At 33.7% G+C, this 59,773-nt stretch overlaps 6 protein-coding genes across 6 annotated transcripts; 5 read left to right on the plus strand and 1 right to left on the minus strand.

The window, feature by feature from the left end:
• Positions 1-3,392: 3,392 nt before the first annotated feature.
• LOC134241158 (complement C1q-like protein 4) lies at positions 3,393-4,335 on the plus strand. Its single transcript, XM_062723240.1, has 2 exons — positions 3,393-3,636; positions 3,884-4,335. The coding sequence occupies exons 1-2, from the start codon at positions 3,393-3,395 to the stop codon at positions 4,333-4,335; spliced, it is 696 nt and encodes a 231-aa protein (XP_062579224.1).
• A 4,514-nt stretch (positions 4,336-8,849) lies between these two features.
• LOC134241156 (uncharacterized) lies at positions 8,850-10,560 on the plus strand. Its single transcript, XM_062723237.1, has 2 exons — positions 8,850-9,337; positions 10,313-10,560. The coding sequence occupies exons 1-2, from the start codon at positions 8,890-8,892 to the stop codon at positions 10,558-10,560; spliced, it is 696 nt and encodes a 231-aa protein (XP_062579221.1). The 5' UTR covers positions 8,850-8,889.
• A 2,244-nt stretch (positions 10,561-12,804) lies between these two features.
• LOC134241159 (uncharacterized) lies at positions 12,805-13,912 on the plus strand. Its single transcript, XM_062723241.1, has 2 exons — positions 12,805-13,204; positions 13,442-13,912. The coding sequence occupies exons 1-2, from the start codon at positions 12,814-12,816 to the stop codon at positions 13,891-13,893; spliced, it is 843 nt and encodes a 280-aa protein (XP_062579225.1). The 5' UTR covers positions 12,805-12,813; the 3' UTR covers positions 13,894-13,912.
• Positions 13,913-15,847: 1,935 nt separating this feature from the next.
• Positions 15,848-16,938, plus strand: LOC134241160 (heavy metal-binding protein HIP-like). The gene is made up of 2 exons (XM_062723242.1): positions 15,848-16,171; positions 16,313-16,938. Exons 1-2 carry the CDS (start codon positions 15,928-15,930, stop codon positions 16,762-16,764), a joined length of 696 nt encoding a protein of 231 aa, XP_062579226.1. The 5' UTR covers positions 15,848-15,927; the 3' UTR covers positions 16,765-16,938.
• Positions 16,939-35,590: 18,652 nt separating this feature from the next.
• On the plus strand, positions 35,591-37,074 carry LOC134241157 (complement C1q-like protein 2). Its single transcript, XM_062723238.1, has 2 exons — positions 35,591-35,957; positions 36,623-37,074. Exons 1-2 carry the CDS (start codon positions 35,594-35,596, stop codon positions 37,072-37,074), a joined length of 816 nt encoding a protein of 271 aa, XP_062579222.1. The 5' UTR covers positions 35,591-35,593.
• Positions 37,075-39,129: 2,055 nt separating this feature from the next.
• On the minus strand, positions 39,130-45,309 carry LOC134241161 (uncharacterized). The gene is made up of 2 exons (XM_062723243.1): positions 45,038-45,309; positions 39,130-40,746 (listed from the first exon to the last, which is right to left on the minus strand). Exon 2 carries the CDS (start codon positions 40,706-40,708, stop codon positions 39,461-39,463), a length of 1,248 nt encoding a protein of 415 aa, XP_062579227.1. The 5' UTR covers positions 40,709-40,746; positions 45,038-45,309; the 3' UTR covers positions 39,130-39,460.
• Positions 45,310-59,773: the final 14,464 nt, after the last annotated feature.

The raw sequence follows: 59,773 nt of genomic DNA on the forward strand, positions 1-59,773 counted from the left end.
GTCGTAAATTATGAGGATGGTAAGGATGATACGACTACCGTCGATGAATCTGGTACTTCCGGTGAATTAAAATGGACGGAATTGTCTGCTGTCTTAGATCATTTTTTCCTGATTGTAATGGTTATAATTACAACAATATCATCCATCATATTTATGATATCACTGGCAGCTGGAGGCAAAATCAACACATAACCGAATTCATACCGGTAATAATCATGGCATCCATTTTTTAAGTATAGTTTTGTAGAAATGACTTTAGTGGGGAAAATCTTCTTAAGGCTGATTCCCAGATTTTATTTCCTATAGTACCATTGTCATTTTTTCTACAATGTCATTTTTCGCATCTGCGAAGCTTCTTCAATATAGTCTTTTTGTTCAATCTTTGCAGGGTGAATTTTGATAAATGTTTAAATTGTCATCTGCAAAAGAGTAACTAGAATTGAATATTAAACTCTGTAACCTTTTCGAAATTAGTTTATAATACGTGTCTTTGTAAAACTTCAAATATTTACAGTATTTTCTTTTGTACCTTGATCTCAAATGGAGAAAACTATTATAAGTCCTTGGCCGGCTGTTCAATCCATATTCCCACTGTATACTTCTTTGTATATTATGAAACAGCAATTATGATTATAATTGAATTTATGTATTGAATGCGTTGTTTATGTATTAAATACATTGTATTTACATGTGTGCGATGGTTTATGTAATATACATTGCAGGCTGAGATTTTACGCCGGTGGTATACGAAATTCCAGCCAATGATTAGCGGGCTAGGATCACGTGGACAGCTGAGCTGTTCACTTGTATTTTTATTCCCGCGCTGTCCACAGTATTTTTGGAATCACGTACATTTGAAGACCCGCCACCGCTCCTGCAATCCTACCTCTCGCATTTTTATAAATTGCATAAGGTGGATTTTTGTAATTATCAATATGGCCCAGTTGGTTTTGATGTGTCACCCCTTTTGTTTTGATGTGCCATCTTTTTGCTATATTTTTCTTTAAATGTTTGATCTTATTGTTTTATAGGAATTTTTTCTAGTCATTTTTTGGGGGATCAGACATTTTTCATACTTTACGTAATTTCAATCGGAGCTTGTGAGTCTGATCCCCATTCTTTTGTATAAAGTATTTTCTTTTATATCGTCATTTAAATAAATGACATTATTCATCTCTGTGAATTGTTTGAGTTAATCTTTAGCAAACTAAGCAAAAACTAGCTGCGGTGAGCCTACCGAGCATTTGAAGACATAAATAAAATACTTCTTAAACTAACTAGAATAGAATCAATAATTGATGAGCATTGCTGAGGGGAATTGTTATAAAAAGTTATAATCATAACGTGTTGTGAAATGTCTTCTGATATGTTCCTTTAGACATCCACGATTTGAAATCCACCATCCTATGCCCCCTCCCCAATTGAAGATTTACTTCTATTATTTTTTAGTGACTAAATGGAACTTCTAATGAGGCAAACCTTTTTCTATAATGATATTGATATCAACCTTTAATGGTATTTCAAAAATTGACGGAGAAGTACATGTTTAATAGTCATGTACAATGATACAATGAGAACACATGTTCATTTGCAAATTTTCTAAATAATTACAATTGACCTACAGTTTGTGCGTTAATGATTTCATATTTAAGTTATGTTTTTTTTTTCGATTTGTCAGATGGATCTATGAATTTAAACGAAGGTTTTTCGATGTCAATCTTCGTTATACTACTCACTAGAAATTTCAAATAAGCATAATATAATGTGTAAAACATTTGTTTTGTTGATGTGTGAAGTTTCATTTCATTCGATTAAACAGAAATCAATTTACTTCATTTTAAAATCAACATGCTTTGTACCTGCGGAGCACACTTAATGCCAATGTAACGTCAAAACATAGAGTCAAGAATTTCTAAAAAAAATACTATCCCCATACATTCCACACATTATAATCCAATGCCCATTCATTAAATCCTTTTTCTTATACTTGACATTAATTGTTTAAAGAATTTCTCTTGTATAATTTCCTTTTTAAGGTTGTTATTTCTTTTATCACTGAACTCTGCTTTCACAGGATAAGCAAGTCTGGAGCGCCTATGTCTTTCCTTGACGTTCCAGTTTTTTTTTTTAAGTTTTTGATTAGATTTTATCAGATAAACCGTTTCTTCACAGATTGTCCTCATCTGATACAGAGTCTCTGTCACTCAAATACTGTCTGTATACTATTTGTACACACAGACACAACTTCCTTGTGACATATTTTTTTATTCCTCCAATATTTTTTTTAGAGTTTATTCAGGATTTTTCCAAAATGGCATCGTTATCTGCTGCTCCGTGACGTTCTAAAACGTCATCGGTTTTGTCGTTTTCTATGAGGACTGCCTATCTTCTCAAGTTGATTTTTTTTTTCAACAAAGCAAAATATTAAAACATAATTTGGAATAAGAATCGATGTAACAATTCTTACTTTGAATTTCTAAGGTTTTTTTCTCGGTTTTGTTTCATTTTACAGAGAATATGACTAAAGACATCATTTAGTGTATTGTTTGTAACTTACTAAATTTTGGCCTGCTCCGCGATCCGATTTTTGCATTTTAAAATCTGGATACGTTTTGAATAAATTGTGATATTAAAAAAAATAATAATACAAATCATTTGAATTTATTGTTTAAGTATATCTACCAAATTTGGATAACATATGACGTCCAAAAAAAAAAGATACGGCAGAAGTCCACGAACTTTTCGAACAACCCTCGTACATTCAAAAGTTATTACAATTACTAGTATTCTGATGAAAATGCAGTAATTACTCGTACATTTGTCTTAAATATGTAAATTAAATGATGCTGGCGAATTCATGTTCTAGATGTTCCAGATTATTAATTCTATATGTTAAGTTGGAAATTAACGAAATTAAAGGAATTTTTCCAAAAAAAGTTTTAATTTTTTTTTGTCATGAACTCATACCTTCTGATGAGTTAGATAAAGGAAAATACAAAAAAAAAAAATGTGCAAAAAATTAATCCTATTATCCGATGTATGATACTTTGACAACAAATTTGCGGGAAAATTGTCAAATCATTATGCATTAATTTATCAAAAAATACTTTTCATGCACGTTATCAATTAGCAACAATATAAATAATATTCCAAACATTTCTGAATGCACAAATCGTATACAGTATAATAGATAACAGTCTAAGGTCACCTTTTTGATTAGAACGTCAAAATAATTCCTGAACATGGCGTTCTTTGAAAGTGTCCTCTTGTTCTTTTCTACTTCGTGTATTTTAACGTGCAATGCGGAGACAGGTTTCGTAGACGGTAAAATGAATCTGATTTTAGAAGAAGAATTGAATTCATTACGGAAGACCGTTTTTGCGCTCGAGAACATGGTTCATCACCAAAGTGACCTTATTGGTGACCTCAAAGAACGAAATATTCTCCAAGAAAGACGAATATCAGAACTAGAAGCTGCCCGACATACACAAGACAACATCTGCGATGAGATGAAAATCCGACTGGAGAAAACAGAATCTAGATTACACAGCCACTTTTCTGTGTCTTCAGGTCCTACCAACATTACAACAAAATCACCTGAAGAAGATATCCCCGATGGAAGAATAGTTAGATCAGGTAAGTTCTATTTAAAAAAGATGAAACTCAAAAAAATGTCTTATTTACAGCATTTTCTTTCTCTCGTTCTTCTCTTTCTTTTTCTCTCTCATTGAACAAGTTTTTTTCTCTCTCTCATTCTCTGTCTTTCTTCTCGATAGGGACTTTAAACAACATACAAGCAATCAATATCTCTCCCTCTCAACAAAAGTCTTTTATCTTTTAACATGCCTCTATCTATCTCTCAACATGTCTCTTTTTGACACAGGACGTCTTCTGATGAATACCATTAGCAATGGAATGCCATCGTATGAGGAGGGCGTAATAGCTTTTTATGCCCAGATGTCCTCATCAGAAATAAGTCCAGGCGCTCACCATACGCTCATCTTCGATAAAGTACGCACTAATGTTGGCAACGGATATAATGGAGTCACAGGGGTCTTTACTGCACCAAACGAGGGAATCTATGCATTTATCTGGGTCATTAGAATGCTTAATGCCGAACATTCCACAGAGTTAATGATTAACAACGATATCTTAGGTGCTACATTTTTGCGCGCCAAAAACAATGACGACGGATCAGTGAGCGGCACCGCTATTGCGCATGTCGCGAAAGGAGATGTTGTATTCGTGCGCATCCATTCCACGTATGCTGGGGATGGCAACGTCTTTAGCAATCTGCATGGCAAGCCAACATTTTCCGGGTGGTTACTGCACTAGTTTATAAATGGGATCACGGTACTTTGTTTTTCTAAGATAACTTTTTTATTAACATTAATATTTCAAATCGTATTTTTCAGGGGGGTGGGTGGGTAAAGAATTGCCATAGCGTGATATATTAAGAAAATGTTTAACTTAGTTTTAGACCGAATGAATTGTTTAATTTTGCATTCTGTTCAAAGTTAACAAAAATGCTTATCATTTTCGATCTCTTTAGCAGAAAGAATTCTTTCATTTCTGTTGACATAGATGTTAAATTAACTTCATTAAAAGAACATATTCACACCAGTCTCTCCATTTGTGTCATTTACTTAATATCCCTTTTATGGGCCATGATATAATTGTTACACAGTAAATACATCCAAAGTTCTAGAAGCACATTAGGGATTTGCTAGATAACTTCTTGTTTACGACCACGTGGCGCTGTGGATAGAGCGTCTGCTCTGAAGTTGCGAAGTAAGGAGTTGACCCTCACGTTGCGGGTTCGAATCCTACTGTGGGCCGTGGAAACCGGTCCTTCGGATGAGACCATATAAACCGAGGTCCCGTATCGCAGTAGGTGCTGGCACGAAAACAGATCCCTCCCTGCTCAATGGCCCTGTGTGCTGAATATAAGACAAAATTTGCAGCTCTCCACTGGCAAGTGGTGGCGTCTCCATATGTAGATGATTCAAAAATTCTCGAGAGGGACGTTAAACAAAATATATACGTATGCTATAATGAATAATGTAATATCTTAAAAAAACTTGTTCCTGTGTTGTTTTATACGAAAAAAGTCTAACATTTCAAATGTTTTGATGAGTGGGCATAAAAAAGATCTATGTTTGACCGCTGGGTGATTTGTTGGACTGGTCGATGAGATGTTGGACCGCTTACGTTAAAGAATGGACGGGGCTTAATCTTATTTTCATTCGTTTGCGTTCAACAGTGACGGACCTGAGGTTACATGACAAAAGACAGTACAAAATACGTGTATGGCAAAAAAATATAAATAAAATGAAAGGTATAACAAAACACGTACTAGTTTTGACGGTGTTATCGGGCAACATGCGTTTTGTGGACTATAGATGCCATGGGCCTAACGACCCCAGTCGGACAGTTTGGTTCTTGGGTCCGACAAAACACATATTGCCCTCGAACTCAGTCAATAAATGTATAATACTATAACGGATGATTGAGTGTTACTTTATGATCATCAATAAAATAAAATCGATTAATCATGCATTATATGTACATACATTGTTATTGTTGAAAGTCAGAATCCATGATTTCTCTGAAAAGTCATTTTTGTTAGATAAGGATTTCTGGTCCGTTATATACTGTGTGAAAAGATTTCTGGCCGATCAGAAACCTTTCAGCCTTTAACCATCAAAAGTGCTGAATATTTATTCTCTTTAGAGAATTGGACAGGCTTTCGCCTACACCCACTTCTCTTCGCAGGCCGTCATGTTGTTATTCTGGAAAACGTATAAATGAAGAACCGGAGACGGCCTACACTTCAACTAACATTTCGTCTGAAATATGTCTGATTGTTCGTAAGATACATGTTATATTAACAATTTCAACATAAGTAAACTCAAATGTCACCAGAAAACAAACCTTTACAAATCTTTTATCCATATTTACAACTTCTCATTCCCGGATTCAAACTCATGCTTTTCTACCATGGCTTATTCTAAAAATGTGAACATTAATCTAAGTCGGATAAATTGGAAAACATTGTTATCATTATTATAATTCTACCTTTTCAGAAAAACGAAACTAAAAGAGATTTAAAACCAATTTCAAAATAATAATTGAACAAAATTTGAGGAATTAATGCCTCGTTAAATTAAATAAAATAGACAATTTCTACCGTTTCATTATGACCTTTTAAAAAATATATCCAATTTTATCCGAATCAGAGTTTTTGTGATCCTTCTAGAGTTATTTGCTCATAATTTGAATCCGGGAAGGAGAACCAATCCCAACTTCTCGGGCCTTTCCGACTAGCGGAAAAACGACCTCGAATGTGTATGGTAGACGCCATGACAACCCTCCTTTTTCACGATCTTTGAAATAAATGCATGGAGACCTTTTATCTATAGAATATTAAGTTTAAACTTTATTCAATGTAATGATATTACCTAAAATATACTATAGAAGAGACTTCTAACTCCCCCTATCCTACATTTGACTAAACAGGAAATGTATAAATTTTTAACATCCGGCGATGTTAATACATTCGAGGTTGTTTTTCCGATCTCTGACGGAAAGACCTGAGATGATGCGATTGGATAGAGAACTTGTGAAAATGGATTAATAACTCATAAAGGTTGGTTTTCTTGTGACAGTTGTATGTAATTATGTCGAATTTGTTAATTTCACAAGTCTGTTACATATGATCAGACATATTTTAGATAATTTTCTTGTGACAGTTGTTAGTCAGCCCCGGGCTGACTAGTTATGTTAGGATGAAACTGCAAGTGCGCTTGTGTTAACCGGAATTGTGGGAAAAAGATTTGCACAACTTTCTCCAACCAGAGGGGGGGGGGGGGGGGGTAGTGGTTAACTTTTTTTCAAGGCCAACTTCCTTTCACTTACATTTTTTTCCATACAATACTACATATCCTTCATATCATTATACTTTGGTAAGAAGTGGGGGGATCCAACCTTTCAACAGACATTTCCAATAGTAAAGGTAATGTTGGGAAAAAAGTGGGGGGCAGGGCCCCCTGGCCCCCCTGTTGCTACGTCCTTGAAAACATCAGAAGACCACTGTAAAACAGTAAATTCTCAGAATTTGAGAAACTGACCACAGTGGAGATGCGGTAGCTGAGAGAACTGTGCTGATTTATAGACAGGGTCAACACCCCCCCCCCCCCCCCAATGAAAGGAGAGATAGAGGGGGAGGATGGATTCCGGTATTTTAATCTATAGTTTTGCTATGATGGTAGACATCATCAGACATTTTAAGTATACGTACTGCATGTATGACCATATTTTGAATTTCCATTTTAAATTGTTTTCCGTGGTGTTCATTATTTTTTAGAAGCAATTCTTTTCTTTCCTAATAACACTAAAATGGATGCTCAAACACAGAAATTGAATTAAATATACATGCAGTATGCCCCCCCCCTTCCACATCATGCATTGCCTCGAAATGAACAACTGAAAACTGTTATTTAATAATATTTAAAAACAATCTAACACAAAGTCTACCTTCCTTTTATTCATCATAATCTATATCATTTTTATAGAATTTAATGTGATCTTAGTTGCCATGTTGGCTTTTGTTCATTTACCGGTATGAGATGAACTTTCTCTGATGTCTGCGCCGAAGAGAAATTATTGGAGATCATTGTAATGATCACGATGCAGACTAGCTAAAATTTATACTATGTTTTATTATTTATTGTGTACAGCATTATGTTACAAATAAGAAAACGATTACAAGAATTTAACTTTTCTTACAATGGCATTTATTACATTTAAGGAGCACAACATGATGGATAGATCAAATCATATACCATTACAAAACAAGAAAGAAACTTTCAGTATTCCAGTGGCTGTCCCTCAGCTTTTTTAAAAATAGCTAACCTTGTAACTAATTATGTTGAATTTGTTGATTTCACAAGTCTGTTACATATGATCACACATATTTTAGACGAAATGTTAGTTGAAGTGCAGGCCGTCTCCGGTTCTTCAGTTGCACGTTTTCCAGAATAACGGCCTGCGAAGAGAAGTGGATGTAGGCGAAAGCCTGTCCACTTCTCTAAAGAGAATAGCTGAATATTATGTAACTTTTAGGCCTGAATATTAGTCAATCTGAATATTGCAGAATTTCAATTAATAAACATGACTTGGGACTGAAGTTTTATTTGTCTCTGTATGAAATGTTCTCTTTCTGAAACAATCAATCAAAATACATCTTATTAGCAGCTGGCAGATGACGTCATCATTTATAATAAGTAGGATGATTCTTTTCACAATAGTGACCTTAAAATCTTCAAAGAAACTTATTTCTTCTTCCATAAATGTGTTCAATAGTTATTATATATGACTACAAGTAGTTTGTTTGGAACTAGCAATATAAAACGTATATATTTAATTATTTTAATACATAATGTGTTAAAAGAATGCAAAAGTACAATGAATTTGTGAACACGGTAATCTCTGGCTATCAATTTTCCATGAAACATGTCATCATCTGTTTTGTTTTTTTTTAAAATTGAAATAATAAATCCTACTATTAGTAATATATTAAATCTTAATGTGGACAGAAAAGCTTAACAAAATATAATCATTTAAAAAATCTAAAAAATTATAATCCTTTTAGTATAAAGGAGTGGACCGCGTCATAAATTTCGAGGGAAAATAGTCCTACACTCTAAAGAATTATCAACAAATATTGGTATCAAGTTAGTTGTCGACTAGCAATAACATATTTTTTTTAATTCTATTGTATAAACAAATTGTAGTCGTTATATACACGTAAAATTGCAACACATGTGCGCCATATGATACTCAAAATACATGTTGAAGGGAGTGTCAATTTCACTTGTATAACAGATAATGGTCAAAAGCTACCTTTCGGTTATCAACGCCAGAGTAATAATTATTGCATCCAACACGGCGTTCTCTGAAGAGCTACTCTTATTACTCTTAACTTCATGTTTTTTCACATACAACGCAGAGACAGGATTTGAAGAGAGTAAAATCAATTCGCTTTCTGAAGAACTAACTTCCTTAAGGAAGACTGTTTTAGCCCTAAAGAACATGGATAATCGCCAAAATGACCTTATCGGTGACCTCAAAGAAAGAAATACTCTTCAAGAAAGACGCATTACAGAACTAGAAGCTGTCCAACACAGGCGAGACAAAGTCTGCGAGGAGATGAAAGTCCGACGGGAGAAAACAGATAATAGATTAAACAGACACTTTTCTCCTTCTTTGGACACCAAGAACACCGCAGTTAAATTACTTGGGAAAGAAAACCATAAAGAAAGAATAGTGAGATCAAGTAAGTTATGTTTTTTTTTAATAGAATGGCATGAACATCCAAAAAAATATATCGCATATCAGATCTAGATGAAAATTCAGAAATTAAAACAATTCTTCCTGACATTTTAATACGCATTTTTATGTCCCAAATGAAAGAATTTTCAGGGGTAAATAGTTTTTGTCCTGTCTGTCAGTCTGTTTGTCCGCAAAAACTTTAACCTTGCCAATAACTTTTGAGTGGGTGGGGCTATGGCTTTTACATTTCTTTGGGTACCACTAAATTTGACCTCTAGACCTTGGAGTTTGAATACCACTTTATCCTTGGCCATAACTTTTAAACAGTTAAAACTAGGGTTTTCATACGTTGCATGTGTATTCATGGTGACAAGACCTTTCAGTGAGTATAAATAGTATACTCTCTGTTAACCTTTGACATTCAGTAAGGCGATGTATTCTCGTTACATAATGAGCGTCTGAAATTAACACATCGTTTCATTCACTGTTGAAACATACATGTGAAAGAAATTCGGGCGAATGTCAACGAGTGTAGCAAGTATCCAGTAACAGCATTCTACGGAAAAGAGGTGGGGCTAAAGCCATCTCATCTTTGTCAACAATATTTTAAAGTTGTTGATGTCATTAATTTCTTAACCAATGAGAATCTATTCCCATTTGAGAGACGCTAACTACGTAGGTCGAGAATGCCACACCTTAATGAAAGTCAAAGGATGACAGAAAATTGTACTATTTTTGACCTTTTGACCTTAGAGTTAACCAACTGTTTAAAAACTTTAACCTTGGCCATTACATTTGATCAGTTAGAACTAGGGCTTTCATATTTCACAGGTCTTTTCCTTGTAAGAAGACCTTCCTTTGGATACCAACAATTCTGACCTTGACCTTTAGAGTTTGACATGCATTTTAGAAGATTCAACCTTCTCCATAAGCTGCCATACGAGACCATCAGTGTTTCACAAACACATCTTGTTGACAGGGAATCTGCATAAGAATGCAAGGAACAGTGGAAAGCCCCCGTATGAAAAAGGCGTCATCGCTTTTTATGCCCAGATGTCCTTCATAGGTGTTCGTCCTGGCGTTCGCCATATCTTCATCTTTGATAAAGTACGAACTAATGTTGGCAATATAATGGTTTCACTGGGGCCTTTACTGCACCAAAAGAGGGAATTTACGCATTTATCTGGGTTGTTAGACTGCATAAAGCTGAGCGCTCAACTGAATTAATTGTTAACAACGAGAATTTAGGGGCTACATTTTTGCGCGCCAAAAACGGTGACAACGGATCAGTGAGCGGTACTGCTACTGCGCATGTCGCGAAAGGAGATGTTCTTTTTGTGCGCATCCATTCCACGTATGCTGGGGATGGCAACGTCCATAGTAATGTGCATGGCAAACCAACATTTTCCGGGTGGTTACTGCACTAGATTGTTGTCACGATAATTTGCTTGTTGTGACTAAACTTTTAATAAACTTCAATATTCTTAATTTTTATTAACATTCACTTCAGAATATATATTTCAGGGTTGGCGGAAGAGGTTGAAGAATTGGTCTTTGTTTTTGTCTATCTGAAGGACACATAAGTGTTATCTACTGAGCAATGAATTTAATATTTGTATATTGGCTGAAGCAATTATTGATTTAATATTAAACTCTGAAATAAACAAAATTAAAAAAAAAATTTTACTCTTTAAATTTGTGAAAGGAGTTCTCTAGGATTTCTTTGGTGACATAAGTCCTCAGTTTAATACAATAAAATAGAATATGCATACAGGTATCAATCTTTCCCAACGTTTGTCACTGTGTACTCAATGTTATCACTGTTATATTATGGGTCATATAATGCTGCCAGATTTTTGTGGCAAATATTGCTAACTGCAGACCTGCCTACCCTTTTGTTGCAGAGGTGTAAGGGTGTAACTTGTCTCCTAATCTATTTATCATTGTGATTTTACAAAATCTAAATCAAACTCTATGTTGTACAGTATAACATTAAAATAACATGGCAAAAATTTTTCGAACCATTTATTGATGTCAATCATTTGTACGATGCATACATTGTTTGTTTTCTGGGAAGACAATATTTCTACTCTGCTGTTAAGGGAAACCCAAAATATGTGTCCGATCAAAAAGTAAAATGGAAGTTGCATAATGTCATTACTTAGTAAAATTTCTGTGAAAGTCTCATTAAATTCCAAGCGATGGATACCCCAGAGAGTAACGGACGGACACTCTGATCACTATATACACCCCCTGTTTTCAACCGGGAGCTATTAAAAGTTATGGAAATGTGTCATTTACTTTGCCTTTTCCCCTATTAAAGATGCACTTCAATCATTTTTTAAATGCCTCAATGGACTTCCAATGGCACAAACTGCTTTTTCTTTTGTGATAATATTATCAAACCTTAATGATATTTCAAAATACTACCGAGGAAATGCATATGAATATTTATGTACATGTACAATGATACAGTTAAAAACAGATTCATTTACAACTGTTCTAAATAAATGGTCCTACAGTTTGTGCGCTAATGATTTCATTTTTTTTATTTGTCATGTGACGAGATTCAACAGTTATTGCAATTTTTTCTGATGAAAAAACATTACATTTGTCGTATCGTTTAGTGAAAATTATTTATAATGATGCTGGGGAATTTTATGTTATCGATGTTTCAGATTACTAGTATTCATATGTTTAGTTGGAAAATAGCAAAATTAATGGAATTCTTCCATAAAAATATTTTTTGATATCAAATTTATATTAAATTGTAAATATCAAGTAATTATAAGATGTAAAACAGTAAATAATAAAAACTGTTTTAAATTTAAATGTGTTGTAAACGTTCATGACATATGGATGTACAAAACAGTATCGATTCGAAGTCACGCTTTAGCCTACATTTGTACAATGTGTTTTACAAAGATGCTGTCGACTGCTTTGAAATTTTTTAGTTTATTTTTTTTTTTTTAATTTAAATAGTCTTGGTTTTAAGTCGGGAAGAATAAACCATAATGCTTGTAAATGGTTTGAAGATTCCTAAATTATTTCATGTGCATTCAACAATTATCCCAGTCTGCAATAATAATTAAACATAACTGTGTGGCATGAAATTAATTTTAAAAAAATGAACCTGTATTAACGAGATTAATATAGTTTCCTGTTGGAAGTGTACAATTTTAATTTGAACGATGTAGCTTAGGGGGTGTCAATATTTACATGTGAATTTCTGACATATGATACTTTGTCGGGGGGGGGAGGGGTTTGAAAAGTCGTACATTTTTGAGGGGGAACGTGTCATTCCATTATTGATTAATAATGATTATTGAATTTACGTAGCAAAAACTACTTTTTAAACACGTTATCAATTGGCAACAATATATTATTGAACTTTACTGAATGAATTACTCGTAATCGGTATAATAGATAACGGTCAAATGTCAGATTTTTGATAAGAACGTCAAGATGATTCCATTGAACATGGCGGTCTTTGAAAGTTTCCTCTTGTTCTTCGCTACAACGTGTATTTTCATGTGCGACGCGGAGACAGGTTTGGAAGAAAGTAAAATGAATCTGATTTTAGAAGAATTGACCTCATTAAGGAAGACTGTTTTTGCGCTCGAGAACATGGTTCATCACCAAAGTGACCTTATTGATGACCTCAAAGAACGAAATATTATCCAAGAAAGACGAATATCAGAACTAGAAGCTGCCCAACATAGAAAAGACAAAGTCTGTGATGAGATGAAAATCCGACTGGAGAAAACAGAATCTAGATTACACAGCCACTTTTCTGTGTCTTCAGGTCCTACCAACATCACAACTAAATCAACTGGAGACGATATCCCTGAAAAAAGAATTATTAGATCAGGTAAGTTTTACTTTGAAGAGATGGAAATTTAAAAAAAATTGTTATCTGTAGCACTCTCTCTCTCTCTCTCTCTCTCTCTCTCTCTCTCTCTCTCTGAACAAGTTTCTCCCTCTCTCTTCTCGAGAGGGACGTTAAATGACATACAAGCAATCGCTATATCTCTCAACAAAAGTCTTTCTCTTTTAATTAAATAATAATCCTCTATCTATCTCTCAACATGTCTCTTTTTTGACACAGGACGTCTACTGATGAGTACTAGGAGCACTGGGATGCCTCCGTATGAGGAGGGAGTCATCGCATTTTATGCCCAGATGTCCTCATCAGAAGTTAGTCCCAGCACTCACCATACGCTCATCTTCGATAAAGTACGCACTAATGTTGGCAACGGATATAATGGAATCACAGGGGTCTTTACTGCACCAAAAGAGGGAATCTATGCATTTATCTGGGTCATTAGAATGCATGAGGCCGAACATTCAACAGAGTTAATGATTAACAACGATATCTTGGGTGCTACATTTTTGCGCGCCAAAAACAATGATGACGGATCAGTGAGCGGTACAGCTATTGCGCATGTCGGGAGAGGAGATGTTGTATTTGTGCGCATCCATTCCACGTATGGTGGGGATGGCAACGTCCTTAGTAATGTGCATGGCATGCCAACATTTTCCGGGTGGTTACTGCACTAGATTGTTATTGTTATCACGATACTTTTTAAATAAACTTTAATATTTCAAAATGTATCTCTCTTTTCTTTTCTTTTCTTTTTTTTTTTGGGGGGGGGAGGGGGGTGGTAAAGAGTTCGCGTCAGCTTAAGGCATTTAGCAACGCTTAACTTTTGCTTCAGACCCAGGAGATTGTTGAATTTGCATCCTGCTCGTGGGAAACAAAAATTCATATCATTTTATCTTTTTTGTAGAAAGAATTGCTGATTTCTGTTGACATGTACACGTATTTTTAATTCACTCCATAAAAAGAACATACCGGTATTCATATCAGTCTCTCCATTTGTGTCATTTACTTAAATATCCCTTTTATGGGTCACATGGTATCCATGTAAATACTTCCAGAGTTCTATAGGCAATTACGAAGTTGCTAGGTAACTTTTTGCTTGTGTTATGACATTAAGTAGACAACATTGTTTTACAATGGCTATAATACTATACTACGGAAGCGTATTAATGCCACGCAATATTTTTTTTTTAAGTTGGTATTTCCAACTTTAAAGTTTATAATTCCAATTCTAAAGTTTGAAATTCCAACTTTAAAGCTGATAATTCCAATTTAAAGTTGGAAATTCCAACTTTAATCTTGGCTTTTCCAACTTTTAACTTGGAATTAAAGTTGGAATTAACAACTTTAAAGTTGGAATTTCCAAGATTAAAGTTGGTATTACCAAGATTTAAGTTGGAATTTCCAAGATTATAGTTGGAACTACCAAGTTTAAGTTGGAATTTCTAACTTTAAAGTTGGAATTACCAACTTTAAAAAAAAATATTGCGTGACACTAATACGCTTCCGTACTATACAGATGATTGAGTAAATCCATGATCATCAATAAAATAAAAACCTGTTAACAATGCATAATATGTATACATTGTAATCGATGAAAGTCAGAATGCATGATTTCTCGGAATAGTTTTGATTTCTCTTGATAGTTTATCTTTGCTAGCTTATGTTTTCTGATCCGCTACCTTCCTACTGTGTGAAGAGATTCTCGGATCACAAAGCTTAACCATCGAAAATACTGAATATAACTTCTGAGCCAAAATATTAGTCAATCGGAATAAGGCAACAGTTTAATACTAGTAAAAACATAATTTGGGGACTGAATTTTTATTTGTGCCTCTTTACAAAATGTTCTCTTTCTGAAACAATCAATCGAAATATGTCTATGTGGTAGGCTGACTGGTGATAACTTAATTGCATTATTCTTTCACAATAGTAGTAACCTCAAAGTCTTAAAAGAAACATTTGTTCTTCCAATATTTGAATGTAATCATCTATGAACTACAAGAAGCATGTTTGGAACTCGCAATATAAAATTTATATTTAATCACTTTAATTTTTTTTAATGCAGAATTAATGTGATCAAAGAATGCAAAAGAACATTGACATTGTGGACACAATTATCTCTGGCTATTAATTTTTCATGAAACAAATCATCATTTGCATAAAAAATAAAATAATTTCTCCTGAAAGTAATATATTAAATCTTAATGTGGACAGAATAGCTTGACAAAGTATAAATATTTATATCATACTAAAATAAAATTTATTATCCTTTATGTAAAAAGGAGTGGACCGACATGTCATATATTACGAGGGAAAATATAGTCCTACAGTTTAGTAAATTATCAAAAAACAAACATTGTAATCAAGCTAGTTGTCGACTGGCAACAACATGTTTCAATTCTTTTGAATAAACAAATCGTAGTCGTTATATAAATGTAAAATTGCAACACATGTTCGTTATACTCAAAACATATGTTGAAAAGAGTTAAATTTCAATTTCGCTTGATTATTGAGGATACCTTTTGGTTTTAAAAACCAGAGTAAAAATTATTGCATTTAACATGGCGTTCTCTGGAGCTTTACTTTTGTTACTCTTAATTACGTGCTTTTTCACATCTAATGCAGAGACAGCATTTGAAGAAAGTAAAATTAATTCGCTTTCGGAAGAATTGACTTCTTTAAGGAAGACTGTCTTAGTCCTAAAAAACATGGTTAATCGCCAAAGTGACCTTATTGGTGACCTCAAAGAACGAAATACTCTTCAGGAAAGACGCATAACAGAACTAGAAGCTGCCCAACATAGACGAGACAAAGTCTGCGAAGAGATTAAAATTCGACTGGAGAAAACAGAAAATAGATTAAACAAACACTTTTCTCCTTCTTCGGACACCAAGAATACCAAAGTTAAATTAATTGGAAAAGATAACCATAAAGGAAGAATAGTGGGATCAAGTAAGTCATGTTTATCTATATAGAGTGACATGAAAACACAGAAATTTTATATCACGTATCAGATAAATAAAAACTCAGAAATCGCATCTGTAAAATTATCTCTCCCTCCCTCATTGTTAAATATGCATTTTTTTGATATAGGAAGTCTGCTGATAAATGCCAGGAACAGTGAAATACCTCCGTATGAAAAGGGTGTCATTGCTTTTTATGCCCAGATGTCCTCAATACGAGTTCGTCCTGGCGTTAGTCATACTCTCATCTTTGATAAAGTACGTACTAATGTTGGCAATGGATATAATGGCTTCACCGGGGTCTTTACGGCACCAAAAGAGGGAATTTACGCATTTATCTGGGTTATCAGACTGTATCTAGCTGAACGCTCAACTGAATTAATGGTTAACAATGATATTTTGGGTGCTACATTTATGCGCACCAAAAATGGTGACGACGGATCAGTGAGCGGTACTGCTATTGCGCATGTCGCGAAAGGAGATGTTGTATTCGTGCGCATCCATTCTACGTATGCTGGGGATGGCAACGTCCTTAGTAATGTGTATGGCATGGCAACATTTTCCGGGTGGTTACTGCACTAGATTGTGGATGTAATTTAATCACTATACTTTGCTTGTTGTTACTAAACGTTTTAGTAAACGTTATTATTTTTTTTCAACTATATTTCATTGTGTATTTTTCGGAAAGGATAAGGAATTGGCATTTATGTCTTCTATTGGAAGTTGAGACTGAGCAATATGTTTTACATTTGTGTATAGACCCACGCAATTGTTGATTTTTTATTACGCTCTATAGTTAAAGGTACATAATGAGTTGATATCATTTGTTTCTGTTAAGAAAATTGTAACCCAAAAAAAGAGTCATGTGAAATATGAATATAACGAGGTTTTGCAAATTAAAGTAAATATTTAGGTTCTGAAACCTGAAATTTTCTGAAACCTTAAAAACTGAGTATCTTCATGAACTGAACAGAATTTGCATGTGTCATGCTAAAATTCTACTTTTGTCAATTTTTCCGTCACAGTGTTACTTTAACAAAAAAGCAAATCATTTTCGATCTTTTTAGATCACCTGAGCCGAAGGCTCACGTGAGCTTCTCTGATCACATTTTGTCCGGCGTCCGTCTGTCCGTCTGTCTGTCTGTAAACTTTTCACATTTTCGACTTCTTCTCAAGAACCGCTGGGCCAATTTCAACCAAACTTGCCACAAAGTATCCTTGGGTAAAGGGGATTCAAGTTTGTTAAAATGAAGGGCCAAGCCCTCATTCAAGGGGAGATAATTGGGAATTGATGAAAATTTAGTGGCATATTTTAAAAATCTTCTTCTCAAGAACCACTGTGCCAGGAAAGATGAAACTTATGGGGAAACATCATCAGGTAGCGTAGATTCAAGTGTGTTCAAATCATGACCCCCGGGGGTAGGGCGGGGCCAAAATGGCCGACCAAAGTTTTACATAGAAATATATAGGAAAATTCTTTAAAAATCTTCTTCCCAAGAATGACAAAGCCATAATTCATTCATATTTATATGGGAGCATGCTCAGGTATTGTAGATTCAAGTTTGTTCAAATCATTACCCCCCGGGGTAGGGCGGGGCCAAAATGACCGACCAAAATTTTACATAGAAATATATAGGAAAATTCTTTAAAAATCTTCTCAAGAATAACAAAGCCATAATTGATCATATTTATAGGGAAGCATCCTCAGGTAGTGTAGATTCAAATTTGTTCAAATCATGACCCCCGGGGGTAGGACGGGGCCACAATGGCTGACCAAAGTTTTACATAGAAATATATAGGAAAATTCTTTAAAAATCTTTTTCTCAAGAATAACAAAGCCATAATTGATCATAATTATATGGAAACATCCTCAGGTAGTGTTGATTTAAGTTTGTTCAAATCATGACCCCCAGGGGTAGGGCGGGGACACAATGGCCGACCAAAGTTTTACATAGAAATATATAGGAAAATTCTTTAAAAATCTTCTCAAGAATAAAAAAGCCATAATTGATCATATTTATATGGAAGCATCCTCAGGTAGTGTCGATTCAAATATATAGGAAAATTCATCTTCTCAAGAATAGTAGAACCATAACTGGTCAAAGGTTTACTTTTGGATTTAAACTTTTCAATAATAAACCAATTTCTACTTTATTCCTAGCCACAGTGCTCAGGTGAGCGATGTGGCCTATGGGCCTCTTGTTAATAATGCCATCAAGCAAAAAAAAAAGTTTGCATATTCAAGCCTTTCAAAATAAGATACTGAAATTTTTTCTCCATAGCAAAAATTCCTTACTTTATAATTTTATGTTTAAAACGTAAAATGTGCTATTTTAGCGAACAGCAATTGGGCGAATTTATCTAAAAAGTTACCATTTATTTTTTTTAAATCATAATTAATTTTAAGCGATCCAAGGAATAATTTTATCTATTAATTATTTTATTTATTTGGATGATGTATGGGAATTATAAGCGACATCTATTTAGCGTTACCGAGTACATCGCTAACAAAACAAAATTATTACCTTGCCTTTTATTTCAAATTAACTTTAGTTCAGTTTTGGGTTAGTTAAGCCTCTAATAGATCTACAAGAAACGTGATTATTTTTATGTTCTTCACCTAATTTAGAATTCTATTACACGATAAGATAATACATGGATGTCCTTACATATGAGTTCAATCACCGAATATGGCACCGGTAAAGTTAACACATATGCATGAAGTTGTCTTTTTTATTTTGTTGCTTGCTTTTTAGCTCACCTGAGAAGGCTCAAGTGGGCTTTTCTGATCAAAGTTTGTCCGTCGTCTGTCGTCGTCGGCGTAAACTTTTCACATTTTCATATTCTTCTCAAGAACCATTGGGCCAGTTTTAACCAAACTTGCCACAAAGTATCCTTAGGTGAAGGGAATTCAAGTTTGTTCAAATGAAGGGCCACGCCCTCTTCCAAGGGGAGATAATTAGGTAATAGTGAAAAATCAATGGCATTTTTAAAAAATCTTCTTCTCAAGAACCACTGGGCCAGGAAAGATGAAACTCATGTGGGATCATTCTCAGGTAGTATAGATTCAAGTATGTTCAAATCATGACCCCCGGGGGTAGGGTGGGGCCAAAATGGCTGATCAAAGTTTTACATAGGAATATATAGGAAAAATCTTTAAAAATCTTCTTCTCAAGAACCACTGGGCCAGGAAAGATGAAACTCATGTGGAATCATCCTCAAGTAGTATACATTCAAATTTGTTCAAATCATGACCTCCAGGGATAGGGTGGGGCCAAAATGGCCGATCAAAGTTTTACATAGGAATATATAGGAAAAAATCTTTAAAAATCTTCTTCTCAATAACCACTGGGCCAGGAAAGATGAAACTCATGTGGAATCATCCTCAGGTAGTGTAGATTCAAGTTTCTTCAAAGAACTATATGCGGTATATTGCATATGTTTGCCCCCACAAAAGTCAAATTTTGAAAACTTCCTGAAATGTGCTGAATTCAATAAATTGTACGAGAAATATAAGTTAACAGAAAATATTATAGTTCCAGAGCAGTGTATTCACAATTTCTGTTTTTATGACGTCACAAACTAGTCCGATTTTATATCCTTTTTCAGAAAGAGGACAAAATGGACAAAATTTCTACAATTTAAGCTTTAGAATTTATAGAGCGCATGTGTGTTCAGGAACAATATTGACATATTTCATTGATACATGTATTATCATTCTACACATTATATCAAAATATTAATCCTGAACACACATGCGCTCGGTGACTTTTATTTAAAATATCGAAGAAATATGTACATTTTTCTGCAAAATTCATAAAAAACTGAAATTTACGTCATATTTGTGACGTCATTACGTACATATGACGTCATTACTTATGAAATTATTCAGTGCTTTGAAGTCAGCATATACTCCCCTGTTTAAGGACTTAATATAGGATTAAACGTTCTTTTTTCAGAATTTATCGATGTGTAAACTCTGCCTTTTTACTCACAAACTGAATAAAAGTGCGAAGCACTTTTATGTAAAGTTTGTGAGTAAAAAGGCAGAGTTTACACATCGATAAATTCTGAAAAAAGAACGTTTAATTCTTATAATTCCAATATGACGAATTTTTTTAATTGTTAAAATTATTTCTCTTTGAGGCCGCCATACAATCCGTTATTTTGTACGGCGTAGGAATACTTTATGCCGCAAAGAAACGTATACAAGATGAATATTGATAAAATCCATAAACAATCTATAAATTAAACTTATAAAAACTCATTGAATGTTGTTTAAGTCAACAAATATCGTAAATACGCGAATTAATTATCCAAAATAATTCGTCCTTGACTTCGCCATGTTGACGTCATGACGAAAGTTGAAGACCGACGACGTCCTCGATTTGTTCTGGTTCGTTCAAAGATTTAGGGAGAATATGGGATCTGTAGGATGTTAATATATGATTTGATGCTGAAAAGGCAAGAGTCTGAGGTACGTTTCTTTTCCCTATCACATTACGATACCAACTGAGTTGATATGGAACGTCGAGAAAATGACAGCATGATCAGCGATTTCAAAATATTTCACACTCGTGATCCGACATTGACATAAACATAATATTCCCGTCTGTCAGTCCTGTTTATCTCCTTTTCATTCATTAATTCATTTTTTATAAGTTTCTTGTAATCATAATTTAGCTAAAACGGACTAGAAGTATCTGTTTTCATTGTTTTTACAACAGTCAAGAAAGTAGTTCTGGTTGAAAAATTCATCGATGTGTAAACTTTTTCTTGAATTTGTTCTCGTCCAATCAAAACACAAGGAATCGATAAATAAAATTAAGATTGGAATTATTTAAATATTACTCCATCAAAGTTTGATTTTGGGGGGCAAATGTTGGTTAATACCGCATATAGTTCTTTTGACCCCCGGGGGTAGGGTGGGGCCAAAATGGCTGATCAAAGTTTTACATAGGAATATATAGGAAAAATCTTTAAAAATCTTCTTCTCAAGAACCACTGGGCCAGGAAAGATGAAACTGATTTGGAATCATCCTCAGGTAGTATACATTCAAATTTGTTCAAATCATGACCTCCAGGGATAGGGTGGGGCCAAAATGGCCGATCAAAGTTTTACATAGGAATATATAGGAAAAAATCTTTAAAAATCTTCTTCTCAATAACCACTGGGCCAGGAAAGATGAAACTCATGTGGAATCATCCTCAGATAGTGTAGATTCAAGTTTCTTCAAAGAACTATATGCGGTATATTGCATATGTTTGCCCCCACAAAAGTCAAATTTTGAAAACTTCCTGAAATGTGCTGAATTCAATAAATTGTACGAGAAATATAAGTTAACAGAAAATATTATAGTTCCAGAGCAGTGTATTCACAATTTCTGTTTTTATGACGTCACAAACTAGTCCGATTTTATATCCTTTTTCAGAAAGAGGACAAAATGGACAAAATTTCTACAATTTAAGCTTTAGAATTTATAGAGCGCATGTGTGTTCAGGAACAATATTGACATATTTCATTGATATTGTCATTCTACACATTATATCAAAATATTAATCCTGAACACACATGCGCTCGGTGACTATTATTTAAAATATCGAAGAAATATGTACATTTTTCTGCAAAATTCATAAAAAAACTGAAATTTACGTCATATTTGTGACGTCATTACGTACATATGACGTCATTACTTATGAAATTATTCAGTGCTTTGAAGTCAGCATATACTCCCCTGTTTAAGGACTTAATATAGGATTAAACGTTCTTTTTTCAGAATTTATCGATGTGTAAACTCTGCCTTTTTACTCACAAACTGAATAAAAGTGCGAAGCACTTTTATGTAAAGTTTGTGAGTAAAAAGGCAGAGTTTACACATCGATAAATTCTGAAAAAAGAACGTTTAATTCTTATAATTCCAATATTACGAATTTTTTTAATTGTTAAAATTATTTCTCTTTGAGGCCGCCATACAATCCGTTATTTTGTACGGCGTAGGAATACTTTATGCCGCAAAGAAACGTATACAAGATGAATATTGATAAAATCCATAAACAATCTATAAATTAAACTTATAAAAACTCATTGAATGTTGTTTAAGTCAACAAATATCGTAAATACGCGAATTAATTATCCAAAATAATTCGTCCTTGACTTCGCCATGTTGACGTCATGACGAAAGTTGAAGACCGACGACGTCCTCGATTTGTTCTGGTTCGTTCAAAGATTTAGGGAGAATATGGGATCTGTAGGATGTTAATATATGATTTGATGCTGAAAAGGCAAGAGTCTGAGGTACGTTTCTTTTCCCTATCACATTACGATACCAACTGAGTTGATATGGAACGTCGAGAAAATGACAGCATGATCAGCGATTTCAAAATATTTCACACTCGTGATCCGACATTGACATAAACATAATATTCCCGTCTGTCAGTCCTGTTTATCTCCTTTTCATTCATTAATTCATTTTTTATAAGTTTCTTGTAATCATAATTTAGCTAAAACGGACTAGAAGTATCTGTTTTCATTGTTTTTACAACAGTCAAGAAAGTAGTTCTGGTTGAAAAATTCATCGATGTGTAAACTTTTTCTTGAATTTGTTCTCGTCCAATCAAAACACAAGGAATCGATAAATAAAATTAAGATTGGAATTATTTAAATATTACTCCATCAAAGTTTGATTTTGGGGGGCAAATGTTGGTTAATACCGCATATAGTTCTTTTGACCCCTGGGGGATGGGTGGGGCCAAAATGGCCGATCAAAGTTTTACATAGGAATATATAGGAAAAATCTTTAATAATCTTCTTCTCAAGAACCACTGGGCCAGGAAAGATGAAACTGATTTGGAATCATCCTCAGGTAGTGTAGATTCAAGTTTGTTCAAATCATGACCCCCGGGGGTAGGATGGTGCCAAAATGGCAGATCAAAGTTTAATAATCTTCTTCTCAAGAACCACTGGGCCAGGAAAGATGAAACTCATGTGGAATCATCCTTATCTAGTATAGATTCAAGATTGTTCAAATCATGACCCCTGGGGGTAGGGTGGGGCTAAATTGGCCGATCAAAGTTTTGCACAGGAATATATAGGAAAAATCTTTAAAAATCTTCTTCTCAAGAACCATTGAGACAGGAAAGATGAAACTCATGTGAAATTATCCTCAGGTAGTGTAGATTCTAGTTCGTTCAAATCATGATCCCCTGGGGGGTTAAAATTCAAGCCCCCCCCCCCCACCTCAGTAAAATTTCAGTCCTGATCTGATATGTGATTTTCCCTAGCTGATGTGCTCAGGTGAGCGCTGTGGCCCCTGGGCCTCTTGTCTTACTGTTGCGCTTCAAATACCAATGAAGGTTCAAACCTGCAATATCAAATTACGCTAATGCAAAAAACTTCGATCGTTCTTCAAAAAACAGTTGAAAGTCAAAACATCGGCATCAGTAAACTTGAGGAAGACAATAGAACACAGGAGGAATATATCAAAGAACTGAGTCTACACCTACATGGATTACGGAAAAACATCATAATCGTCAAATGAGATGGCCAGAAAGGAATTCCATGATCAGTAAATACTTTCGAATATTTTCGAAATATTTTCGAATATATGGACTTAAAACAGTTGCCAGTTTAAATTTGTGATTCCACAATTTTTATTGCATTCAGTGGTACCCTATCTGAAGGGGAAGTCTGGTAGGTTTAATATTATATTAAGAATAGGTTAAGAAAATTAAAAAGCAAAAAGTGAGCGCGAACTATTTATCCTTACGTTGTAGCAGACCGGAATTAGCAATAGACTTAGAAAGATTACTTAAAAAATTCTTAAGGATCCCACTGACAAAAGCTTATAACAATATAGTCTTTGTCTTGCTCTTTATAAGTATTTTTATTCCATATTTGGTCATCCAACCTATATTCACAGCCCCCTCCCATAAAAAAACTTTCAATTTTAAATAAATTTAACATACCAGTCAGTGGGAGTTTGATTGAATGAGTTTGATTTCCGTGCCTAAATTGAATTCAAAAACCTCGTTAACATCTCAACAACTAACGATACATGCAGTGCCTAGAATTCGTTTAACCAAGCCCCTACCCTTGCTCTTCACCAAAGTATTAGTTGTGGTAAAGAGAAAATTACTTCAATGGACTTTTTAAAAAAGTAGAACATCAAAGGAAGCAAATAATTTGACTTTACTCAACGCTTCATAGTGCTATTGCTCAAGTAGATTAGAACTTTTTCACATTATTGACTACTGTTTCCTTAAAAAAAAAAAAAAAAAAAAAAAAAAAAGGAACTCGTTTATTTTCATATTTTGTGATTGGTCATCTAAAAAATGACTTTAATATAAATTCATTCAGATTCTAAATGAAAAGAACTTCAAATAGGATTTTCCCAAGAGATATCGTTTATCTTATGTCTTTCTATGGTATTTTTGCATTTTTTTTATCGGGTTTGTCTTTCATATGATATCTTGATACAGTGTTTAGGTGTCAAAATAAATGTTTTGGTCAAGACATTTATATCTTGTGTGTACATTAACCATATTGATTTTTTCTTCACATACTCAGTATTCAAAATTAGAAATTGATATTAAATGTATAATTTCGTGTTCTTCTCCAAACATCTTTTTTTTCCATTTTGCCTTCAGAACGCCTTCTTACACCACCCTCAAGCTCACCTTCTCCATCGCATGATCAGATTGCTTTTTACGCCAGAATTTCAACTGAGGAAAAAGCCCCAGGGGGACATCATATCCTTGTATTCGATAACGTGGTCACAAATATTGGACATGGATATAATGGGGTTGACGGTATCTGTACTGCCCCAAAAGGTGGAGTTTATGTTTTTATTTGGGTCATAAGATTATATGAAGCTCAGCATTCTACGCAGCTCCTGATCAACAATGTTGAGTATGGATCAACTCACTTACGTGCTATGAATAATGATGATGGATCTGTGAGCGGAAACGTTGTTGCGCATATCAACAAAGGAGACGTTGTGTTCGTCCGTATCTATCCTTATAACGGATACATTGGTAGCGGAGATATTTTCAGCAGTGAACACGGAAAGCCGTCATTTTCAGGGTGGCTTCTTCAATAGACCTTGCATGATTGGTCTTTGAGAACATTAATAATTTTCATAAATATAATTATAAAGCCTTCATTCTCAACTTTTGAATGCTTCAGATCACATTGGAGTTTTGCTGTGATACTGTGATGTATGTTAGCTCATCCGAGCTGAAGGTTCAGGTGAACTTTATCTGATAACAATAATAACTAGAGCAAAGCTCGTTGCAAAGCAACGAGTGGGTCTTCCTTCCTAGCGATAAGCAAAAGATTAAATGTTTCTGTCTAGATTGTCAACTTTGCTAACATTCTCTTTTTCGATTTGTCTCAAAAACCCTTACTTGAATTCTTTAATTTGGTACCCTTACTTGAATTCTTTAATTTGGTGTGAGCATGGTGTCTAAAGGGTACTCTCTCTAACAGCATTCTTGAAATCGTATCCACAACAGTTTAACTTCCAATATTATGACTTTTGATATCGGATATATCATGTTTGTTGCAATTATGTTTGTGAAACGTGTAATACTACAGAAACATAAGTGTTTTGCTACATTACCATCTTAAAAATGGCTTTAAAATCATTTAATATACAATATAACTAGGTAAATAAAATAAACAAATTATATAATAATTCAAAAAATCCAAATGTATTTACAATAATGATGAACAATCTTCATTAGTTGCAATCAGTTAAGTAGAACAATACTTTTATAATAAACGCACAGAAATGTGTTGTGTATGTTTCGAATTTGCAGCTTTCCACTAGCAACTGGTGGTACCTCAATAGGAGTGTAAAATTCTCTGAAAGGTATATTGTAAACATATTACATATGGCTGTGTTTTCTTTTTTAGCAGCTTTGGCGGAATGCAGCAATCACTAAATCAAGTACAAAGCTAAAAGTCTTGTACATAAACATAAATAAGAATATCTACGCTAACTTATTCAAAAGTCAATTTCCACCAAATATTGTACAAGCTAAATATAATACATTTACAGCATTAAAGAAACAAATCTCTTTTAAGGTATTGCCCTGCATAAGAACAATTTGAATCCCCTACACTAAGGATGCTCTGTGCCAAGTTTCACTTTGGTTCTGGAAAATGATATTGTGAAATTTTAGACAATAATGATAATGGATAAAATTATGTTTTTAAAAAATTTACTGGTTCCTTTAGCTCAGATGGGCTAATAAGTATGCAACAGGCACAGTTTTGCAGTTGACATTGAAATGCGACTGGACATCTCTTCAATCTTGTTTTAGAAAACTACATGTACATGCCCTATGTACTGAATTCCTTGGAATCATACACATGTTTATGCCTTTAATTAGTTGTATGTGCCAAAATAACAATTGTTTTTACATTATACTGTAAAAAAATACACATACATGTATTACAAGTTCCTGCTGAAGACAGAGGATCTATCTTAATCATTAGAATAAGTAAGTCTAAACTTTGAAAGGGAAGACCTTAATAAAGAGGTCAACATGCTACACAAACAAAATATAATTATATTTAAAAATAACATTTATTCCAATGTAATTACTGGTACATGCATTTCTGTTACAAAAACTATTTCACTTGAAAAACTGAGAGCAATTGATATGTTCATATTTGTGGATTTATGTTGTCAAATCAAAATTTATAATTGATACACAGTGTGTTTTAAAATTGTCTTCACAAACCAAAACTTGACTCATTTTCACTATGCTGTTTATTCCATGTCACATCCAAACAGATGATCTTCTGGCAAATCATGGTCATGCTTGGTATCAAAATTCAGTATTCAGATGAGTCACACCTATCCAAAAGAAATTGAAATTTTTTATTTTATAATTCTTTTACTAATAAAAAGTGCAATTCATGAGATTATAAATTAGATTATCAAATTGAGAGATAAGATATTGTCACATTTTCTGTGTATAATTTGTAAATTTTAATGTACTCTTTCATCAATTAAAAGAAGTTTACACCAATTAAGGCAGTCATTTATGCTATCCCCTAATAAGACAACATACAAGTGCAAAGTAATAATGCACTAGCGGGTTTAGGATAATGTGCTAGAGTATTTATGACAACATACTAGCACGAGGTGACAATGTGCTAGCATGTACGTCAGTGATAATATGCCAGCACACTGAATCCAACATGCAGTGAAGCTAACACTCAACAGATTGTTTAGAGTTGTGTTTGCATGATATTTTGTTTTGTGTAAACACAGCAGCGTGTTGTTTAAAGCTGCATTGGAGTGGCAGTCTGTTGAAATTAACATGCTAACACACTGCAACTTCACATCATTGGAACACCATAATTTTAAAACTGGCAAACCAATATCTTATGATTACTAACTAGGTAATTGCAACTGTAAATGCTGATTTCATGGTGACAATAATACCGGTAATTCACTGTATATCTGAGAACTGATCAATTATAATAAGGCGTGTCCAGATAGGGCCACTTGCTAAAGCTCAATAGCACTTTCATAAAAGCGTGCCATCTTACCGACACAAAAGACGCCATTAGGCTATCACACAGCTCGCCATCACAACACTGAAAAACACTTTCGCACTAACACAACTTCGCACCACACACTGTCACACTAACACACAACACACTGTCACACTAATACAATTTCACACAACAAAATATCAGGCTAACACGAGTTCACACAACACACTATCATGCTAACACAAATTCACAAACACGCTGTCTCGCTAACACAAAATCACACAACACGCTGTCTTGCTAACACAAGTTTTACACAACACGCAGTCTCGCTAATACGAGTTCATACAATACACTGTCTAGCTAACACAAGTACATGCAACACACTGTCACGCTTAGATGAATTCACACAACACACTGTCACGCTAACATGAGTTTACACAACACGCAGTCTCACTAACACGAGTTTACACAATACACTGTCACGCTAACACGAGTTTACACAATACACTGTCACGCTAACACAAAGTCACAAAACAGGCTGTCTCACTATTCACTAACACAAGTTCGCACCAAATGCTGTTGCGATAACACACTGTCATCCTAATACCATTTCACACAACACACTGTCATTCTAATACCATTTCACACAACACACTGTCAGGCTAACACAAGTTCACACAACACACTGTCACGCTAACACGAATTCACAAAACAGGCTTTCTCACTATTCACTAACACAAGTTCGCACCAAACGCTGTTGCGATAACACACTGTCATCCTAATACCATTTCACACAACACACTGTCATCCTAATACCATTTCACACAACACACTGTCAGGCTAACACGAGTTCACACAACACACTGTCACGCTAACACAAATTCAAAAAACATGCAATATCCCTAACACGAGTTCACATAACACGCAGTCTGGCTAACACGAGTTCACACAATATGCAATCTCGCTAACACGAGTTCACACAACACACTATCTCTCTAACACCAGTTCACACGACAAATTTTCAGGATAACAAGTTCACACAACACACTGTCACGCTAACACGAATTCACACAACATGCTGTCTCGTTAATAAGAGTTCACACAACACGCTGTCTCTCTAACATGAGTTTACACAACATGCAGTTTCGCTAACACGAGTTTACACAACACGCAGTCTCACTAACACGAGTTTACACAAAACGAAGTCTCGCTAATACGAGTTCAATCAACACTCTGTCTAGCTAACACGAGTTTACACAACACACTGTCACACTTACACTTTATACACAATTTCACACAACACGCTGTCCTGCTAACACGAGTTTACACAACACATCGTCAAGCTAACAAGAATTCACACAACCCACTGTCAGGCTAACACAATTAAGTTCACAAAACACACTGCCTTGCTAACACAAATTCATACAACACACTGTCTCGCTAACACAAGTTCACAAAACACACTCACATTGCTGAGTTTAAAGTAAAGGTCTACCCTAATTTGAAGAGGTTTAACACTAACATATCTCTATATTAGTAAAGAGCTTCAAATTTAAGACAAAAACATTTATGCAGTAATGTTCCTTAACATGCATCTGGCATATAAAATGAATGAGACCTTAAAAACCTCACAGTACATGTTTACTTAGCTAAGTAAAGGTCTAAATTGATGCTATTCAACAATATATATCAACATCTCTAAGTATGTGAATGAGTGAAATTCTCAAATAAATATTATAAATCAAAGTATCAATAAGAAGCTGAACCTTACGTCGCAGGTTCCAATCCCATTGCTAAATGCTTTAGACAGGTTACTCCTATGAGACTGCATAAACCAAGATTCTGTGTCACGGTAGGTGTTAGCACAAAATGGATCTCATACTTCTTAAAGGCAATAAGTGCTGAGTACAAGTCTATATTTGCAGCTAATACCATCCCAAGTGGTGGCACCATGAAATGACTGAAAAATGTATGATTAAGGCAAATAAACAAACATTAAACCATTACAGCAGTCTTATCAAACAAAAAAGCAAACTTTCTATTATTACAATTTTTTTAAACAAATTTCTTTTGCAATTTAACTGAGCAATATTTGTCCTTTTTTGTCAGTAAAGTATGATATTAAATAATTAAGACTTTTTGAGAACATCTATTTATAGCGAGTCCAGACAGCAGCACAAATCCCTGCCCATAATGCGAGCTCTTATGATAAGACCTTGGCAAAAGAAGATTGTGACTTGCACATTGCTCCACACAATTTTTCCGCAGTATACTTTGGACCCACAGTGCTTAGCTTCTTTAACATGTTTAAGCTACCTTCAAAATTCATTTCTATTTAATTTGAATTAGCTATCCTTACCCATGTTCACATGGAGCTAATGGGAAGTAATTTAATGAGCAGTGAATTCATTCGAATTAAACATTTGAATAAACTCTCAGTGTGAACACTGAGCATGGATGCACCAAATGTCAAATGCGGCTTGACAAGCACAATCTAAATTAAAACTAAATAAGTATATGCCCTCACCCTTACAGTCACACTGTCGGAACGACTTTACTTTACCGGTCCCCAGAAAAACGCGCTAAAATGAAGTGTCGCCGAAGGCGACTTCAGTATATAGGAGATCGCGTGAGCGATCGAAAAAAAATTTAAATACGAGGTTTTTTGGCCTTTTGACCCCAAAATCGATTTCTACGGTTAAAAGTTTAGTTTAAAACTTCGTTTTTAAACGTAGTTTTTAACCTCAATCTCTGAAAAAAATTAATAAATATTGTTTATTCATGGAAAAAATCGTCAAAGAATAATTCTGAACGAAGCGCGTGCGGCGCATGCTTAGTGTCATTTCTTTCGGACTTAGCCATTCTTCCATGTAAACAAACGAATGAAATGTCTTTAAAGTTGAATTATATGATCTTGGAAAAATTACAGTAACAATTGAATTTCTTAACTTATGTAAAAGAACGAGTTACTAACCATAATTCATCGTTGGTATGCAAGGACTAAGACGTTCAGACGAAATCTCCCGGGCAGATGCTAAACTAACCCTAATCAGTCGAATAATGTGCAAGGACTAACCCTAATCTCTCGGATGGATGCGAGACTAACCCTAATCAGTCGAATACTAGTGCAAGGACTAACCCTAATCTCTCAGGTGGGTGCAAGACTAACCCTAATCAGTCGAATAGTGTGCAAATTTAACATATTTCAGTTGAGTGACGTAAATGTTACGTCATAGTCCAATGAGCGCGAGGATCTTGCGGATCTGGGGACCGGTAAAGTAAAGTCTACCCACACTGTCAATATATAATTAGTTGAATATATTCTGTAACATTAAGTGCAGTTTGAATTATAGAGTATGATCACTATGATAGATAGTAGGACTGTTGAAATTACATCCTCAAATTTAAAAAAAATAAAATATAAAGCTGTGGGGATTTACAAGGTAAACAGAGAGCGTCTGAACTGTAAAACAGATAATATATCGGTGTGTCTGTGTATTTCTAATAACATCAATGTATGTCTCTGTCATGTAATCAGTAGTGTAAATTTTAAGTAATAAAAATATTCTAACCTTCATTCCAATGGTCCAAGCCAATCATACATTAAAATGTCGCCGTCAGCTCTTTCATCACACGATACAATTATCACTGGGGAATCCGAAGCAGAGTCAAGAGTGTTCATCCTTGTTAATGTGACAGTCAGAATTTCCTCGTAAACAATTCACACAAGATTTTTAGAATATATGAATCGGCATAATTCTGCTTAGAATAATGTTCCAGAGAAGTGACAAAGTACTTCGTAGCTGCAGATTAAATGAGTGTACATGTCTACAAACGGATTCTTTGTGAGAAAATGTTCAACTTCACAAATCATTAGGTCTTTCCACCTTTCTGTGGAAAGACCTATTGATTTCCTTCTGTTTCTTTTTTTCCTTTTTCTTATTATTTTTTATTATTTTTCCGCCGTGTGATTTTGAGTTTCAAGATTTATCGTAAAGATTTTCAATTCATAAGAATGTACTCCGTAAAAGATTTTTGCAGTTGACCCTGCGTAAATGAACTTGGACCCTTTTTGGAGTTATTACCCCTTTCGCAAAAAAGCTTGTTATCGCTACTCCTCCGAAACCATAAACCGTAGAGAAATGAAACCTTCACTAATGTCTTTGACTAATTTAGGAGACACTTCATTGATTCATTGCGAAAGTATTCATTGACCCCTTCAATAAGTTATTGCCCCTGGAAGTTTTAGAATTTTACAAATAATTAAAAATTTTCAAAACGAGAAGACGTAGAGACATGGGACCAAATGCATAAGATTCATTGACCTTTGGTCTTGAAATTTATGGAAAGGTCAAAGGTCAAGGTCATTCCAAAACTGAGAAATTTAGCTCTTTTTATATCTCTTTTGTCTTTTAACATATACTTAATGTCTATGCATCATTAATATGTACTTTTAAAACAGTTTCGAAGATTTTATTCTTGTCCCCTAACATGAACCCATTTAAAAGTTATTGCCCCTTGTGCGAAAAACCTTGTTATCGCTACTCCTCCGTAACTTTAGACCGTAGAGACACCAAACCTTCACTAATGTCTTAAGGGTCTTTAGACCTAACTTCACTGTATAGGTGCAAAAGAATCTGATGACCCCTTGTATGAGTTATTGCCCTTTAACTTCTTTATACTTACTATTAAACCTTGTATCTTGAAAACTATAAATGGTAGAAGCATGGGGCCAACTGCATTGAGACTCATGACCTTTGACCTTGAATATTTTGTCAAGGTCAAAGTCATTGCAAAAATGAGAAATTAAGCTCTTTTTATATATCCTTTGTCTTTTAACATATGCAATCAGTCTTTGCATCATTAATGTGTACACTTAAAACTATTTCAAAGATTTCAATCTTGTTCCCCAAGATAGGCTCTATCAAAAGTTATTGCCCCTTATGCGAAAAACATTGTTATCACTACTACTTCAAAACTGTAGACCGTAGAGGCATGAAACCTTCACTTATGTCTTAAGGGTCTTTAGGCACACCTTCATTGTATAAGTACTAAAGGATCTAATGACCCCTTATATGAGTTATTGCCCTTTAACTTCTTTATACTTACTATTAAACCTTATATCTTGAAAACTATTAATGGTAGAAGCATGGGGTTAATTGCAATGTGTCCCTTGACCTTTGACCTTGAAAATTTTTTCAAGGTCAAAGGTCAAGGTCATTTCAAAAAAAAATTCTTTTTTACATTTTCATTTTTTTTTCAAACCATTTCCCTTAAAATTAAATTTAGAGTGTAAAATATAAAACTATAAGAAATTTAAAAAGGTGGAAAGACCTCTTATTGTTCTATGAACAATAAGTCTCCTAGTTCTATTTTCAGTTTGTAAACCATGGCAAACATGTGTCCGACGTCGACTCGAAGGGGCACACTAAAAACGGGATATACTAGAGACCTGATATTTACCTGACGTTTTAATTTTTAATTAAATGGTAATATTGAGTATTTTAAATTACTTATGTACAGACTTTATGACTTCGAGGCATATGCTATACAAAAATTCAATTGTTTGGAACATTTACAGACAAATTTGAATCAGGTCAAATCAGTGTTTAGTACATCGCGTCTTTAGTACCTTCCTATTTCCCACAATGCCGCGCGTTGTTTACAAACAAGCGCGAAAAAATCCTCTAAACTAGGTACTAATTATTGTTGTGTACATCATCACATTTTAAAATTATTTGAATAAAAAGAAAACAAAGAAACACCGAATCAAAACTATATCTTTTAGATGCATCAACTAAAAATGTGCACATGTATGCAGTAAAGGCTTGGCTGGCTATAGTAGACAACTTGTTCCTGAAAGGTTTCTCACATACATGTACTTGTTTTATAAATTATTAATTATAGGGGCCAGCCCCTTTTCGTTAATCAAATATGAAAGCTCTCGTAATTACCCACAACTTTTGTGATATATTTCTTACCAAATTATTCTCGGTTTAAAAGTTATTACACAAAAAGTAGCAAAAATTCAAAGAAAAAAAATTACTAAAATTTGCCGTTTTATAGCTTCCAAACTTTAAGAAATCAGCTATATGATTTTATCGTTGTGCACATCTACAATGTATTGGCTACAAGTTCTCCAACTTTCGTGTAAATATCTTATGTCATTTTTGAGATTTTCAGTGGAAACGAGACATCAAAAATTTTCAATTAAAGGGCAATAACTCACAAATAAAGGCATGCATAAAAAAACTTAAAACAGGTTTAAATAGGTTTAACTACAAGCTATCTATCCTGAAAGTTTCATAACGATCAGTCCAAAGGTCTTTGAGAAATCGCCTGTCAAAAGTCGAGCGGGAAAAAAAAAAGAATAAATAGAAACAATAGAATAACAGTAGGGTCTTCCGAAGGAAGCGGAAGACCCTAATAATACTTTATTTAAAGAGGGTAACCCGATAGTGCAGTGCACTAGTCTTCCTCGGGGCCCTCTAAACACATTCACAATAATACAATTATAAAAACAGTGTACAATATTATAATAAATAATACAACATGACGTGAAAATACAATTACATATACAGATCGATTCAAGAACATGAAATTATATAACTTTTAGTTTCGACATGTTTCAATGAATTTTTCTACATTTTTACGAAAAGTTTGTAAAGTTGGTGAGAAACGGATATGCAAATTTGATTTGTTCCATAAATGAACACCGGAATAATGAAAAGAATTTTTAAATTGATTTGTTCGATATTTCGGTAGATGAAGGTCATAGTTTGTTTCAGATCAACATTGTCTGGTGTCGTAGTAGTTGTCATCGGCATTGTTATAAAAAAAAGGCAAACGTTTATTTTTCGTGTTTATTTTCAATTCCTCTGAAAAAACATTTTCCTGTCGACATAATAGTCCTCACTTCGTCCGGGACTCGGATGTGGTCATCTCAATCGTTTTATTTTCAGGGTTACCATAAATAACTCCTACGGCGCATTAAGCAGGAAACAGTGGCTCCTTACATTTCGTTCTAAACTCGGTATGAATCTCGCCATTATGAGTGATTTTATAAAAATCTTACCATTTCCTTACTCTGCAACAAACAAGGCATCCTCATCTGTACTGCACGTCATGTCTCTATCTTATTATTGAAATGCTTTGATTCTACCTCCTGTTTTTGTTACAACTATTTATATAACTGGTTGAAATGGTAATGTTCGCACAGTTACTCTCAAGAATTCCGTATTAATATGTGCAGTTTAGAGACTTATTCTTGGAATTTTTACGTCTGGTTTTTCAGGAATTTAAAAGATACTCGATGATCTCGAGAACGAATAACAGTTCAAGATTATGTACTGCTTCAATGTCGAGAAGAATTTTTTTCCTTTCTTTTCTATTTTTCTCTGTTTCATTAATTTTTTTTCTTGAATTTCGCAGAGAAATGCCGATCAGAATGTTTTCTCCATTTAAACGGGACAACATGTTACCTTCCCACTGTTTGTCTACATCCCACAAATATTTGCATTAATTTTTTTTTACCTGGCACCTGTCGAGAAATGTTTCTTTATAGGAGCTCCCTGTATGGGTAATCTTACTGTTAATTTTGAAAATGTTTTCTTGTTCCCTTTCTGGCAACTGTACATTATTATTTTCTAAAGACTACAGACTTTGCAGTGCGTGTACTTAAGTATTTTGTTTGTTTTACGCCCCTTCGAGAATTTTTCATTTCCCGGTAGAGGTCTACAATTTTCGTTTTCAAATAACTTTTAGTTTATATTTGCGGCCATTTAAAACTCTTTTGCTCTTTCATGGGCAACGTAATTGTCTCTACATATTTCACCTACTTTATAATTCTATTACACGATAAGATAAGGTGTCCTCACATCTTAGTTCAACCGCGGAAAAATGGCACCGTTAAAGTTTATGCATGTACACGAAGTTGTTCTTTGTTTTCTTTTGTTTGCTTTCTCTTGTTGTTCCGCTTCACATGCCAATGAAGATTCAAACGTGCAGTTTCAAATTACCATAATGCAAAAAACTTTGACCATTCTTCAAGAAACGGTTGAACGTCAAAACATCCGCATCAGTAAACTTGAGAATGACAATAGAAGACAGGAGGACAATATCAGAAAACTGTTGATGGTGATTCAGAACTGTGGTATTGAGGAAAACAATGACGTAAAATCGGTGAACGAGTCGACACCTACATCGATAACTGAAAACCATCAAAATCCGCAAATAAGAGGACCAGAAAGAAATTCCATGATCAGTAAATATTCATTACTTTTGTTTTATGGAATCTAGATCTGTGTTACACGTACTTATTATTTAAGAATCGACCTGCATGGATTTTTAAAAAAAAACCAGTTGCCATGTTTTGATCAACTCAATCCACACTTTTTGATGCATCTAGACGGGTATACTTTATGAAGGGGAAGAGTTGTAAACTCTGTTACATGTAGAATAGATGAAACGTTTAAGAATCGCTTTGGAAAGCGAATTATCTATCTTTTCTATTTCAGTAGAAATGAATATTGATAATACATGTAATAATAATAATAGACCTAGAAAGATTGCATAAAAATTTATTTGGTTTCAACTGACAAAACAAAGAGAATGCAAGTATAGTCTTTGTTGATAAAAATTTTAATTTTATTTCATATTAGGTAATCCAACCTAAACTCAAAGTCCCCTTTCAAAAAAAATTCATCGTTACCTTACAGATGTAGATACATTTAACATCCCAATTAATGGGAATGACTTTGATTCACCGTATCTACACTGGATTCAAAAACTTTGTAAATATCTGTACAAGCAAAGACTTTTCCAGTATATGTTCAGGCATTTTTTGAAATAAGAAAATTGTACTACATGAAAATCAAATGTTCAAGCTAATGCTGTTCTTCAAACATCTTTTTTTTATTTTGCTTTTAGAACGCCTTCTTACACAAGCCTCAAGTTCACCTCCCTCATCGCAGGATCATGTTGCTTTTTACGCCAGGATGTCCATTACGGAAAAAGTTCCCAGTGGACACCATATCCTTGTCTTCGATAACGTGGTCACAAATTTTGGGAATGGATACAATGGGGTTGACGGTATCTTTACTGCCCCAAAAGATGGCGTTTACGTTTTTATTTGGGTTATAAGATTACATGAAGCTCAACATTCTACGCAGCTCATGATCAACAATGTTGAGTATGGATCAACTCACCTACGCGCTATGAATAATGATGATGGATCTGTGAGCGGAAACGTTGTTGCGCATGTCAACAAAGGGGATGTTGTGTTCGTCCATGTGTATCCTTATAATGGATACACTGGTAGCGGCGATATCCTCAGCAATATACATGGAAAACCGTCGTTTTCCGGGTGGTTTCTCCAATAGACTCTGACTGATTTTTAAACATATCATAAAAATACAATTATTAAGCCTTCGTTCTCAAGTTTTGATCGAGTTAAGGTCACATTTAAAACTTGTTAAAATACTATGATATATTTTAGCTCATCCGAGCTGAAGATCTAAGTGCTCTTTTTTTGTCCGTTCAATGTCGTTGGCATCAGCATTCTTGTTTTTGCCAATTTTTTTATTTTTTTCCAAAATCAATGGTCAAAACATCAACCATACTTTGCTACAAGTATTCTTGTATGACGGAAATTGAAGTTTATTCAAATGAAAATCAATGCCCCAAGGGGAGATTGTTAAGAATTAATGTAAACCGGGTTGGGTCGTTAAAAACTATGTGGTTGTGAAACACTTATGCTACATTATAGCAACTTATAGCGAGGGTTGAAGTTTTCAAATGCCAGTCAATCTACAAGGTAAAGGTCAAAAGGTAAAAATAAATGGTATCCAAAGGAGGGTCTTATCACATAAAACTGTGAAATATAAAATCCATAGTACTTAATGTTAAAAAGTTATGGCTAAGGTTAAAGGTTTTTCAAACTTCAAGGTTAATAGTTGAAAAAATCATTCCCTTTGAAAGGTCTCGTCACAATGAATACACATGTTAAATATGAAAGCCCTCGCAACAATGATGTAAAAGTTTGGAATTTTTTTTATAAAAGTGGGTCAAACTCAAAGGTCAAGAGGTCAAATTTGGCGGTATCAAACGAAAGGTCTTGTCACAAGGAATATACATCTTAGATATCAAAGCCATAGTCTCACCCAATCAAAAGTTATGGGCAAGGTTAAAGTTTTTGCAAACAGACAGACGAACGGACGGGGGAAAACTATTTACTTTCGAATCCTCTGTTGGGGGGGGGGGGGGGGGGGAGTATCGGTCACGGTAGCCTAGTGGTAGAGAGTTTCCTTCGAGATCGGGAGGCCCGGGTTCAATTCTCGTTCGCGTCAAACCTCAGACGTTAACATAGGTAGTGACTGTTCCTTCGCCAAGCGCAAGCGCTCGGTATTAGAAGTGAAAGTCACAGGTCCTGAGTGCCGAATATAGGTCTAAATTTGAAGCCCTTCACCAGCACACAGTTACGTCTCTGTATGAGTGAAGAATTATCGAATGGGGCGTTAAACAATATACAATCAATCAATCAATCGGTCACAGGGCATAAAAATTAAAAACCGCTGGGCCAGAAAAGATGAATCTATGCAAAGCTACTGCCTGGGTATATTTTTGCGCATATAAACAAAGGTTAGCAAGAGTTGAACGTGATTAGTGACAATGCATTCCTTGTGACATTACCTTTTTGAATATGAAATTGTTTTATTTGACCTCATGACTGAATAAATATGTCTGACCTTGATCTTTGAGTCTGAACTAATTTTAAATAAAACTTTAACCATAGTTATAATATTTGAGTGATATATCAATTATGATTGGCATTTTTATAGCTTACAGTGTATGCTGATGGTAAAAAAGTTGCTCAACTTTGAAGACTAATCAAAAACAAATATTGATAATGCATGAGTCAGATTTTTTTTTTTTTATTTTATATAAAATATAAAAAAAATAATAAATAAATACATGTATATCAAAGATTTCAAGTTGAAAAATAAACAGAGAACACATCGGCAGTTCTTGGAGGTAAAATTATACTGTCCCTCTTATATATCAATATTACACTAATATACAATTATTGCTTTCTTTTTTAATAACATGAACCAAAACTAGAGGTACTGTAAGCAATGAGCTCACTAAATGATACTCGCACCTCCCACATGAATATAATGGCAGTGTCTATGTTTTGCTATGGAAAACCCAAAATATGTGTCGGATCAAAGAGTAACATAAGAGGTGCACAATGGCAATTTGTAACAAAGATTCTCGGAAAGTTTCATCAAATATCATTCAGTGGTATAAGAGGAGTTGAGGATAGGAGATGGGTACCCCAAAGCGTAACAGACAGACGGACGGACGTACAGACAAACGGCCTGATTACTATATATCCTCCCGCTTTTCAAGCGGAGGTATAATAAATACAATTGGATATATCTGAAAGTGCATAAAGAATCGTTCACCCAATATTTGATTGGTCAAAAGACGAAGCTTAGATGACTTCGTCACGACAAAGACGGTTCACAGTCAAATCTGTTTCCATTTCTTCAGTAAACTTCAGGAATATTAGTGTTGTTCTTCCCACACATATTTTCAATGTTTTTGGATTTTGCGACACTGTTTGCGTCGTACTCAGTCAATACAAAAGGCCAGTGACATTCTTTTTATAGCGGTTGTAAATTTGTTCTCAGATATGATTGATATATTCAATGTTTCTTTATTTAGATTCAGATACATGGTTTTTCGTTGCTTTTAATGAATTGTTCATGATGATGCTTGTGAGTGTTGTAAAACAACTTTATTTCCCGCAGTTGTCAATTTGTTTTTCGGTTCTTTCACTGAATGATTCTTAAACTCTTCCAATGTCTTCAGAATGTCATCACTTTTTTGCATGCAGAGAATTTTAGTCTTATCATTTGCTCTGTCCGCTAACCACAACCTATCGTTGCAATCAATGCACATAGCCGTGGGACTATTCAGGTATTCTGGTTCAATATGGCAGATGTATTGTCCATCGTGGTTGATGACATGAATGTTTGCTGTTATCTGAGAAACGTCTAGTAAAAGAAGAAAGCCTTCACTATCAGCACAAACATTTTGTGGGTTAAACTTGTGGCTCGATAGATCTCTTTCGTATGTAAACCTAAATTTTCCCCATTTATCAACTACGATTAAAAGTTTCTTTGCTGTATCCGTTACACACAAATCTCCATTTTTATTATTTTCTGCAATGAATCTTGGATCCTCAAAGAGAGACTGATTTTCATGGAATTCAATGCTTTTCACCTTCCTGAAAGACTTTATGAGATTATCAGGTACTTCGAAAGTAGAAACCTTTGCGCGTCTTTCTTTATTTTTTTCAGGATATGAACGAAGGCAAACGTGCATTTTTTCTTGCGTAATTGTAATTCCTCTGGAATACCATTTTCCTGTAGACATTATAGTCCTTACTTCATCCGTGGACTCGGAAGTGGATATTTCAATCGTTTTATTTTCGGGGTTACCATAAATAACTCCTCCGGTACAATATGCAGAAAACAGGGGTTTCTTACATTTTGTCCCAAACTCGGTCTGAATCTCGCCATCATGATCGATTTTTGAAATTTTACCTCTTCCTTGCTCTGTAACAAACAAGGTATTTCCATCTTTACTGCAAGTCATGTCTTGTATCTTATTATTGAAATGCTTTGATTCTACCTCGTGTACGTCAAAACTATTCATATTACTGGTTGACACAGTTATGTTCGCAAAGTTACTCAAGAATTCCGTGTTAATATCTGAAGTGGAGAGACTTATTCTTGGTATTTTCAAGTCTGGTTTTTCAGGGAGACACTCGATGTCCTCGGGTTCAGGTAACAGTTCAGGATTATGTAATGCTTCAATGTCGAGAAGAATTTCTCTTTTCTCTTCTATTTTTCTTTCTATGTCATTACATTTTTCTCTTGTTTTTGTAAGAGAATTTTTAATCGGCTTTTCAGAACTCCGTTTTGCTTTATTTAGACGAGACAACATTTCACTTTTCCACTGTTTCACTACATCCCATAGCTTATCTGCAAAATTATAAATTTCACTTTTTACTATCTTATGATTGCGCTCCAAATTGTCCATACAATAGTGAAAATAATGGCAGTTCTCCTCTAATTGATGTAGTAACAAGAATAGATATGGGTTACCCCATATCCAAAGATATTCGACTTTTAGATTTAATATGTTTATCAGTGTTTATAATGACGTTAATAAAAAAAAAACTGCAATGTCTAATTATGATTATTCTTTATTGCATATTACACCCATATGGGTCAAGCAATACAAAAAACCAAAAAAAAATCAATGAGAACAATGAATTATATATACAATATCCATATAGAAATTTATTCCCTAAATGTTACACCGATGTGGACCTTTTAGTTCTCAATTCTAATGATTGTTTTATAAAAGTGCAAACAGCCGGTATAACTTCAAGTTTTGGACTTAGTATATAATCAAGTTTCTGAGTAGGTGATTTGAGGTAGAATGAAGAACAATTATCTAACATAACTTTTATAAGTATATTCCTTGCTTGTATATTCAAGCTACACTGTAGAAAAAAATGTGATTCATCATCAATTGTATTACATGAAGAACATAATCTTTGTTCTCGAGGTATTTTCTTATGTCTACCAGTTTCTATCATTAGGCAGTGGTCACTTGTTCGAAATTTAGTTAGCATTTGTCTATTCCTAAAACTATTTTCAAGCTTAAGATACTCTTCCATATCGACACTGTGTTTTATTTTACTGTACAAGTATAGTTTTGAATTTTCTGTAAATTTAGATATTTTTTCCATAGTTTTCTCTTTATAATTATCTAGTACAATTTTCTTCAACTTCTTTCTAACTGAATTTCTAATTTTGTCAAATTTTTCATCTTTTTTGTTGTAGTCATTGCTATTTAAATTATTTTCTTCAAATATAGACATTGCAAGGGTATGCCAGGAGTAAAATCCTTCTTCATGCATAGATATATTAAAATTATATGATTCTTTAATCAAGGGGTTTACATTTTGAGAGTTTAGCCGTACAAAGTACATCATGACTTGAGTTTTAATAAAAGAAGAAACTGGAAGTCTGCCTAGTTCACACAAAGTTGAAACATTGCATGCTGTCTTATTGAGTCCTAGAACTGTTTTACTATATCTAGTATGTACTTTTTCATAAACGGATTTTTCTTGTAAAGCGAGTGTATCACATGAACTGTTATTCTTTATAGCTCGGAGCATTGCTCTGTATGAAGGAAGATAATCATCCATAAACCATATTTCACTATTAAAGCATAAAATAGGACGAACAAGAGTGTCAAATAATTTACAAGACAAATTTACAGGTAGTTGTATAAAGTTGTTGAAAATTTTTCTTAAGGAGAATATTACTTTTAAGCCCTTCTTAGACAGTTCTTGTATTCCTTTGTGTAAACTTCCTTTATGGTCAATTATTGTTCCCAGAAAATTATATTCTTTTACTTCTTCAAGAGGGTGATTATCATAATATAAAACAGGGGTTGGTTTATGTACTTTTTGAAAAGTTAAAACTTGTGTTTTTGTAGTATTCACAGATAATTGCCAATTTAAGCAATAATTGTGCAGTTTGTTCAGTGTATTCTGTAAACCACTATGAGTCTCTGAAAGCAGAACAAGGTCATCACACTCATCTGCAAAGCTTAAACTAGATACATGTGTGTGTTTAAGTATGAGTGGATCACATGACTGATCAAAAGTGTCATGTAGGTCATTTATAAAACAGTTAAATAAAGTTGGACTTAGACTGTCCCCTTGTTTTACCCCTCTATCTAGTTTGAAATAATTGGAATGACTGTTTTTGAATTTAACAGCTGATTCACATGAACTGTACATACTTTGAATAACATTAAAGAATTTTTGACCAATTTGATTGTTCATTAATTTGTATAAAAGGCCCTTATGCCAAACTGTGTCAAATGCTTTGCGCAGATCTACAAAGCATGCATATATTTTTGTCTTATTTCGAACGATATATTTCATTATTAAAGTTTTAAGTACAAAAAGACTGTCTGTTGTTCTGTGTTCTGTTCTAAATCCAAATTGCTGTTTTGCGAATAATTTATCATAATGTAGCATTAATCTTTTATTAAGTGTAGCACTAAAAAGTTTTGCCATGGAGTTCTGCAGTGAAATACCTCTATAATTATTTAGTTCATTTTTATCTCCAGATTTATAAATGAGAATAATGAATGATTTTCTCCATGCAGATGGGTATTCTCCAGTATTCAATGTTAAGTTAAATAGTTTAACTATAGATTTACAAGTAACCACTGAGCTATGTTTTAATATTTCATTTGGAATAAGATCTGGCCCTGCACTTTTATTAGTTTTAAGCTTATAAATTAATTTCTTAACTTCATTGATAGTAAATGGTTGGTCAGTAATTAGATTTTCTTCTAAAAAAGTTTTATACTGAGTTACGTGATCTTCAATCCTTCCCTGAAAATCTTTATTATTGTTTTTACCTAAACCTTGTGTCTTGCAATGGTTTATAACTTTATGAACATTTACTAGTATATCTGCTGTATTATTTAAGCTTTTATCTCTTTTAAAAGAATTAAGAACTTCCCAGTATTGTTTGGGGTTTGTTTCTTTCCAATTCAATAATTTATCATATAATTCTTTTTCAAAAAAATGCTTTTTTTGTTTTACCATTTTTTTCATTTTTTTGCAGTGAGTAAAATAATCACATCTAATTTTCTTATTAAAGGGTTCATTTTTCATCTTAGTTCCTAACATTAGCACAGTTTTTTTCAAATCCCTAAGCTGATTGTCAAACCATGGTTTTTTCTTCTTTGCCTTTTTTTCCCTACAGTTGATGATTTTACATGATTTCATTGCCAAGTCTTGTAAAATTGAATTGAATGCTTCTGTAGCTTTATCTATACCTTGTGTATTTTGCTCATAATTTGTATTTTCATAGGATAAAATTTGTTCTAATACTTTTGGATCAGAAAGAGCATCTAATAATTTAGATTTTGAAATAATTTCCCATTTATAAGAGCATTTCAAAATATTAGACTGCAAAGCTCTTGAGGTAGAAATAATTTCACTATTAGACTTATTACATTGAATATATACAGATATTTGTGCATGATCTGACAAATATGTGGGATTAGATACTTGAAAAAAATTTATATTATTAAAAAGGTCCACATCGAACTGGTGTAAATTTCGTGAGGTCACCCAGTCTCCTAACAAACAGTACACATAGGCCTACATGTACCTGTGTCCGCAAGACCAACATTAGCCTTGATCTACACATGTGCGATGGAGCTGTCAAACGCATCCAGCGAGCTCGGAGAAACACGTTTTGTTTTGCCGAGAAGTTACGATGGCAGACAAAACTTTTCTTTTCTTAATTAGATCATATGAATACGAATTCTGATTAATAAAAATTATACAATCCCTGATGAACTATATATAGTTTGTTCTAACATTTGCATCTGCAACAACTTGTGTTTAAAATGGCCGGGTTAGGAAAATCAGGACCGGATCGGAAAATTCTAAACTGAAAACCTTTTTTGTTTTGAAAATTACTGAAATATACTAATGTATTCGTCGCAGAAATTACTTACATTATTCAAGTTCTATATAAAATGGTATGCTGAACTTCAACACGAACCCGAATCTCCGACCCAGTTCTCGTTTTGCTACACATTTTATACCCTACAGTTTACAAAGTGTACACACGAGCAGAATCCAGCCAGGGATTGAAAATTCCGTCATTTAATAATACACACACACAGAATGATTAATTTTTTCTTTAAGAGGAAATTGTATGATAATTAACGGACTATAAACATGTACTTAATACAGTTGTTGATATAGTATTATCAATTCATCGGTGAAAAAATATGAATCGAAGAATGACCTAAATATTCTCTGTTATCAAACATGTAAAAAAAAAAGGGGGGGCTGAGGAGGGAGCGAGCGTAGGAATATTGATATTTTTTATTTGCATTTCGAGGGGAAAGTGACTTTCTAATAATATTTTGACGTTATTTTTTATTTCTTTAACGTATGACATACACAACTTTACTCTTATCATGAACAATAATGTTGTATCTACTTATCATGATGGAACTATTTTGGTCGGACCAATTTGTGTGAGCCGCCGCTGAATACAGTAATATATCTTGCATATAAATAGTATGCATTGATCGAATATATTAAAAAAGTAAGATCTTCACGTGATTTGAGAATTTGATTTATTTTTATCTTCAGAAGTTCAATTATTTGTAAAGTCTTATGGGATCTACATCTACGCCATTCACATTTCTTACACACAGATTTGTTGCATTTTTTACAGTAGGCTGTACTTGGAATGTCTGTGTGAATTTCACATGTCCGTCTTTGAACAATGCCTTGGTTCTTGTCCCGGTAAAATACAACATTGTGGCCTTTGTCAGTCTTTGCACTTCGAGTAAGATGGGGCAACTTGCATTCTTCGCATAAATTATCCTCACAGTAGGTACAGTAATAACTAAGCGACTCCTTAAAACAGCAACTGCACTTTTTTATTCTGCATGATTCCAATTCTTTGCTTGAGAGCCTGAGAAAAATCGTTGAAATTGTACAGCATACATTTTGATAATTTGCTTAATCCAAAATGATAAAACATATGTAGTAGGGATGTCAACGAATATTCGAGTACTCGACTATCGTTCGATCATACCGACTATCGACTAAAATTTCTTTAGTCGGTTATTCATTAAAAATGTGTTTCATCAATGTAATTTTGAATTCTGCAGTGTAACATCAAACATGATGTATCATATGCCGAATCAGTCAAACATACATGTATACACAGTCTTTAAATGAATCTTTCCTAAAGTAAGTTTTCCGCAAAAAATGACCAAAAAAAATAAAAAACGGATTGGAAAAAAAAATCAAACATGTTTGTTAATGATTGTCTACCTCTTACTATTTTAAATGGAGATGGCAATTGTTTAGTTTTGTAAATTCAAACTAAGATCTGACGTGATACAACTATTCAGAAAAAGTATTAATTAAAAAACTATTACAAAATCGTAAATACATATAAATTGGGGTCAGTTATGAGAGTGATTAAACCGTGTTTTCTTTTTCTGATATTAATTTTTTCATAAAATTATTGATTGTTTGCACAAAATTTCATTAAATCTTATCCCAAGCTCTCGCTATGTCTTTGTTTTATGACATGCGCATGCGTGAGCTGAATGAGAGTCATGATTCTTCGAGCTCTGAATATAAGATATTTTCAGTTTAAAAGTAACAAACTTTGGGGGATTTACCGAATGATTTCAACTGCGTGTTATGAGGCCTAAAACATCTGGAAGTGGATCCGGCGGTTCTAATGGAAATAAATCTAAGAAAGGGAAGAAAAGAAAAGAAGGCCCAGATTTGAGCAGTGAAGCGCAACAAAGAAAAGTAAGTGTTATGAGTACTTCTCAAGACAATGTAGACACACAAAGAATCTCGCAACCGTTATTCTCAACTCCAATAAACAATCAACAGAGTATGCAGAACAATCAAAATAGTACATACCAAATACCACAAATGTCTCAATTGCCTGTAATGAATTACAGTTTCTCACCTGTAGCGCCTGTTCATCCTGTACAACAGGTACAACAATATCAGGGTGGATTACAGCCAATTGATTATGGTAATAAAATAGACAATTTGGCCAAAACATTGGACAAAGTTTGCCAAAAATTGGATAAACTTGATCAAATTGAATCTAGAATCAGCAAATTTGAAGCAACAATGAATACTGTCACAACTGACGTGCTTGAATTGAAAACAAAAATGTCAGACATTGAAAAAAACATTATATTCACTAGTGAAAAGTTAGATGAGAATGAAGAAACATCAAAAGAGATAGTAGTAGAAATGAAGAGATCCAAAAAAATACATGAGAATTTAGAAAAAGAGAGTGAGGCACTTAGAGAACAAATGACAATTATGACAAAAAAAATGTTAGATCTAAAAGACCAGCAAAATGAATTACAAGCAAGGTCTATGCGTGACAACCTTATATTTGTGGGAATTCATGAACCAAAAGATGAAACATCAGAACAATGTGAGCAGGCACTAAAAGCGTTCATGTCTGAAAAACTCGGAATAACGGATGAAATTCCATTTCATCGAGTACATCGTATGGGCCGGAAGCAAGAGGCAAAATCTCGGGCAGTTGTGGCAAAATTTGTAAACTTTAAGGATCGTGAAAAGGTCCGAAAAACTGCAATCACGGTGATCACCGATCTACGGGAACGAGGCGATCAAGGCAACGCAGATTTCAGTGTATTCGAGCAATTTCCCAAGGAAATAAACGATAACCGGAAAATATTATACCCGAATTACAAAGAAGCTAAACGACAGGGCATCAAAGCGCAACTGGTTATGGATAAACTCTATATCAACGGCGAGCGATTCATGGCGACAGATTTCGGACAGGAAAACCCATATAACGCACCAGCGGCACCACACAACGTAGATCCGCGCCTAACTCCAATGGCCCGTGAATTTCGACCATTCAACAGACGCGGCTCAGTAAGTCAAAGGTAGGATAACCTAGGAGGAAATCTACCACGTGACAATTTAGTGGACAGTGATCCAACCGACTCTCTCGATTCATCCACTGGAACTGATTGCAAACTTAAAATCTTAGGATTAAATGTTTGTGGTTTAAGTAGACGCATAAATTATCCAGAATTTTCAACATTTATCTCTTCCTTTGATATATTGTGTTTTACAGAGACAAAAACTGATGATACTACACCGATTGATCACAATTATTTTTTGTTTGATGCTAAAAATAGGCACGGATTTTCAAACAGACGTTCTGGTGGTATTGTAATTGGATACAAAAAATCTATCAAAGATTATGTAACTATCGTTCACACAGATTGTAAATTTGTTCACTGGTTAAGATTAAAATCTTCTTTAATTAATTTAGATAAAGACTTGATTTTAGGTGTTGTTTATATACCACCAGAAAGTTCTATATATAGTTCAAGGGAAGCTTTTGAAGAAATTGAACTTGAATTTTTGAATTTACAAAGTGAATTTAGCCATATATGCCTAACTGGAGATTTTAATGCAAGAACTTCTGATAGAGATGATTTTATTGAATCAGATGACATATCAAATCAAGAATTTGAGTTAGATGATCCCAGTTTAGACTGTCTCTCAAATGTATTTGAATTACAAAAGATAAATATACCAAGGAAACGAAAATCATTAGATAAAACAAAGAATAATTTTGGAAACAATTTATTAAATTTTTGTAAAAATAACAATATGTATTTATTGAATGGAAGATTAGAAGAGGGTAAATTTACTACAACAAAATCAAGTGTGGTCGATTATTGTATATGTAGTGTTGAATTTTTGAAACATGTGCAAAATTTTTCTGTACTAGAATTCAATAGGTTATATTCTGATATCCATATGCCACTACTTTGTGAAATAAGTGTGAACTCATATATCTCAAATGATAACTACCAAACTAAAGAAGAAAGTAAGAAAAATAAAAATAATTTTTCGTGTCAGAAGATAAAACCATGGGATAATGAAAAAACAGAAGAATTTTGTCAAAATATTGATTTAAATGTTCTAAGAAAATTAAAATATGACTTGAGCAATATTGATATCAATGATTTAAATAAAAACCAGGTTAATGAAATCTTTTCAGACACTGCAGGTCTACTGCTTGACTCGGCACGCACAACTTTTGGAACATTTAATGCTCGCCAAACTCACAATAAACTACCACAGAAAAGAAAAGAATGGTTTGATAAAGAATGCAAAATAGCACAAAAAAAATATAGGAAATCAAAACGAATGTTTAGGAAATATCGTTCAAGCATCTTAAAAGAAGAAGTACGTATCAATGAACGTAAATATAAAAATACTATGGATAAAAGTATGAAAAAACATAGAAATTTAATTATGAAAAAAATTAGAAAACTGAGAAGTAACGATCCAAAAAGTTATTGGAAAATAATTAATAAAAGGCCGAACAACAAAAAATGTGATATTAATATTGATGAATTTTACAATTACTTTAAAAACGTCAATAATGGCGATGTAAATAATGACGAACCACTATCAAATGAGATTAGAAATACATATACTAATGAAGAACTAGACTCAGTGATAACTGAAGATGAGATAAAACACGCAATTGAAAATATTAAAAATAACAAAAGTTCTGGAAGTGATGAAATTTATAATGAATACATAAAATCCTCTGCTAGTATTATGTTACCGGTATATGTTATGTTATTTAATATTGTTTTTAACTCAGCAATTTTACCTGAAGCTTGGATTGTTGGTGATATATTGCCTATTTATAAAAATAAGGGGAACGACAATGACCCTGAAAACTATAGACCTATAACTTTATTAAGTTGCATGGGTAAATTATTCACATCCATCTTAGCTAAACGATTAAATAATTATGCTGAGCAATATGATATACTAAATGAAAATCAAGGGGGTTTCAGATCAAATTATTCTACAATAGATAACATTTTTACTTTACAATCGCTAATCGAATTATCCTTTTTATTGAAAAAGAAACTATATTGTGCATTTATAGATTTTAAGGCTGCTTTTGACAATGTATGGAGAATAGGACTATGGCAAAAACTCATTCAAAATAATATTACCGGAAAATGTTTTGAAGTTATAGTGAAAATGTACTCTGAAAGTAAATCCAGAATAGCTGTTAATGATATGGTTACTGAATATTTTCCATGCAAAATAGGGGTACGACAAGGGGAAAACTTATCGCCCTTTTTATTTGCTTTATTCCTGAATGATGTAGAATCTTTTTTAATTGCACATAACAATATTGGTGTCTCAACAATATCAAATGAGATTGAAAAAGAACTTGGTGTCTTGTTAAAAATGCTGATTATTTTGTATGCAGATGATACAGTTTTACTATCGGAATCACCCGAAGATTTACAGAATCAGTTGCACAGTTTTTTATTGTATTGTGAAAAATGGAAGCTAGAAGTTAATATAGAAAAAACAAAAATAATGATTTTTTCAAAGGGACGTATACCGCATAAAGTTTTTTATTACAATAACAAAGAAATTGAAATTGTTAAACATTTCAAATATCTAGGAATTATATTCTCAACAACAGGCTCATTTATTAAGACAAAACAATATGCTACTGAAAGAGCAACGAAAGCTATGTATGGTATTTTGAAAAAGGGTAACCAATTACATCTTTCTCTTTATGACCAATTGTATTTGTTCGACAAGATTGTAATTCCAATTTTATTGTATGGTTGTGAAGTGTGGGGTTATGGTAATGTTGAAATGATAGAAAGAGTACATTTAAAATTTTGTAAAATGCTTTTTCATTTAAAACCAAGTACTCCAAATTTTATGATCTATGGTGAATTAGGTAGAGTACCTTTAAGTATACATATCAAAACAAGAATTATTGCATATTGGTCAAAAATTTTATATGGAAAACAATCAAAATATTGTTTTTTAATGTATAAATTACTTCGTGCAAAATTTGATAATGGACATGAATCTAAATGGTTAAAGAATTTGAAATCAATTTTAGACAATTGTGGATATAGTAATATTTGGAACCAGAATCAATTATTTAATAGAAATTGGCTTATTAAAAGTTTGAAACAAAAATTACTAGATCAGTTTCAACAAAATTGGAATTCAACCTGTAAAGATTCTTCAAAAGGTGTGACATATAATCTATTTACAAATTTACACTTTGGATGTCAATTTTATGTAGATAGCAGGTTAAATAATTATAAGAAACAAATTTTAGCTAGATTTAGAACAGCAAACCATAAATTACCCATTGAAACAGGAAGATGGGAAGGTATTGAAAGAATTAATAGAATATGTCTTTTATGTAAAAATGATCTTGGTGATGAATTCCACTATATTTATACCCCCCGCTTGAAAAGCGGGAGGGTATATAGTAATCGTTAATTCCGTCCGTCCGTCCGTCCGTCCGTCTGTACGTCCGTCCGTCCGTGTTTACGAGAGTGCATTTATTGGGTATTTTTCATGCCAAGATTGTACTTATTGGGTACTTTTTGCTTATTGGGTATACCCAATAAGAAGTGTCGCTGAATATGCTTAAAACACCCTAATTGGGTATTTGCAGGTTAGTACCCAACAAAACTTGGACACGACGATTTGTCCAAAAAAGTGTCCAAAAAGTTTGCTTTCACGGACGCACCGTGTTTTGTTGTTTCAGTTTTACATTCGGAACTCTAAATTATCGAGAGTTCCGAAAATCAACTTCCGTTGATCCTGATCATAACAACGTTTGTTTTCATGGAAAAAAAATATGGCGACTAAGAAACACTTAATGTCAACAAGATTTTCTGATTGACAAGAGGAAAGGTAAGTTTATTCGATTAATATTTATCTATTGCTGGGTTCTTGTTTAAGGAAAATAGATTTTATTGTAATTTTGAAAACAATTGTGCACAAAATTAAAATAGATATATCGGAACAATTAATCCTAAGTTGCACTTGTTTGTATTTTGAATTTTCTCTGTCTTTTTAACTCTCTCGAGGGCGAGAAGTATTTAGTAAATGATCGTTTATTGTTAGATAATCTTTAATAAATCGAAAGTGTTTATTATTTAGTTTTATATCATAGCCAACTAAGTATGGTCTGACAATGTATATTGGAAAGGGAAATGAAAATTTTAACAATCGTGTGATCATAAATCAGCTGTATATTATCGGTTCATGTAGACAGTATTACAATCGCAAAGTGAGCTGACATGATGATAAATGGGATAATTGACAACAACTAAATAATTGTATGTAAGTTTATCTCATCTGATATGTAACTTAAGAGATTCATTGTATTACTGAAAAACTTTCAGTCAAAACAGTGCTTCTTTCTGTCTTTGATTTTGACTGAGTGTCTGCTTTATTTTGATTTTTTTAAAATTATTGTTTTTGTCATTTGTTTTAATTAATTTAAAACAATACTGAAATTGATATAGGGCTACTATAACTATTTCACATGATGGGTGTGTAATTAGCATCGTGCTACACCCGGGGCTTCCATTTTTGAGGATGGGGCTAGTGGTTTATGCACTGAGGAATCCCCTTGGGCTATTAGGAATTTTAAAATACACATGTAATACATGAAAAGCACCACCGGTTTTTTCACTCCTTTTTGCTATTAAATTCCCTAATATGGAAATGTTCCAGACAGCATACTCATATTATCCATAAATCACAACTGCATCCATTTTGAAGTACTACAAGACTGATTTACTTAAAAACGATCTTTCGATTTCCTAATTTGAATTCCCCCCTTTCCTTTGTTTAATATAGCAGTATTTGCTTGTACATATATATCTCACAGATATCTCATTATTAAATTATATACATTCACTCAATCAGCTCAATGATAAGTGTCATGCAATTATGTGGATTAGTACTTGATTTCCCTTATTGCACAGCGATGACTATTATTTAATAGCACAAAAAGCTAATGGGTTTACGTATGTGAATTTATATGATTAATGCTTACTTGTGATTTTAGGATAACTGGAGATAATGATTCCTTTTTTACCATTGATATTTCATAAATAATTTTCCTAAGTATTATGTTACAATAAATTGGTTTAGATTTTTTTATATAAAAGTAATCAATAATTGCAATGGAAATTAAAACCATAATCATGTTCATTGAGGATTTTAATATGTAACAGGTCAAACAGGAACTTCAATTGTGACACACTCATCAGAAGATGACCCTCAGAAATAGGACAATTGTAAGTAATCAGTAAAATATGGTGTCCTTATAGGGCCATTTGCGTTAGTGCGACATCGCGTTCAAATAAACGAGACATCGCGCTAAAACACAACATGCCGTCGCGCTAACGCAACTTTGCACAACACGCCGTCGCGCTAACATAACTTTGCACAACGCGTCGTCGCGCTAACACAACTCTCCACAACGCGCCGTCACGTTTACGCACAACACGCCGTCGCGCTTACATAACTTTGCACAACACGCCGTCGCGCTATCGCAACTTTGCAAGTCTAGTAGGAAGTTGTGGTGTACGGAAATATAAGACTGCGCATGCTGATTGCAATTAATGTGTTCATCAATTTTAAAATGATACATTTTATGCATAATTTGGTTGATTTTTTAATTATATCATATTCTATACGTAAAATCATATAAAAAGTTATTTTATGGAAGTTTTCACCAGAAAAATGTAACAAAATAGATGGTGAAATATTTTATGACATCCCGATCCCGATTGAATTTCAAAAACCTTGTCTGTCGAAATAATAATCTTTATCTGAAGAATCACATACTTTTACAATTATTTTTCAATGTTTTACACATTATTTTTAATGAATTTTAATTATATTTATAATTCTGACCCATAATATACTCTGATCTAAAACATATTAATTAATTTCTTACTAGTTTTATCACAAAAACTATTATTGAGTCTTAAGAGATTAGAGTAAATGTTAAAATAAGCAAACAACTTGTTAAAATATATTTTTTTTTAATTTAATTTTGTTTTATCATGATATGTTAGTTATTTAAAATATAAAAAATTCATTTACAGACAATAAATAACTAAAAATCCTTAGAGTTCTCTCGCTGTTTAGTAGTACCTTGCGCAGTCTTATATTTCCGGACACGACTTCCTACTAGACTGTGAAACTTGCAAAGTTGCGTTAGCGCGACGGCGTGTTGTGCAAAGTTGTGTTAGCGCAACGGCGTGTTGTGCAAAGTTGTGTTAGCGCGACGGCGTGTTGTGCGTAAGCGTGACTGCACGTTGTGTGTTAGCGCGACGGCGTGTTGTGTGTTAGCGCGACGGCGCGTTGTGCAGTTATGTTAGCGCGACGACGTGTTGTGCAAAGTTGCGTTAGCGCGACGGCGTGTTGTGTGTTAGCGCGATCTCTCGTTTATCTGAACGTAATGTCGCGCTAACGCAAATAGCCCTATCCGGACACCATAGTAAAATGAACAGGAATACTTCATGCCAACCATAAGATTTTTAGAGACAACTTGTACATACTACATAACTACTAGGCAACCAACCTTTAACTGCAGGAAAGCTTTTGGTATGTGCAATACAGCTACATAAAACCTCTTTAGTATTCATGTTAAGTTTGAGAAAGTACCTTAGTATTTTTTCTAGTGTTTGCCAACATTTTCATGCACACTGTTTGCTTGTTTGTACTATCATTTTATTTTAAATTCTTCAGATGCCTTTTACCTTTGCATGTTTAGAATCATTTGTTTTAAGGGCATCTGAGGGTTGGTTCCTGAACTTATTTAATTGTAGGGATAGCAACTCTTAACCGGTTAATCGATTAATCGGTCGGAACGATGCTAATCGGTTAGAAAATCCCTAATCGGTTAGTCGGAAAAAATAAAAATATATGTAAATTTGAAAACAATACCTGAAAATTCATTTTTTAGAAAGGAAACAAATGCTTAAAGTTCATTTAGCGTTCTTATAATTTATTAAATTGTAGGTATTTATAGCTCTCCTGATTGAGATCACGGAGAAATTCGTCAGTTTGTACAGTGGTAATTGCTGTTTTTAAAACATCATGTTTTTACCCCGACTTCCCTGCACGTAATTTTTTAATGATATTGAAAACATTATCATCTAGCACTTTTAATTAGTATGTCTATACGTTATCTATGAGTTATTTTATATTAAAAAAGACATTGCAAAAGTGAGAGTTCAGACATAGTTTTGATTATGGTGACAATGCAGAATAAACGTCTTTATATATGCGTTGGAAAATAATCCATGTTTGTTTTCTCAGGCAAGATTTATGGTTTTCTTTATTTCTTTTTGCAAATTGAATTAAAATTATATATTTTACTTTTATGCAAATAAAATATCCTGATCAATATAATGAACAGAATGTAACTCAATCTAATGTCTTCCTTAGACTTTTTGTGAAGAAATGTGAAAGTGTACATTTTGATACGACTAACCGGTTAATCGGTTGGAACGTCTTGCGGTTAACCGATTATCAATTCTATAATCGATTGCCATCCCTAATTAATTGTAAAGTAAATACTGGGGTACTATACGGCCATAGGTTATGTTAATACATGTATAACATTTTGTTCTGATAGAGGTGGCATACAGGAAAAGAAACAATACTAGATATCACTTCAAAGGAATAAAACAGCTTCATCTTGTAGGTGTATTTTATTTAAGGATCACTACTTCATGTCTGATGTGCTGAAAGTTATTCATAATCTGTTTGACTGTAATTTTTCATATTTTCAACTTCTATCCAGCTTAGTCAATTTTAATTAAATTTTGTGCAAAGCATACCCCAGGAAGGGGGGATGGAGTGTCAAATGTGTCTCTGTCCCTGTCAATTTTATTTCAAAGCAGTTAGTAAGGTTTGGGTCAATTTTAAATCCTTTTTAGCAGAACCATTGGGCTAAAAACAATACTGATGTGAAATCTTTTATAAGTGTAGAGATGTTTTTGAAGATTATGTACCCCTAATGTACTGATAGTGTTACATTAGAAATTCTAAAAATTTGCAAGGAATAGGTGTAAAATCTTTTTAAAATCTCTTTCTTAACAATCAGAAACTAACATACTGTCTAATTAATATGCAACATCGTTTTGTGTGTTGAATGATGATTCCATTTGATAAAATTATGGCGGATGGGGGGTAAGATGAAGATGCAGTTAGACATAGAAGAAAAAAAAGAGTTGATAGAATTTAGTTTTTCTTCCATTTTATTTATCAATACATATTTCTGAATAAGAAATAAACTTCTACTTCTTGGTTGGGTTTGATCAACATAAAGGGTGAACTTGCTGTAGTCAAGAAAAACATGTTTTATACGGCAAAGAAATGCCTTTATCTAATTGCAGAATGAATAAAATGGACAGAGGCAGAACTGAAGGAGATGCATGAAACGAGGAATATTTCAAAGATCGCCTGAGCATAACCACTGCTACTGGATAAACATATGGCAATATAAAAGAGCAGGTCAATGGAGGTATCATACAGTATAGGCCATGGGAGACCCTGAAGAAGAAAGTATTGAACAGAAACAAAAATAAAACCATTTTGACATTTATTGAAATATAGGATCAAAGTCTTACATGTAAAATTTGGGCATGTAATGACTTTTCTCTAGCTCTAAGACTTATAACAGTAATGATTTGATTTAATATCTTTATCCCGATTTGTCGAAAAGATTTGGACATAGTGCATCAATTATTTTAAAGTTTTGATACAACGAATTCATTCATTGTACTTGTAACTGAGTTTTCTGGTGCGACACTGTTTTATCGGCTTCAAAACTAAGTTTGTGATTTCCAAACCAGATTAATGAGATCATGTAATATCTTTTAACATCAGTGACTATTTAATCCATTCTTTTACATCTCAGAAGTATTTTTATTATTACAGGGAAAATATGCATTGTACATGTATCTGTAATAAACAGGATTATAGAAATTTTCCATATAATACAACACAATCTTAGCAACTGAAGGAAAATATTTTATCAAGGGTGTGATCTATTTATCAATATGGTTTTCAGCATCTTGCTCTACCTGTAATGACTTGCTCCAAGTTCCAATATTTAAATTTTGCAAACATGGTTATAAAATTCTTTAAAAGCCAAATAGTTTAGGCACAAAATGGTTATATATTTCCTATCATTTGTAAAGTGTACACTGAATGAGATGTGGAATGTTAGAATTAAAGTATTAAATATGTTTTGGACTTATGTATGCTAATGCAGATAAATCTGAATTCAACTAGGGAAGGTAAATATCAAACTTTTGGGTTTGCAATCTAATGCAAGACAAATTTGACAATTTTAATGAAGGGTATAAGTAACCCAAGAAGAATTGGACAGGTAAACATCACCTGTTGGGTTTTATTCTAATGTTGGGATGTAATATCCAAGAAGAGTTGAACCAATGTCCAATACCTATTGGGTTTTCTTTCTTATGAAAAAAAAAATTGAGTAACCCAAGAAGAATGTCCAATACCTTTTAGTTTATATACTATTGAAGGGATGAAGATATCCAAGAGGAATTGGACAGGTGTCCATTACATGTTGGGTAGTATTCTGATGAGGGGATTCTCAAGAAACCCAAGAATTAGACAAGTGTCCATTGCCTGTTGGGTGGGATGTAGATATCAAATAGGAGTTGGACGGATGTCCATTAGCTGTTGGATTGTATTCTGATGAAACAATTCAAGAAACCCAAGAAGAATTGGACAAGTGTCCATTACCTGTTGGGTGGTATGTAGATATCCAAGAGGATTTGGACAGGTGTCCATTACCTGCTGGGTTGTATTTTGATGATGCAATTCAAGAAACCCAAGAATTAGACAAGTGCCCATTACCTGTTGGGTGGGATGTAGATATCCAAGAGGAGTTGGACAGGTGTTCATTACCTGTTGGGTTGTATTTTGATGATGCAATTCAAGAAACCCAAGAATTAGACAAGTGTCCATTTCCTGTTGGGTGGGATGTAGATATCCAAGAGGAGTTGGACGGATGTCCATTACCTGTTGGATGGTATTCTGATGAAACAATTCAAGAAACCCAAGAAGAATTGGACAAGTGTCCATTACCTGTTGGGTGGTATTCTGGTGAAACAATTCAAGAAATCCAAGAATTAGACAAGTGTCCATTGCCTGTTGGGTGGGATGTAGATATCCAATAGGAGTTGGACGAATGTCCATTACCTGTTGGGTTGTATTCTGGTGAAACAATTCAAGAAACCCAAGAAGAATTGGACAAGTGTCCATTACCTGTTGCGTGGGATGTAGATATCCAAGAGGAGTTGGACAGATGTCCATTACTTATTGGGTGGTATTCTGATGAAGCAATTCAAGAAACCCAAGAAGAATTGCACAAGTGTCCATTACCTGTTGGGTGGGATGTAGATATCCAAGAGGAGTTGGACAGGTGTTCATTACCTGTTGGGTTGTATTTTGATGAGGAGATTCAAGAAACCCAAATAGAATGGACAATATAAACATGTTCAATTAGTCTTGGGTAGTTTAATCGCTTCGTCAAAATACAACCCAACAGGTATTGGACAGCTGTCCAATGCCTGTTGGATACCTTCATTCTGTCCAACATGTAATGCCCTATTATGGGCATTTGCTTATTATTAATTGGTCATGACTCAAAAACGTTTCTCCCTAAATACTTAATTTTGTTATTCAAGAAAGGTTGAACAGAGTCTGAGATGTGTTTTCACAATTCAGTTTGTTTGCACTTAGGTATTCATATATTTTAATATTAGATATTTTAAAATATACAGGTGTATATCCTTATTGCTGAGAACAAATTAGTTAGGTGTTACAATAAAAAAGCTATATCACAGAAATTGACAAATATATGTGTTCAAAACCAAAGGTTTTCAGTCTTGTCTGATATTACCAGCAAATATTAAATATATAATAAATTTGAAATGAATAAAAAACAATAAGAAAAAAACCCAACAAAATACGGACACGAAGATTAATATCCAATAAGATTTGAACAGTAACTACCCAAATAATGCTCTCTCGTGTGTACACTTTTTTTGTATCCAATAAGCAGTATCCAATAGGACTTGGACTTGATGTACCCAATATATAACCAAATGTGTGTCCGTCCGTCTGTCCGTCCGTCCGTCTGTTACGCTTTGGGGTACCCATCTCTTATCCGTAACTCCTCTCATACCACTGAATGGAATTTGATGAAACTTTCACAGAATCTTTATTACATATTGCCATTGTGCACCTCCTATTTTACTTTTTGATCCGACACATATTTTGGGTTTCCCGGCCACAGTAAAACATGGACTTTTTCACCAGTTATAACCATAGGGGAGGCGGGGGGTATCATTTAGTGAGCTCATCGCTCACAGTACCTCTAGTTTATGTTGTGAAAAATTAAAAGATGAAAGAAAATTGTACATTCCGAAATATTATTTTACAAGACCAAATATTATCAAATTTAATGAATTGTTTTCTTCAAAAAATGTTGGACTATTGAGTAAACTCTGTTCTTTTATTAAAATTTTAAACGAGAGAGTCAAACCTCCAGGTTAACATCAATGTAAACATATATGGAAATACTTGATTATAAGCACACTTTGTATATATGTTATATGTTATGCTCACGCATGTATGTATATATGTTATGATAATATGTATTGATCTCGTGTTGTTAAATAACAACCAAAGAGATGTTAATAAACTGGTAAATTTTATACCCCCCGCTTGAAAAGCGGGAGGGTATATAGTAATCGTTAATTCCGTCCGTCCGTCTGTCCGTCCGTCCGTCTGTTACGCTTTTTCTCTTATCCGCAACTCCTCTTATACTACTGAGTGAAATTTAATGAAACTTTCACAGAATCTTTATTACATATTGCCATTGTGCACCTCCTATTTTACTTTTTTATTCGACATGTAGTTTAGGTTTCCCATAGCAAAACATGGACATTGCCATTTTTTGTTTACCTATGACGTCACATAATAGAAGCTTCTGGATAACATTTGGTAGGACAAGTTATTCCTCTTTACACATTACCGTAAATCAATATACATGTATTATAATAGCAACATCGACATTATGGGAGGCGGGGGGTATCATTTAGTGAGCTCATTGCTCACAGTACCTCTAGTTTTATAAGAGACACGCTTTAATTGTTTACCTGTCAAAGATCATTGACGGACACGTAGATATTGGCTTCAATTATGGGGTACTCTACTACCGTTATGTAAAGAAAGGACAAATACGAGCGTTTGATATCCTGCATTTAGATAAAATGTCACTAATATATAAATTTTGAAATCCAATACATTGGATACATATTGCTGTACAGTTTTTATTTTACTAAGTATATGTTTACAATTCAGAAATTCGTTGTATAATAGTGATAGCGTAGTATATTGTAAACTAGTCTGTAAGAGACAAATAGTGAAAATGATATGAAAAAAAAAATAAAATTAAACGAGTATTTTGACTA

Source organism: Saccostrea cucullata, unplaced genomic scaffold (genome assembly GCF_032062105.1).
Source record: "Saccostrea cucullata isolate Sc308-1 unplaced genomic scaffold, CSIRO_AGI_Scuc_v1 ctg6064, whole genome shotgun sequence".
Lineage (NCBI taxonomy): Eukaryota > Metazoa > Mollusca > Bivalvia > Ostreida > Ostreidae > Saccostrea > Saccostrea cuccullata.

Coding starts and splice junctions, on each gene's coding strand:
- LOC134241158 (XM_062723240.1), top strand. CDS start 3,393: ATGGTTCATCACCAAAGTGACCTTATTGGTGACCTCAAAGAACGAAAT. Junction 3,637..3,883: donor TGGAAGAATAGTTAGATCAG/GTAAGTTCTATT, acceptor TTTTTGACACAG/GACGTCTTCTGATGAATACC.
- LOC134241156 (XM_062723237.1), top strand. CDS start 8,890: ATGGTCAAAAGCTACCTTTCGGTTATCAACGCCAGAGTAATAATTATT. Junction 9,338..10,312: donor AGAAAGAATAGTGAGATCAA/GTAAGTTATGTT, acceptor TCTTGTTGACAG/GGAATCTGCATAAGAATGCA.
- LOC134241159 (XM_062723241.1), top strand. CDS start 12,814: ATGGCGGTCTTTGAAAGTTTCCTCTTGTTCTTCGCTACAACGTGTATT. Junction 13,205..13,441: donor AAAAAGAATTATTAGATCAG/GTAAGTTTTACT, acceptor TTTTTGACACAG/GACGTCTACTGATGAGTACT.
- LOC134241160 (XM_062723242.1), top strand. CDS start 15,928: ATGGTTAATCGCCAAAGTGACCTTATTGGTGACCTCAAAGAACGAAAT. Junction 16,172..16,312: donor AGGAAGAATAGTGGGATCAA/GTAAGTCATGTT, acceptor TTTTTGATATAG/GAAGTCTGCTGATAAATGCC.
- LOC134241157 (XM_062723238.1), top strand. CDS start 35,594: ATGGCACCGTTAAAGTTTATGCATGTACACGAAGTTGTTCTTTGTTTT. Junction 35,958..36,622: donor AGAAAGAAATTCCATGATCA/GTAAATATTCAT, acceptor TTTTGCTTTTAG/AACGCCTTCTTACACAAGCC.
- LOC134241161 (XM_062723243.1), bottom strand. CDS start 40,708: ATGTTGTCTCGTCTAAATAAAGCAAAACGGAGTTCTGAAAAGCCGATT.